This window comes from Protopterus annectens, chromosome 13.part0 (assembly GCF_019279795.1).
Source record: "Protopterus annectens isolate FY-2018-M chromosome 13.part0, PAN1.0, whole genome shotgun sequence".
NCBI lineage: Eukaryota > Metazoa > Chordata > Ceratodontiformes > Protopteridae > Protopterus > Protopterus annectens.
Genome location: NC_056747.1, coordinates 44,754,802 through 44,826,890, shown reverse-complemented (window position 1 = coordinate 44,826,890; position 72,089 = coordinate 44,754,802).

Sequence of the window (72,089 nt, the reverse complement as noted above, 5' to 3'; positions counted from 1 at the left end):
CATTATGTGGTGTGGAGGGGTACACTGACCTACATGTCCACAGCTGACACACCATGTTCGCTGACACATACCATGTGCAGGTATTCCAGGGATAGTGTGCCACTGTGAATATCATTGGGGCCACTATTGTACACATTTATGACCCTGTTCACCCCTGACACATGCAGTGGTGGGCAGCCAATCACATATCTGGTGGTTACTGGTGTAGGTGATTTGAAATGTGGTATGGTACTCCGGTTTTGACACTGGTGTTCACTCCATGCGTTTGTCACCAGGCACCTGTTGCAATACATCTGTACACATGTGCCTCACTCAGAATTTATATACATCTCTCTCTCTCTCTCTCTCTCTCTCTCTATATATATATATATGTATATAGATATATCTATATGTATATATATATATATATATATATATATATATATATATATATATATATAGATATAGATATATCTATATGTATATATATATATATATACATATATATATATATATAATATATATATATATATATATATATGTCTGTATACATATACACATATATATATTGATGTACATATATTGCTATAGATGTGGAGGGGGGGACACAGAGGGGTGAGAGTGTCAGAGGGGGTGGGACAGGGTGTGTTGAAGGTCGTCATATACAGTCATACCTGTAGATAGTCAGATCAGTCTGTCTATGTATATGTATCTACATATATCTATATCTGTATGTGTGCATTACATATATATATGTTTGTACAATATTCTATCTACATCTGTCTATGTATTCCTACATCTCTCTCTCTATGTATGTATACATATATGCATATCATATATATATATATATATATATGCATATCATATATATATATATATATATATACATACACACACATACATATGTTGACATACATACGTATCCATATGATAGACAGGTATATCAACATGTTTGTCTACCATACTGTATACACACACTAACATACTGCTAAACATACATAACTGTGAAACCTACTTTGTACATGGCACTACAACCTACAATCAACCAACATTGATATGTGCACATAGATGCTCTCACATACAAATGTATGTACAGCCTTCACTGATAGTTGCTGTATGTCCCCTGCCATTTACATATCTTCATATACATATGGATACAGACCAATGACACATATGGAGGGTTCACAGTATGTAGACCTTTATAGTATTACTTTACATTACCTGTGTTTGTCACAGCTGCTTGTGTTGCCGTCTGGTTCTCTGTCCTGCTGCTCCGAGTTGTCAGCTTTCAGGTGGCTGTTGCTGAACAATTTGTTTGTGTCTGCTTAATTGCAATTTTCTCTGTCTCTGTCTCTGTCTCTGTCTCTCTCTCTCTCTGTCTGTCTGTCTGTCTGTCTCTCACGTCCTTCTCAGGGTGCAATGAAAGTATTGCATGTGTGGACTGGGAGTACAGCATACTTTTGTAGGTGTCTGCATATGCCCATGTGATGGCCTCTGCACCAATTGTTAGCCAGAATTTGCTTATTGCATGCAGCCAGTTGTGTACTGATTGCAGTTCTCACTGTGATTTCAGAACAGTGCTATAAAAAGGGATGTGAGATAGGCGTAGCCTATTCAGATTTTAAGGGCAGGGACCATGCTGTTATGCTGTGGACAATGTTCTGTGAGTGTAAAGGTTGGTATCTTTCTCATATTTCCAGCTGTGTTGTAGATTAATATTCCTCCATTAATTTCTCCAGTTTCCTGTACTAACTGTGTATGTACACTGACACCTACAACTACTACTACTGTTAATGTGTGTGTGTGTGTGCTTTCCTTTCACTTTTGCTTGCACTTTGTTGCTAAGGCTTCAATATTTGCCCTTTACAGTCACTACTTGTATGCCTGCTAGGTGTCCTGACTGTAGTGTGCTGCTGTAGCTTTCCTATTTTCCATGTACATTCACACCTTGGAATGCTTGCTATATCTGCTAGAGTGTAACAGCATGCAGTGTGGTCTGGCCATGGTGTGGGCCTTGACATCTATTAGGGTATTTGAGTATGCTGCTGAGCAGGCCCCAGAGACTTTCAGGTTCATCTGTTATCTGCCTCATGGAATGGTACATATCAGTGGGGTACACCCATTAAAATGTCTGGTATGCTGCAGTTGTGACTGTGGGTTAGCATGAGCATATGTATTACTACACTTTTTCTGCCATGCAAGTGGTGAATACTTTCAGGACTCCATAGTTACCATTGCATGTGTTACACCTTTCTGCCTACTGTTTGTACATTTCACATGGAGTCTGTGGGGCATCCCTGTAAGTCATTCACTGTTGCTATGTCTAGGCTCTTAACTATTCAAATATGGTGGTGTCAGACCCGTCATGTGTACAGATATTTGCAGGTTGTCCACATTTCTGCCTCATATTTTGGTCAGTATCTCATGCACACCTTTTTCTGGCAAATCACTCTGGGCTCAAGTCAGAATATGGTGACAAACATTCAAGTTTCAAACTTCATACCCTTCCAAACATCCCACAAAATGCAGACCCTGTTACTCTCTGAACTGTCTGCGTTTGTTGTAACATTATTTGTAATGTGTCCCTGGTTTTGGGCCTTTGCTCCACATATTTTATTACTTGGTCCAGATGTGTTCCTGTAAGAGGTTGTGGGGTATGGGCAGTGATTATCCTGCTGTGAGTATGTGTGTGGCTTGCAAGGTGCTATAGTGACATTATTACCTACTAGCTACCAACTAGCATGGCTGTTTCTGTTCACACACTACTATTATGGAAATCCACTAGTTTTGATAGTAATTCTAAATGCCATGCTTTGTGTACTACACATCTATATTCCCTTTACATTCATTCCTACTATTACATGATATATTTATTTTAGCACAATGTTCTTGTATAAGAGTCATGGCTTAGTGGTAAGTCATGCAGACTACTGTTTCCAAGGTCCTGGGTTCGGGACTGCCAGTGGGATTTTATTTTGCTTCTGAACTGACTACAAGACCTGTCAATCAAAGTGACTAAGGCACTTTTAAGCAGTTGTAACCGGGTTAGCGCTGGTTTGCGCGAAGCTCATGCATGCGCACTGGCGTTTAGCTCCACGCACACAAGCGCACACCCGCTTACAACTGCTTAAACGTGTTTACTCTTGCACACACCCGCGCTATTTTCTTTGAAAGAAATGAAAAAGGGGAGACAGAAAAGTGGTGAAAAAGGGGTCACAAAGAGGATAAGACAGTAGGGAAACAAGCTTGGGTTTTGCAGGAGGGATGTAGGTAAGGCCCATAGCTGCCCATTTCTTCATCAGCAACAGCTGTGCATATGTATGTAATTTGGTGTGACATTTGAAACCTTCCACCCCCTGAGAGAGATGTCAGGACAAAAATAATACTTGTTGTACAGCCAGTTGTAATTGATAGGTTCCATGTCCAGCAGACATGTGTGCGGAATGGGCAGCTATGTATGGGGCGTAATTTTTTTGTGGGTACAGAGTGCCCTTTTTTTTTTTTTTTTTTTTTTTTCAGGTGAGAGTGGTATGTCAGGTGAAGGAAGTCAGTACAGCTGGGGAGGTAGGTTGGGTAGGTAAACAGACAAGACAAACAAGACGCATTCAGGGGCGGTGTATGACACGTGTGGGGGGGTTACACAATTGACGGGGACGGAGGTTTGGATATCCAGAGCCCATGAGCCCACAGATGGCAACAGTGGAACTGATATCCCCACCCATAGGCAGTTTCCACTGTTCCTTCACTGCCCAGGATGGGGCTGTGCTGGGGGCTGTGTAGGCGGGGCAACAGGCATGCCCGTTAGTTGCGCCACCCGTGCCTTGAGCTGGCGTAGGGCCTCGAGAACAGAGTCCCGAATCTCCCTACACACCACAGTCCGGACGCTACAGAGGGTGAGTGGTGGTTCTCCTCTGGCCACACTTGCAGAGGGGGGGTGAGCCCCATCCCCTGCAGCGCTTCCACCCGCAGGTGGCACAGGGCCACCGGAGGAGGGTCCGGACTCGGCACTAGTGCCAGGTGCACTCGCCAGCTGAGGTGGGAGAGGTGGGTCCGCTGGAACCCGCCTTCCCTGTCATCCTATGTTTTGCATTATGCCATGACAGTTTGGGTTCGAGACATATAATACCATTCACAATTAGTTGTAACAGCATGCATTAGTAGTCCCATTAACCAAACACCCAGATATTCACACCATTGAACAGCGTGCATAACACATGCATAATTTGAACAGAAATACACAGTCCAACAACATGCAGGGTTAATTGATGGCAACAGGCCATCAGGTGTGGATGTATGAACAAGGCAGATGCATCAACGGACATGCAAATATATATGACCCAACAGGACAAACGTTCAGGGGTGTTAATTGTGATTGCACATACCATTTTCACGTGGAATGGGTTATATGTGGTTATAGGGTGGGGTAAAGAAAGTAATATTAACACCTTCGAATAACAATACATATGCTGTACATTTCTAATAGCTACAGTTATATACACACTACTGTTCTAACTACAGTTTCCTATATGATAACTATTTCAACTTGGTGATAGGACTGTTACTGCAACATCAATATACATTTTATTGTTCTTCATACACACTCATATCTAGCTTTGGTCAGCTACATCATCCTGCTACATTTGCTTTATATAGCTGTAGACAAGTGTGGATGTTTGGTATATCAGACAGTCATCCTAGCTGCATATTGCAGACTGAGAGCAACATATCCAGATTTTGGGATACACATTCCAGATGCAGCAACACTTTGAACAGATTTCGCTGTTTGGTTTTGAATCTCACATGCATTTCATTCTGTCTTGACTGCAGTATACTTTATTCAGGGGTTATTACTACTGTATTGCTGGATTCATGACACTTTCTCACACTCTCTCACTTGCTTTCATTTTACTATTCAGGATGGTACTTACTTCTAGGCTTTATTGACATGTTTTACCTGTAGTTATTACAATCCTTTCCAGCAGTCTCACTTCTGTCATGTTTCAGTATTTCCACAGGGATATATTTCACAAATGTGATTTTATCATCTTCTGCAGCTATACTTTTCAGCCTGCTGCAGGTTGTGTACTATTTTCTTACAGGTAGGGCATTTTTATTTCAGAATATATGTCAGACAGTTTCATTTTTCGGTTTAACTTACAGGCTGAAACACACCTTTGTAATCAAGCAATACTTGCAGACACTTTCACACTGTTACTTGCAGATTTTATTCCTTACTGACTACACTGCACTCTTTTGCTGACTGTCATAATTTTATATTTCTTTACAGTTACTGGTAGTGGATTACTGACCTGCCTGGTGGCGCAACCACACCAGCCTATCGCCATAGGCTCTGCGGTTCGCAGAACGGACACCTGCAGCTGTAATATAAATGAAGTAATATTGGAATACACATCTCCATAATATCAGCTAGTTTAATTTCTTACATACATAATTAAATGTTACTTACTCAGTAGTGGGGCGTTGGGTGTTTGCCAGTCCTCCTGGATACAAAGGTTCAGTTGGTCCTGTTTGCGTCTCTTCAGGTCCGCATGGTGGTGATGGACCTGCTCACCAGTCCTTGGAATCCCTGTGGCACTGGTGAGATCATGAGCCAACCGGTCCCACGCCTCGGCCCTGTATGCTCCCCAGAGGACCTGGCCCTGCATGAGTTGGGCCTCATGATTATGGACTAGGAGCCAGACCATGTACCTGGACTCCTCAACAACCCACCTCTGTGCTCGAAAGCAACTACCCTCTCCTACTCCTGTCATACTGCCTGCAGGTCAGTTCTACAATTGTTCATGTTGTGTATTCCCGCCTATGGGACTGATATAGTCCGTTTTTCCCACACATATCTGTGATTGGCCATTTTGGAATTGTATCAACTTCAGTAAACCTGCATTGTCATGCTCTAGTTTGTATTCATTCCTATATATTAGCTATTATTGCATTTAAAGGTACTGCTGTCATGGCTTAGTGGTTCTGTACCTTGACTATGGTGTATAGTATCCTGGGTTCGAACCTGGCCACTGCTTTTTATTTTTCATGACTGTGTAGACATGCTGAGGGGTGTGTCTGTGTAAAGGCAGTTTTGATACGGCTTGCTCAACGTTGCCCATTGGTTAGCTTGTTTGCGCGATGCGCAGCTCCGCGCAAACGGGGTATGCTGCTTTAAGCCTCATTTGGCTATCGGCACGCATATTACGCTCAGCTCAGTTAGGGGCACATAGATTTAGCGTGTTAGACCACTGCTCAGCTACGGGCACTCATTTTGCACCAGTTAAACCACTGCTCATCTTCGGGCAGATGCACTCACTCTGTTAAACTGTAGCTCAGCTATGAGCACATCTGGCATTTTTTATTCTTTTGTTACCTCACATTTCTTCAATATAAATGGGCTATTTCATTACATTTTACATAAATTGTGGTTTTATGTGTACATATTTGTCAGGGACTTGTTTCCTGCTTATTTTGCAAAAAAAACTTGGTGTTGTGGGGGCTCGAACCATGAATGCCTGCTCTTCAGCCAACATCTCTACCGCTACGCTATTGCTTCCTGGCTTATTTTGCATATTTAGTTCTTATATGCTTTCCCACTGACTGCTAACTGTAGCTGCGCTACGGGCACGCCCGCGCAAATGAGCACACTCACGGTTAAACATCTTTACAATTTAAAAAAAATATATAACATGTTCATTTATATATTTTATGTTCATAGTCTGTGGGGGCATGTGTTGTGTTGTGTTTATTCACATTTCCGTGGACTCTGTTGTGGGTGTTTACTTTGGGCACTTTTACACTTCTGGGGGCGTGTCCGCTTGCAGGGCTCGGCCTACGGACACACCCCCTACTGTCTTACACGGACCGTGTTAGACTTAGGTGTGATTCAGCATGCTCTCATGAATATGCAAAGCATGCTGACATCACTCCATTTAACTGCAGCCTCCATGTAAGAGTTATAACTCTTACACGGAGGCTTCGTGAATCCTTGCCTATGTCTTTAACCCCTCTACATCTAATTTTTAACAACTTCCCTTCTTAACTAACCACCGTTATCTGCTGATTGTCATCCTTAACATACACTCCAATGCTGTGTAATGTTTTCTGTACATATTTCATATTATAAACTTAAAAAAAATTGTTAATTTGCAATGTTAACATATATATATATATATATATATATATAAAATCACTTATTTTTTAAATGTTACATTTTAAAATTTTCAGTGTAATCATGAATATTGATTGTAACTTTTTTGCACATGTGGAGCTTTTCTCCCTGGGCCTCTGCTGAAAGTGGAAATGTATCCAGTCGGACTCTCCTGGTTAACACATGTAAAATAAATAATAAATAAATTGCATTTATTTGTGCCTGCACTTTAAAAAGTAATTTTTGTTGTAAATTGTATTTTTTAATTGTTACTGGCTTCCCACTCACGTGCGACAGCCATTAGTGCACTATAAAATTGTTTTTGCATTTGTTTCTACTGTTTTCATGAAGAAACCCCCAAAAAAACAAAAAAAAAAAATCTTGCTATTTACCCGCCTTACTAAGCTAGAAAAGTCCAATTTCAGATACCTGCTGATACCTGGACTGTGTTTAAGCTTCTGTGTTAGCTATACATTACTTGGGCAAAAAGGAAGTTTCTTTGTTTACCAGTGAGAGTGGGGAGTTCTGAACAGCCTACCTGTCCTTGGAGAAGTGGTTTCTTCCCAGAAACTGTAGTTTTATTGGCCATTTTGGGCTAATTTCTCTCTCTTTAATCTTTCTGATATAAAAAAAACGCATTTGCGCGGTTTTGCGCATAGCGCAGCGGTGGTTAGCTAGGGTTAAACTATCCCTGGTTCCACAGAGTCTGCTCTTCAGTTTTTCACTTGGTACTAGACAATCTGTCCGTCTTAGCACTGAAATCAGAGCTTTCTGACTAGCACTTAGTGCAATAATAAACAGAGGCACTAATAAACTATAGTACTCGATCCCCAACTGTTGTTTGTAGGGAACAGTCAAATTACTCTCCCCTACCAGGCAAATAAGAATAACTTCCTTAACCCATTCAGGCATGTCCAAGAGTCAGCTCCTAGTGTGTTCTCCTGTGCACCTGATGAATTCGGGCATCCTAAGGCAATGTCACAACTGCCTCATGTACACAGACAGCCCTCTCCTCCTACCACACGACACAAAAATCTGCAAAAGATGCACTTACATAGCTAGACTTGAGGTAAAGCTCTCTCCAGTCATGACTGGAATTGACAGTCAAGAGGAGAAGGTATCAACCTGCAGCACACCACTAACTACACATAGACCCACCACACATGCAACTGTAAACCCCACACATAGATATATAAAGACATACTTGGAGGCTCTAAATAAAAATCTGCGGAAACAACAGAGACCTCCAAAGCAGACACGCAAGCAGCCTACACCCACCAACACACCGTAATCATCACGTAACCACCAAAAACAATGTGCCGCATAACCACAGCCCTTAAGGCAAAACATCTTATCAAACACACTTGTAATAAGTGACTCCATAGTCAGGCACACCAATATCCCCCTCACCAGGCTGGACAAAGAGAAGGTCACTGTCAGTGTCTTGTCGGGCGCCAGAATCCGCCACATTATCCACGCACTCAGGTCACTCCACAACAAATACAAATATGACTCTGTCATTGTCCATGTTGGTCTGAATGACCTGAGATGTACCTCCCTGGACTACACAAAAAGAGACATAGAAGAGCTCTTTGATTATGTAATCAAGGCAGGTATGACACTAGCCCTGAGTAGCATCTTACCCTCACCAAGAAAGATACCTCAGTACAATGAAAAAATGATAAATTTCAACAATTGGCTAAGTTTTTGGTGTCATTCAAAGGGGATCCAGTACCTGTCTGCCTGGGTGACATGCTTGACAAGCATCGATGCTTCACCAGAGATGGCTTGCACCTGTCACCCTGGGATTCAGGATACTGGCAAAGGCTCTTGCCACTCCAGTAGTGCCATTTTTAGGCATGGCTCAAAAAATAAATCCACCACAGTAACAAGTACTAGTGACAAAAAACTGAGGGTTATGCTGCTGAACGCTAGGAGTTTAAACGTCAAAATGCACTCTATCGAGGCACTCCTCAATATGGAGAACATCGATATTTGTGCAGTAACGGAGACCTGGTTCAAGGCTCAAGAGAGCACCCCAGCGATTCCAGGCTACAACTCATATCACATATTCTGGTCACAAAACCAGGACCGAAATGCAAAGGGAGGAGGCGTATCCATATTCATCAAGGATAACCTCACCTCCAGACTGGTTGCAAAGTATGATGCCTTGGAAATCATCCAAGTGCAACTGACAATGGGCAAAACTGCAATCCAGATTGTAGCTTGCTACAGGTCACCTTCCCTGCACCATGACATGCACTCCTCTTTCCTCGAGGTAATGGAAAATATGAGTGTCCAACCGAACACCCATATACTGGGTGATTTCAAGTACCCAAGCATCAACTGGAAAAACTACGGAAGTGCTTCCTGGAGTACATTAACTCCAATGTTCTGGACCAGCTTATTAACTCCCCCACAAGAGGTAAAAATATACTGGACCTGGTCATCACCAACATGAGGGACAAATGCTCCACACCTCTGGTAAATTCCTCATTGGTCAGATCAGACCATAAACTCATCACCCTAGATATCCACATACCACCCTCACCCCCCTGCCCCAAAAGAAACCATGGTGAAAAACGTCTCCAAGGTGAACTTTATGCTACTCAAGACAGGTGGCAAACTTTTTTACTCCCCAGCAGAAAGGCAATATAATTGAATCTGCTGTATCCTACACAAAAGCACTCTACAAGCACCTACATGAGTGCATGGACTGTGCTATCCCAAACAAGACCAAGACCCACTCCTCAAAAAAGAGGAAACCAGTCTGGTGGACCCTGGCCATATAAATAAGGTCTATAATAGAAGGAAGAAATTATTGCAAAAAAGAGTAAAAACCCAGGAATGGAGGGGCTCCCTGACCAACCTTAGCAAAAAGCTAAGAACCCTCATAAAAACCTCTAAGGTGAGCTTTGAAAGAAAGATCGCAACAGACACCAAAGACAATCAAAAAACATTTTTTAGCTATGTCAAAAACGTAAATAACCACTCCCAGATCTGCTCTGAGCTACAGCATAATGGTTCAAATTTCAAGGGGACCAAATGACATCGCCAATATATTGGCAGATAGGTTCAGTGCAAACTTCACTCACCCTCACCCCCTAAAGGGCCCATTGCCACACCAGAAGATTGCACTGCCCCTAAAATCACAGACACCCAGGTGAAAACAGCACTCTCCAAGGCAAGAAACACAGCATCCATGGGACCAGACAGCATCCCAGGCTGGGTACTACATGAACTCCAAAACAAATTAATCCCTCACCTTAATGCCATGTTTAACCACAGCCTCACCTCAGGCTATGTGCCCACAGACTGGCACACAACAACAGTTATACCACTCCATAAATGAGGTGCCACCACTGACCCCGGGAATTACCACCCCATCAGCCTGACGAGTCTCGTCTGCAAGGCCATGGAGCGCATCATCATGGAACTCATAAACAACGACATTGGGAACCTACAAACCCTTGAACCCACCCAGTTTGGGTTTGTAAAGGGAAGGTCTTGTCTCCTAAATTTGGTTAACTTTTTCAAAATGGTCACTAAAGCAATAGATGAGGGAAAGGTGGTTCACACAGCATACCTTGATCTTGCAATGGCCTTCGATACCATTCCCCACTTGGGAATTGTAGACAAACTCACCAACCTAAATATAAACCCCTACGTTACAAGATGAGTTGCTAACTGGCTCATGGATAGAACCCATTTAGTGAGAATAGGAAACACTAGATCTGACTCCAGACCTGTGACTAGTGGTGTACCACAGGGCTCAGTCCTGGGACCCCTCCTGCTCGGTAGCTACTTCTCGGAGGTGCAAGCAAACACAGAGGGGCTATGGCTAACAAACTTCGCAGATGACTGCAAACTGGGTGTCATAATTGAGACCCCTACTGACGTAGACAACCTTCAGAAGGGTCTTACGGATACAGATACGTGGTGCCAAAACCATGGCCTCAAGCTAAATGCCAAAAAGTGCATTGTCATTCCCTTTGGGAAAAAACAAGTACCTATGAATTACAACATAGGTGGTAGCCCAATTACCACAGAGAGTGTGATAAGAGACCTAGGGACTCAGGTGGATAGTAACCTCTCCTTCAACAACCATATTGCTAAAGTGGTTAGAAAATCCTTCTACATGGCCCACCTTATCACAAAAGGGTTTGCATCTAGGAATAAGGAAGTTATTGTCCCCCTCTACACATCACTCATTAGACCCCATTATTGAACGTTATTGAATATAATGCCCCATTTGGGATGTAGCTAACAAGACATCCACAACAACTGCAGAGGCCTCAAAAGTACCTCACAAAGAGGATAACGGACCTCAAACAGATGTCCTATGCCATGAGGCTAAAAAAACTCAGACTGTACTCGGTTGCGTAAAGGCTACTCAGAGGTGATCTCTGCCTGACATACAAGGCTATGTCAAACCCCGAATTGCTAGAAATGCTCCACCTGAGGAAAACCCAATCCATCAGAGCTACACGCTCAAGGGACATAAACCTGACATCAACAATAAACCAGACTTGTTGGAGGGACGGATTTGTTTCCCATAGACTCCCCTTACTCTGGAATATGGTCCCCATATATGTGAGGCAGAGATTCTCGTTAGCGCTCTTCAAGAGGAATCTTGATGAGTGGATGGGAAACAGGAAATTCACCACAGGAATCACTTCAGTGGCCCTGCTAGACATGGGCGCAGGTAACTAAACCACTTGGGAGGGAAGCGTAAGCAGAAAATATTTGGCTAGGCTTAATTATGCCCTAGGGCCAATAGCCTAGTACCTACCTATGAACCAATTCTGGATCTCAGCACACTGAAGAAATTTGTAAAAAACAGAGAAATTCTGGATGGTCACTGTTCAGTCTATCCTTCCTCTTCTGTAAGAAGATGATTGGATGTGCTCTGTAGATCTTCGAGATGCGTATTACCACATAAAAATGGACAAACACTCAAGAAAATACCTCCGCTTCTGCATAGGAGCCAGTCACTACAATTTTGAGCACTGCCCTTCAGTCTCTCTACAGCCCCCAGAGTGTTCACCAAATGCATGGCAGTGGTTATCGCTCACTTGCGACTTCAAGGATTCCAGGCATTTCCATATCTAGACGACTGGCTCCTCACACCCCTCACCAAGCGTCTACTGGAAGAAGCCCTGCACTACACTCTCCTCACAGCACAATTCCTGGAAATTACTATAAACTGGGAGAAGTCCAACACGACCCCAGCCCAGTCTTTAGAATTCATTGGGATACTGTTGGACATGAGAAATTGCACAGCATCTCTTCCGGACCACAGGCTTCAAAGAATAAGCCAACAGGTTCAACCTCTGCTCTGTCACCACAAATCTTCTGCTCGAGCTATACTCCAACTCTTGGGGTCAATGGCAGCTTCGATCACCATTGTTCCTCTAGCCAGAGTCCACATGAGGCTCCTTCAGTGGTTGCTTCTCACTCAGTGGTACCCTCTACAACATCCTTTGTCTATTCAGTTAAGTGTAACTCAGAGATGCAAGCAAGATTTACTCTGGTGAACATCTCAAAATCCTAACAAGGGTCTCGCCCCTATAGCCACCATCAGCTGAAATCCATGGTGACCACGGACACCTCCCTTATGGGGTGGGGGGGCTGTGTGAGGGAAACTCGGTCCAAGGCACCTGGTCGGAGACAGAAGCCCTTTTGCATATCAGTGTCCTGGAACTGAGGGCGGTGCTACTAGCATTGCAAGCATTTCATTCCATCCTTCCATCAGGGACGATTGCGATCCAATCAGACAACACGTCAGTGGTCTGGTACATCAACAAGCAAGAAGGCACCAGATCTTACCCATTATGCCAAGAGGCCTTGAGAATATGGCAATGGGCCATAGCTTCCAACCACTTTCTAATTGCAATGCACATTCCCGGGAGCTCCAACGTGATAGCAGACAAATTGAGCAGGTGCATTCTACAACCTCACCAGTGGTCACTCAACCCTGTGATAGTGACAAAAATCTTCAACTGCTGGGGCCAGCCTTGCTGCGATCTATTTGCCTCCCCAACCAACTTCAAGTGCAGCAACTATTTTGCCCTGATCCCCCCTCGGAGACAGTCACCAAGAGATGCTGTAGTCCACGCTTGGCCCCCGGGTCTACTTTATGCTTATCCTCCGCTCCCCCTCATCTCCCAATTTCTGAAGAAAGTACGGCAGTTGAAAAGCAAAGTGATCCTCATTGCTCCATATTGGCCTCGACAAGTCTGGTTCCCCTTCTTCTGGCCTCACTTGCTAGATCCCCCAATGCTGATCTCCCATCCGCAGGGTCTGACTCATCCCATTCTAACAACCCTGAAGCTGACAGCTTGGTTTTTCCACTTCCAATGATTTCCAGGCAGGAAAACCTCTCATCCCCAGTGCACAATATTCTTATTGCATCTCATAAATCATCCACCAGACTAATCTGTCTCAATAAATGGAAAAGGTTTTCTCTATGAGCAGCGAATAAACAGTTAGACCCTTTGTCAGCCCCAGTCTCTGTGGTTTTGGATTACTTATCACAACCATTCCACTCTGGGGTGTCTGCCTGTACTATTAGTGTCCATTTAGCTGCCATTTCGAATTTCCACATTGGTTTTCAGGATTCTTCACTCATGTCACATAGACTCTGTAAAACTTTCTTGAAGGGGTTTCTTCACCTAAAACCTCCCTTTAGAGAACTAGTACAACCTTGAGATTTAGCCTTGGTCCTGCAAAGCCCTAACAGCTCCCCCCTTTGAACCTGCATCTTCATGTGATTTAAAATATCTCTCATGGAAAAATTTGTTTCGGATTGCAATCACATAGGCCAGACGCTTGTCAGAACTTCAAGCCTTATGCATCAAACCTCCCTATCATATCTTCAATAAGGATAGTGTATCACTTTGAACTAATTCTTCCTTTTTACCAAAGGTGGTTTTGGAGTGGTCTATCAACCAATCTATTGACCTTCCAGTGTTCTTTTCTAACCGCTCTAACAATGGAAAGTATTGCCTGCACTCCTTGGATGTTCATAGGCAAATACGATTTTATTTGGACAGAATGAAATCTAACCGTAAATCAGACCAACTATTTCTGGCTTTTTCTGGACCAAGACTAGGTCATCCTGTCTCAAAACTTATATTGGCTTTGTGGTTGAAAAATGGCATTACCTTTATCTACAACAAGAACAATGTCACCTTGCCTCACAGAGTGAAAGCACATTCTACAAGGTCTATGGCAACTTTAGCAGCTTTTCATGCTAAGGCTTCCCTCAATGACCTTTGCTCAGCTGTGACTTGGGCCAAACCTCATACCTTTATTCTTCATTACAAATTGGAACTGGCCTCCAGAGGTAGAGCTTCTTTTGGCTCCATGGTGCTTAGGAATGTCCTTCCATGCGGGCCACCCAGGGATATAGGTAGCTGGGGACTCTGTCCCACCAGTAAGGAATGATCGAAGATTAACAACATCAGATAAAGAAGTTATGTCTTACCATAATGTTCCATCTGTGTTGTTGATCATCGTTCATTCATTACACCCCACCCTCAGTCCCCCTCAGGAGGTTCCTGGTTGATCTCTTATACTCCTTTATTGTAGGTCTGTTATGACCAGAGGTAGTCTCTACTTTTGTCTGTCAACTTGCAAACATGAACTGGGGTAACAGGGAGCAGAGCATTCTGGGTATAACCTTGGCTTGAGAGTTTTTGGCTGATACAAGCTTGATATATGGCCGGCTCGGTTCCGATGACAGAACCGATAACCCATCAGTAATGAATAAATGAAGCTCAATAACACAGATGGAATGTTATGGTAAGACATAACTTCTTTTTTCTATCAATAGTGCTGAGAAATATACTTTCATGAGACCTCCCAAGATTTATGAAGCTGAGGATTCTGTCCCACAGTCAAGGATAAAGTGACGATTGACAACATCAGATAAAGAAGTTATGTCTTACTTATAATGTTCCATCTGTGTTGTCGAGCTTCACTTATCCTTGACATTCCCTCCCTCCTTCCCCCTGCCTTGTGGGCTTCTTGGTGGAATGGATCTATCCCAACAGATTGGATTATCCTTGTGTGAATATAGATATTGTCTCTGATCTGTTATTTTTTGTCTGTCACTATCTTATGCAAACTCGATCTGAAGCTATTCTGAGAGGAGCATTATGGGTAAATCTAAGCTTGAGAGTTTTTGGAAGGCATGAGCAGTAAAAACGGCTGAGTCAGTTCCAAGATTCAAAACCAAACCCACAGTCAAAGATAAGTGAAGATCAACAACGCAGATGGAATGTTATGGTAAGGCTGTCAATAAAAATCTACTCAAGCAACAGAGACTTTCCAAAGCAGAAATGCAAGCAACCTCCAACCCCCCAACACAACTCAAATGACACATAGCCCACAAACTCAGTGTGCCACTCAACCACAGCCCATAAGGCATAACAATGTACCCAACACTCTAGTCATAGGTGACTCTATAGTCAGGCACACTGATGTTTCATTCACCAGGCTAAAGAAGGAGAAAGGTACAGTCAGCTGCCTGTCGGGTGCCAGGATCCGCCACATAATGCACGCACTCAGGTCACTCCACAACAAGTACAAATATGACTGTCATTATCCATGTTGATGTGAATGACCTGAGATGCACCTTCCTGGACTACATGAAAAGAGACATGGAGGAGCTCTCCAATCTTGTAACCCAGGCAGGTATGACCCTAGCCCTGAGTAGCATCCTGCCATCACCCAGAATGATACCACAGTACAAGGACAAAATGTTCGACTTCAACAATTGGCTAAGCTTCTGGTGTCAGTCTAAGGGGATCCAGTATCTGTCTGCCTGGGATGACTTGATCGACAGACCACAATGCTTTGCCAGAGATGGCCTGCACCTATTGCCCTTGAGATTCCGGATACTGGCTAAGGCTCTTGCCACCCCTATAGTACCTTTTTTAGGCAAGGTTTAAATGACAAATTCACCACCATAACAGGTACAAGCAATCAAAATCTGAGGGTAATGCAACTCAGTGCTAGAAGTCTAAACCTCAAAATGCATTCACTCGAGGCACTCCTTAAAATGGAGAACATCGACATCTGTGCAGTGACAGAGACCTGTTTCAAGGCTCCAAAGAGCACCCCTGCATTACCAGGCTATAACACATACCACACCTTTCGACCACCTAACCTGGACCGAAACAATAAAGACAGAGGCGTGTCCATATTCATTAAGGATATCCACACCTCCAGGCTAGTTGCTCAGCATAATGCATCCAGGATTATCCAAGTGCAACTAACTCTGGGCAAGACTACAATCCAAATTGTAACTTGCTACAGATCCCCCACCATTCCCCAGGATTCCCACTCCTCATTTCTTGATACACTGGAAAATATTTGGGTACAACCCAACACCCTAATAATGGGCAATTTCAACTACCCCACCATTAACTGGGAAAACTACTCATGTACCAACTCTTTTGCTCAGCGTTTCCTGGAATTCATAAATTCCAATGCCTTGGATCAACTTATCCACACCCCCACCAGGGGCAGCAGTATCCTGGACCTGGTCATTACCAACATGGGCAACCGGTGTTCCACACCAGAGGTCAAGTCCTTGTTGGTTAGATCCGACCACAAGCTAATCACCCTAGACATCCACATCCCGCCCCCACCCCCCGTTAGGGAAACCACCGTAAAATATTTCTCCAAAGCCAACTTCACACTTCTTAAGACAGAAGTGGAAAACTTCATGACACCCATACAGACGGACAATAGAGGTATGACTGCTGAATCCTACACAAATGCACTTTATAAGTACTTACATGAGTGTATGGATCATGCTCTCCCTAACAGATCCAAAATGCTATCCTCCAAAAAAGGAAGCCAATCTGTTGCAAAAAAGAGTAAAATCCCATGATTGGAGGAACTCCCTGGTCAGCCTCAGTAAGAAGCTGAGATCCCTCATAAAATCCTCCAAAGCTAGTTATGAAAACAAAATTGCCACTGATTCTGAAGACAATCACAAAGCATTCTAAAGCTATGTCAAGAATCTCAATGGAAACACTCAGATCTGCTCTGAGTTACAGCACATTGGCACTAAATATACAGAACCAACTGATATTGCCAACATCCTGGCAGATAGGTTCAGTGCTAACTTTACCCCCCTCTCACCCCCTAAAGGGCCCGTCTCTATACCGGAAGAATGCAAAGTTCCTGTAATGACAGCTGCACAGGTAAAAACCGCACTCTACAAAGCCAAGAACACAGCATCCATGGGACCTGACAACATCCCAGGCTATGTTCTACATGAACTACAGAATGAACTGGCACCTCACCTAAGCATCATCTTCAATCATAGCCTCACCTCAGGCTTTGTGCCCACTGAATGGCGCACAGTGATGGTTATCCCACTCCACAAAGGGGGGATCACCACAGATCCCAGGAACTACCACCCCATTAGCCTAATGCGCCTGGTCTGCATGGCCATGGGCCATGGAACATATCATCATGGAACTTATAAACAAAGACACTGGTAATCTCCAAACTCTAGACCCCACCCAGTTCAGGTTTGTCTCCTAAATCTGATAGACTTCTTTGAAGCAGTCACCAAAGCCGTAGACGAAGGTAAGGTGGTACACACAGCTTATATAGATCTCGCCAAGGCTTTTGACACCCTCCCCCACTCTGGAATTATAGGTAAACTCACTAAACTAGGTATAAATCCCTCTGTCTCAAGATGGGTTGCCAACTGGCTCACTGACAGAACCCCAACTGTGAAAGTAGCAGACTCCAAATCCGACTTCAGACCAGTGACAAGTGGAGTACCACAGGGTTCAGTCCTGGGTCCTCTCCTGTTTGAGATCTACTTTTCTGAAGTACAGGCTAACACAGAAGGTCTTTGGCTAATGAAGTTCACAGATGACTGCAAACTAGGAGCCATAATCAAAACTCCGAACGATGTGGACATCCTACAAAAGGGCCTCACTGAGACAGATGCCTGGTGTTAAAGTCATGGCCTCAAGCTCAATGCCAAGAAGTGCATTGTCATCTTCTTTGGTTAAAAACTCTGTACCCATGAATTACAACATAAGCGGTAGTATACTTTACACCGAATGTGTGATAAGAGACCTTGGGACACAGGTGGACAGTAGTCTCTCCTTTGATAATCACATCGCCACAGTAGTCAGGAAACCCTTCTACATGGCACACATCATCACAAAAGGTTTCTCATCCAGGAAAAAGAGGTCATTGTTCCCCTCTGCTCGTCACTCATTAGACCCATTATAGAGTACAATGCCTCTTTTGGTATGTACCTTACAAGACAGCTACAACAACTGGAAAGGCCGCAGAAACACCTCACAAAGAGGATTACTGGCCTCAAACAGATGCCCTACGCAGACAGTCTCAAAAACCTCCAAGTTTACTCCATCGCATATCGCCTACTCAGAGGCAATCTCTGCCTAACATACAAAGCTATGTCAAACTCAGAGCTGTTGGACATGCTCCATGTAAAGAAATCAAAATCCCTCCGAGCTACATGCTCTAGGAACCTAAACCTTGTCACCACAATAAACAGAACATGCTGGAGGGATAGATTCCTGTCCCAGAGACTTCCCATGCTCTGGAACAAACTACCTATCTATATCAAACGCAAAAAAGAAAACTGAAGTAGACACTGCGACACAAGAACAAAGTAAAAAAGTATTTAATATTAAGCGCTTTTTGTTTGATGTAGTACACAAACTTCTTCAGACAAAAGAAACCTCCCACACAGGAAGTATAAGTACAAGTTAAATTAACAACTCAATTGAATAATGAGTTAATCTGTTAGAACCATTTAAAATCTGTTAGGCATTTAAAAATATTTGTAGACATTTAGAAACACTACCATCTTTGTGTTTATTTAGCATTTTTTTTTTGTTTGTTTTCACAGTATTTATTTATTGTTTAAACCTGGTGGGTAGTACGAAGATGGTAGTGTTTCTAAATGTCTACCAATTTTTTTAAATGCCTATTGGATTTTAAATGTTTCTAATAGATTAACTCATTATTCAAGTGAGTTGTTAATTTAACTTGTACTTATACTTCCTGTGTGGGAGGTTTCGTTTGTCTGAAGAAGTTTGTGTACTACATCAAACAAAAAGCGCTTAATATTAAATTATTTTTTACTTTGTTCTTGAGTGTCACAGTGTCTACTTCAGTTTTCATTTTTGCGTTTGGAGTTTATTATTGTTATTGTTCAAGTACCTATCTATATCAAACAAAGCTTCTCTTCAAGAAAAGTCTTGATGATTGGATGGAAAATAGGAAAATCTGAAGTAGTTACCTTCATTTGTGCAGCAACCTATGGGATTTGGATCTGACCTCGGATCCGAATCGGCAGTTTTCAACAGCTTTAGATCCGAGCTCCAAGCTCCTCCCCTCCCCATAATTCCCTGCCAATCCTGACTGACCTCAGATCTAGTTTGCCGCGGTTTACTTCAGCAGCTTGATCCCGAGTTCCAGGCGTTTTTCGTACTTGTAAGAAAATTTAACTTTTCTAACCCTTTTTACTTAACTCTTGGTGTGACTGTGTTTTCAGGTCCCTTATCCCTTAGAACCATCGTAGTTTAATTTAATTTTGTCCTATATTCTAACCTCCCCCTTCCTTCGTGGTTCCGTCAGGGTTGTGTGTGTGTGTATGGGGCCGAGTGTGTGTGGTTTTTACCTTCTAGTGTGTCTGAGGCCCTAAAGTTAGTGTTTTTGAAGTGCACCGAGTGTGGCCATAAGCTGTCCCCAGCGGATGGCCACACTCAGTGTGTGATGTGCCTTGGGGTTGAACACCTGTCCTCTGGTTGTACCATCTGTGCAGCGTTCAACCCCAGGGCACTCAAGGACCGGAGGTCTAAGCTGATTCTGGTGGGTCTTCTGCCCCCGGACTCGGCTTCTACCTCCAGTCCTCCCGTGGCTCCCACTGCAGCTGCGGCGGCTGCCACTCCTGCTTCCCTCCCCCCGGCCGGGACTCAACCTTCCGCCTTAGGCTCGGAGGAGAGGGAGGCTAGGAAAGAAAGGAGGAAGGAGAAGCACCACAAGTGGCGGGCTGAGGCCTCCGCTTCAGCTCCCCCCAGCTAAGCGGGCTTCTCCCTCCAGGACTTCTGGGTCTCCTCCTTCTCGGATCCGGTCCCCATGCTTTTCACCGGGTCCTGAGGAGGAGGAGACCCAATCTCCGTCGAGGTCATCGAGGTGACACTCCCACCCCACCTCGGTGGCCTCGTTGAGATCTACCCGAAGTCTCACCGATGCAGATTTGGACCGGATGATGAGAAGATTCCTCCATGCCCAACTGCAGATGGGAGTGCTCCTGCCCCCCCCCCCCCTCCGGGGGGGAGCTCGACCTCCTTCTTTGCCCTGATAGCTCCTTCTCCGTCCCATTTCCCGGGTTTGGAGTCTTCGGAGCCGGGCAGCCTTGGAGCCGGGGGTGTGTCGGCACCGATAGTCTCGGGTACTTCGGCGCCGACACTTCCCTTGAGTCTGTCGACTGAGGGCTGAGCTTTGGATCTGGCGGTATGGGCATGGCTTCGGCTCTGTCCATGTCGGAGCATTCTGGTCCATCGGATCCGATCGCTTCGGCGCCAGCTCTGATCCGTCCATCGGATCCGAGGGAGGGCCTGCTCTCAGATCCCAGAGAGAGCAGCTCTCCCTCGGCATTCGATGTGGTGGAGAGGGTTCTGTCGAGGGATTCCAGGCCCCCGGCCCTTGCCACGGCTCCACCTTGCACTCCTTCTCAGTTGGGTCCGACTTCCATCACCTGGCCCCAGGGACAGCCTGCTCTGACGTCCCAGGTAGTTCCATTGGAACAAGACATTGCTGGTGAAACCTCCTCGGACAGCCCCCCCGAGGAGGTTCCTCACAAGCGAAGGTGCAAGAGGAGGCACCTGGACTCCCCCGAGTCCTTGACTGAGGACACGGATTTGGGGGAAGGGGAAGGCTCCCCAAGATCACCCCCCAAAGATGTCTCATTTGGTGACATCGTGGAGATGCTCAGCATTAGGGGGGAGTGGTCTGCCCCAAAGTCTACCTTGGACGAATCCGTGTTCCTGGAGGCATTTGAAGCAGGCCCGTCTACCTCTTGGGTGTCCCCTCCGGCCGACCCCCTGGTAGACTTGATTACTACCAGGGCGTGGAAGGAGCTGGAGACTGTGGTGCCAGTCTCCAAGCACCCAGACAAGATTCTCAGCCCAACCTCCGACAATTCCCACTGGAGCAAAGGCCCCCCTGTAGATGCCATGTTGGTGGCGGCGGCCACCAAGAGGGAACTTGCTCAGGAGAGTCCCTCGGTTCATCCCCCGAGCAAGGAGTCTTGGTCGATGGACCACCTAGGGAAGCGGGTGTTTAGTTCGGCTACCTTCTCTGTGAGGTCGCTGAACTACATGGCACATGTGCTACGACTGCAGCGGGACCTTGTCAAAGAGTACGCTGCATCGCCCCCCGAGTCCATGTCGGTGGAGGACAAACAATTGCACTTCACCCGGATGGCCACTCTACGATCCATATCTAACACCTCTATGCGGCTACTGTCTCATGCCATGGAAGGAGCCGCTAGAGCCAGCGGAGCAGGCCTCGTTATGAGACGTCAGGCCTGGCTCCAGCACTGTGATTTCGCAGAACCCTTTAAGGCATCTTTCGCTAATGCCCCTTTTGATGGTTCTGCCCTCTTCGGCAAAACTGTGCGAGATACTTTGGTCCAGAGCGAAAAGGACGGGAAGACGTTGTCTGCCGTCGGAGTCTGCTTCTCTACTCCCCAGAGGTCCTTCTCTAAGAACCAAAAGGGACAGAAGAAGATGTGGTTCCGGAAGTCGTAACAGTCTCGTCCCGCTCCGGACTACCAGCCCTTCCGCAGCAGAGGAGGGCAGGGTGGACGCTGCCCTAGAGGCAGAGGGGGCCCGCGGAACTTTGGATCCAGAGAACCTTTCTTGGACTAACCCACGCAACACCCCTAAGGGGTTGCCCAATTGCTCCACTCTGGAGGCAGTCGGTGGCATTTCTCGAAGCACCCAGCAGCTTGGGAGTCCATCACGACAGACCACTGGGTGCTTCGCATCATATCCAGTGGATATCAGATTCCCTTCTCTCGTTACCCATGCAGCCCCAGATACCTCCCCGATGTCCCACCCAATCAGATGGAGGCCGCAGCAATGTAAATCCAACATTTGCTGTAAAAAAGAGCCATCCAACACGTCCCCCCAGACTAGTGCGGGTCCGGGTTTTACTCCATGTTCTTCTTGGTGCCAAAAAAGACGGAGGACTTAAGACCAATCCTCAACCTCTCTTCCCTGAATCTGTCAGTAACCAAAGAGAAGTTCAGTATGGTCACTCTTCAATCCATTCTCCCCCTTTTATGGGAGAACGATTGGATGTGCTCTATAGACCTTAAGGATGCGTACTACCACATTCTGATGGGCAGGCGATCCGGGAGGTTCCTCCCCTTCCAGCTAGGAGCCAGTCATCACCAATTCAGGGTCCTCCCCTTTGATCTCACCACAGCCCCCAGGGTGTTCACCAAAGTGTTAGCAGTGATAGCGGCCCACCTGAGGCTCCAGGGAATTCAGGTCTTCCCATACCTGGACGACTGGCTCCTGACCACCCCGACAAGGCATCTACTCTGTGCAGCCAGAAACTACTTTCTTCGTCTATCTCCCCGGCTGGGGATCACTATCAACATAGAGAAGTCATCTCTTACTCCGACTCAGACCATAGACTTCATAGGGGCCAGATTAGACACGAACAAACTCCTAGCTTTCTTGACCTCAGACCGGCTACTAACCCTGAGGCTACATGTGCAAGCCATTCTGCAATCTCTAGCTCCCCTGGCGGAATTGGTCCTGAGGGCTCTTGGCTCGATGGCTGCAGCAATCAACCTATTGCCAATGGCTCGTTTAAACATGAGGGTCTTACAATGGACCCTTCAGGTGCAGTGGTCCTTTCTTCGCTATCCTCTGAGCCATCCCGTTCCACTCAGTAGGGCTTGCAAGAGGGCCCTCCTATGGTGGTCCCAATCCCCGGACCTCCAGCAAGGATGCCCCTTTTCTATGACCCCTCCACTAGCCACGGTGACAACGGATGCCTCCCGCCTCGGGTGGGGGGGCATTGTTCGGGCAGGACAGTCCAAGGTACGTGGACCTCATGGAGACCTCACTGCATATCAACGTCCTAGAGATGAGGGCAGTGCTGTTAGCATTGCAAGCACTTCAGGACCTTCTTCCTGTTCGATTACGATTCAGACGTACAATATGTCAGTTGTCTGGTACATCAACAAACAGGGGGGAACCAGGTCTTACCCACTCTGCCGAGAGGCCATGAGGGTGTGGGAATGGGCGATCTCCACCAACCGCTTTCTCATAGCAACGCACATTCTGGGATGGTCCAACATCCTAGCGGACAAACTAAGTCGCACCATCCTGTTGCCATATGAGTGGTCTCTGAATCCCGAGATAGCGAATCGGATTTTCGCCAAATGGGATCAACCCTGTTGCAATCTCTTTGCCTCTCCCTCGAACACAAAATGTTACAACTACTTTGCTCTCATTTCCCCCTTCGGGGAACCCCCGAGAGACGCTGTGTTGCATGCTTGGCCTCCCAGTCTTCTTTATGCTTACCCTCCTCTTCCCTTGATGCTGAAGTTTCTTCAGAAAGCCAGTCAGTTGGGGAGCAGGATTATCCTCATTGCCCCATTTTGGCCTCGTCAAACCTGGTTCCCTTACCTTTGGTCTCATCTGGTGAATCCTCCTTGGATTCTGGATCCCAGTCCGGATCTAATATCCCACCCCCTAGATCTCCCAGTCCCGAACCTGGTCAACCTCAAGCTCACAGCTTGGCTGCTCCAGTTCCACTCGTAGCTAGGACTCCCGGCATCTCTTCACCAGTTAAAACTATTCTAGTAGCAGCACACAAGCCTTCTACTAGAAAGATCTATAGCAGCAAATGGAAACATTTCTCCATTTGTGCGGAACACAAAAATTTGGATCCTTTTACAGCTCCCTTGCCCGCTGTATTAGACTTTCTGTCAGGACTGTTCCATCAGGGGGCTAGCTCCTCCACGGTCAAGGTTCAATTAGCAGCTATACATCCAAAAAGAAAGGGACCAGCACTCTGTGGCAACAGATAAAAGTAATTTTATTAGGATTGTAAAAACAACCTAAATTTGGTGCACAAACCGGTTTCGGCTATGAAAGCCTTTTTCAATGTGACTTAATAATGAAATACAAGTTCAGCCATAATGCATCTTGCTACTTCTTTTATATTCACTTGTTAAAGTGGTATAACCCATATTCATTTAGTGATCCATGATACTGGCAAATTAAATAACCATCTTAAACATAAGAATTCACCACTCGTAACATATTTATGTAAACAATAGTATTGACAAAATGTGATAAAAATATTGATTAATGAATAGCATTCAAATTATAATAAGTACTGTGGTGAAATCTGTTTTTTACAACTCATACAACACTTGAAAAACACCTCAATCAATTATAATAATAAATAATAAATGGAGGGTGTATGTATAATAATATGCCTGTTATTAATTATTTTTTATAAGCATATTATTATTAATGATGTATTTGAAATGTTGAATATTTCATATAATAGACAATTATGTATCTATTACTGATAAATATTTGATTCTAAAAATACTGTTGAATTATTAGTGAAAATAAACCAATTGTCTGGTATGTCTGAGATTATGGTAAAGGACTACCTCAATATGGTTCTTGGTATAGCTGTTACATACCTAGTACTTATCCTTCATGTACCTGATATTCATTAAGTCCAGGTTTAAAGAGGGCCCCAAGTGTGGTGATCCATCTTTGTTCCATGTTATTGAGTTTGGTATGCCACCCCATCTTAAAGTTTCTGTGTAATTGTATTCTATCAATAATAATAAAATGAAATGTAGCCGTGGTGTGTTGTTTAGTGTGTTTGTATAGGGCATTAGTTATCCGCCTATTTCTAATGGAACTAAGATGTTCGCTGATCCTAATCCTGATTGGCCTAGAAGTCTGGCCTACATAAAAGGCAGAACAGGAGCATTGAGCCAAATATATCACCCAGTCCGAGCTGCAGTTGCCAAAGGTTTTTATATTGAAAATCTTAGATGTATTTTTGCTGGTAAATTCTTTAGTTTTCCAAATATGTTGGCACAAACTGCAATGTCCACATGGGTAACAACCAACTAGTGCATCCCCAAACAATGTAGTTTGATGTTTGATAGCCGGAATATACCTTTTGTAATGTGCAAAATTAGACTGAATAGTCCGTCCTCTACGATAGGAAAATAAGCAGCTGTCAGGAAGAATATCCTGAAGAAATGAATTGGACTGTAATGTACTCCAATGTTTGTTAACAATTTGTCTGAACCATTTGGTATTATTGCCATACGTAGTAACAAGCCTAATTGGTTGCTTGGCCACCTGAGACTCTTCCATAGATCTATTGTATTTGAGCAAAAACTCACGATTTTTTATATCAATTTGTGCAGCTGTTTTGTTAAGATGATTTATATTATATCCTCTATCCACAAATCTGGTGGTTAGTTCAGCTGTTCTTATGGAATATTCTGTATTAGATGAACAAATCCTTCTAAGGCGCATGTATTGTGATTTAGGAATGTTGGTAATAATGTGGCGGGGATGAGAACTTGTTGCATGCAAAATCGTGTTGTACTGTGGGAACTTTCGGTGTATTGTGGTCGATAAAGTATGGTCCGCTAGTCTGATGACTAAAACATCCAAGAACACAATTTCTGTGTATCCAATATTGATAGTGAATTCTATATCAAATGGATTCTTGTTGAGATATGACACAAACTTGGTAAGAACATCCTTACTGCCCCGCCACACCAACCAGCAGTCATCTAAATATCTCCGCCATATGTCCATATATTCCAAATAGATGTTCCGCTGAGTATCATAAATGAAATGTAATTCAAAATATCCCATAAAAAAATCGGCATAAATGGGAGCAAAGGAGGCTCCCATGGCTGTACCCTTAATTTGCCAATAAGGGATCCCTTCAAAATAAAAGATGTTTTTTTGTAAAACAAACTTAGTTAGTTGGATAAGAAAATTATTGAATCCTGTTGGATATAATTTTGATTCCTTTAACCAATATGTTACAGCCAAGATGCCAGCTTTATGTGGGATGCTTGTGTATAGTGATGTTACATCTAAAGTGCACAAAAGCCAATTTTCTTCCAGTTGAGAATCTTCAATGATATTCAGGAATTGTGTCGTATCTTGAATCCGGGATCTAACCAAGGACAGTAATGGTTTCAGATACTCAGTAAGGAAAGCTGATAAGGGCTCAGTTAAAGAGCCATGACCTGACACTATTGGTCTCCCGGAGGGTTATTTAGATCCTTATGTGTCTTGGGTATAAGGTAAAGATATTGGGGCATTGGCTCAGGAACTTTGAGTTGGTTGGCCACTTGTAAGGTAATAATTTCTTCTTCTACGGCTAAGTCAAGAAATGAATCTATTTCTGATTTGAAATTAAAAGTTGGATCCACTATCATCTTGATGTAAAATCTTGTTTCAGATAGCTGTTTCATGGCTTCCGCCTTGTATTTGGTATAGTCCATAACCACAATGCCCCACCTTTATCTGCATTAGTGATCACAATGTTTTTATTTTGTTGTAATTGCCTTAACGCTTCACGTTCTTGTTGATTCAAATTATTCCGAAGACTGTCCATATTTTTTGAAAAATGTAAATCCCTCAATACACATTCCTTAAATATGGATACATATTTATCCATTGGAGGCATAAATGAAGATTTGCCAAATTTAAAGACAGTAGATCTTTGAGAATTAGTTGTATCTGAAAAAAATAACTTTAAATTAAGGGTTCTGCAAAAATTATTAATATCTTCTACCAATAAGTGTTCAGACACTGGTGCTGTGGGTACAAAATTCAGTCCTTTATTAAGCACATTATATTGAAATTCTGTTAATGTGACTGATGAAATGTTCAATACATTGTTTATTGTGTTGTGATTTGTTTCAAAAGTGTCTGTAGACTGGTTGTACCCCTTTCTATACCCATGCTTGTGCTTCCTGCCTGCTCTGCGTTTCTTGCCCCTAAAGGGAGGGACTGCTTTCTTTTAGCCACTGGGGCGCCTGGTTGGAGGAGGCATCTCCGTCCGTCGTGGATGAATAGTCATCATCCGTGGTGACCTGATTTGTATTTTCTTGTTTTTAAAATAGGTCTAGGTCTTCCTGCCCCTGTTAAGTCTGTATGTGCCTTCATTAAATCTTACATTCTTAGTAGTGACAAAAGGTATGCCTTGTTCATAATCCCCTAAGTCCCGATTAAATTTGTGTAGTTTTCTTTTCTTAAGATCTGTTTCAATATTTTCTAACAACTTAGATAATTGTGTTAACTGGTCTTGATAATGGCTAGACTCAGAAAAGATTTCTACTTCAGAACAAGTTTTTTGTAATTCTGGAGTAAGGGTCTCAATATTTCTTTCATAATACTTAATAAGGCAATCCACAAATAACATTGATGCTTGATGTTGTGCCATCGCCCAATCTTGCCTTAATTCTTGATCAATGTTAGAAACAAGAGGTTGTAACTTAATACGGAGTCCTCTTGGTGTTATGTCCTTAATTTTGTATGCCTTAAATGACTTCAAATGCCAAATATTGGTTCTGAAAGCTTTCATTTGTCGTTGTAACTTGATAAAAACATGTGTACATTTGTCTTTAGAAATACCACTACTCTCATTCATAGGGGTGTGGCCCATATTGAGTCCAAAAACTTCTAAATTGTCCTTATCTGCAGACAGGCCTTTTAAGATGTCATTTAAATCCATGTTTTGCATGATGATATCCAAATTTCACAAATAATACAAATAATCTATATGTTAATGTATTTTTAAATACTCTAGATGTAATCCAAAAAATCTATTGTCTATAAATCTCTATGTTTGTTGTCCTTAAACCCGACTAGAATGTTGTGTGAATTTTCTGATTATTTAGATTTTGTTTTTCTTTGGTACGATATACCCAATGTAGGTTAGGCTCAAGCACCAAAAACCTGTTAAAGGTTTGTTGATTTTAAATGTCCTTACAATGAGTGGAATCCGGTCCAGTTTTTTATATAAAATATATTTATTTCTTATGACCATCCACCGTAAGGATATATGTCAACAAATTTTTTTATATGTATTAAATTGCAATTCCCAAATACCCTTTACAATAAGTGGAACCACTCTGACTCAAATTGTTGTCCTAACAACTGCATTATTGCAAATGCCACCGTAAGGGTATTTGTTGAGCCTAAATGTTGTACCAAACTAATACCAAGGTGAACCTTGATGTGTCAAAATAATTAGATTCAGAGTAAAATTCACTCAATCTCAGTAATCTAGTCGGTTTAATTACAATAACATGTATTAGTGAACAAAATTCAATAATGAGACATGGACTTGTAATCCACCCAATTATCATAATGATCTTTTTAGTTATTTATTAGATATTGTGGATACTTCTAGAATGAACCCACTATGAACCATCATCAGTCAAAACCAAGACCCATAAATTTGGCATTTGTGGCATACAAATAGGACCCCTATTGGTTTAGTTATAAACAAACTAAAACACCTGGTATTTGAGCCAAAAACAATTGGGATGCACCAATGTAAAAAATGTGAAAATGATTCCTAACATATGTTATTTCCTATTCAGTTAAATACATGACAATCTAGAAAAATATCCAGCATGAATTGTCAGAGATTGCCAAATGTTAAATGCCTGTTGTGCAATAAGCCACAACTAGACAAAAGAGTATGAAGCCCTGATTTTCCCCAAACTCTCATGCAAAAATAACTATATGTATATTGTGCCTTTTAAGAAATATGTTAATACATAGATTACCTATGTACCAACTTGGTTGTGAGAAGGAGACAACTTACAATTGTAAAAACTTGTCACACATTAATCTGTGTGAATTTGGATATTCTTGGACCCAGCGTCTTTTTAGAATAGGCAAACCTATTAATTGTAGTTATACAAACAATCCTACAGTCCAAAATGAATGTTTTAACTTCCAGTGTTAAAGCAGAAAATTTCACATATACCACGATTTATATTGGCTGATACCCGTGAAAATAAGTCACCAATACATAAAAGCAAAATTGTGGCTCAAACCCTAATCACAAGCTACCATCTGCGACATGCAGAAAAGACCAGCAGTAAAGCCAAATTCGTTGTATTGGCGTTCCGATACAGATACACATGCCTTGTGCCTAAATGTGTTGTTATCCTTTAGTCATATCCAAACCATATATTAAGAAATGTAAACATTTGCCACCCTCATTTACATAGATAGACTCAACCAGGTAGGCAATAGTTATATCAAAAAAGTATGACCTCAAAACGAGAGCGGACTCACTATGTACCTATAACTTTTGTATTGTATTCCGCTCGGTCCTAAATGTATTTTACTATCATGCCCAATTGTTAATCATAGTTTAAAGTTATCATAAAGCAAATGTTTACATTTCTTAATATATGGTTTGGATATGACTAAAGGATAACAACACATTTAGGCACAAGGCATTTCTGCTTTAACACTGGAAGTTAAAACATTCATTTTGGACTGTAGGATTGTTTGTATAACTACAATTAATAGGTTTGCCTATTCTAAAAAGACGCTGGGTCCAAGAATATCCAAATTCACACAGATTAATGTGTGACAAGTTTTTACAATTGTAAGTTGTCTCCTTCTCACAACCAAGTTGGTACATAGGTAATCTATGTATTAACATATTTCTTAAAAGGCACAATAAACATATAGTTATTTTTGCATGAGAGTTTGGGGAAAATCAGGGCTTCATACTCTTTTGTCTAGTTGTGGCTTATTGCACAACAGGCATTTAACATTTGGCAATCTCTGACAATTCATGCTGGATATTTTTCTAGATTGTCATGTATTCAACTGAATAGGAAATAACATATGTTAGGAATCATTTTCACATTTTTTACATTGGTGCATCCCAATTGTTTTTGGCTCAAATACCAGGTGTTTTAGTTTGTTTATAACTAAACCAATAGGGGTCCTATTTGTATGCCACAAATGCCAAATTTATGGGTCTTGGTTTTGACTGATGATGGTTCATAGTGGGTTCATTCTAGAAGTATCCACAATATCTAATGAATAACTAAAAAGATCATTACGATAATTGGGTGGATTACAAGTCCATGTCTCATTATTGAATTTTGTTCACTAATACATGTTATTGTAATTAAACCGACTAGATTACTGAGATTGAGTGAATTTTACTCTGAATCTAATTATTTTGACACATCAAGGTTCACCTTGGTATTAGTTTGGTACAACATTTAGGCTCAACAAATACCCTTACGGTGGCATTTGCAATAATGCAGTTGTTAGGACAACAATTTGAGTCAGAGTGGTTCCACTTATTGTAAAGGGTATTTGGGAATTGCAATTTAATACATATAAAAAAATTTGTTGACATATATCCTTACGGTGGATGGTCATAAGAAATAAATATATTTTATATAAAAAACTGGACCGGATTCCACTCATTGTAAGGACATTTAAAATCAACAAACCTTTAACAGGTTTTTGGTGCTTGAGCCTAACCTACATTGGGTATAACGACCCAATGTAGGTTAGGCTCAAGCACCAAAAACCTGTTAAAGGTTTGTTGATTTTAAATGTCCTTACAATGAGTGGAATCCAAAGAAAAACAAAATCTAAATAATCAGAAAATTCACACAACATTCTAGTCGGGTTTAAGGACAACAAACATAGAGATTTATAGACAATAGATTTTTTGGATTACATCTAGAGTATTTAAAAATACATTAACATATAGATTATTTGTATTATTTGTGAAATTTGGATATCATCATGCAAAACATGGATTTAAATGACATCTTAAAAGGCCTGTCTGCAGATAAGGACAATTTAGAAGTTTTTGGACTCAATATGGGCCACACCCCTATGAATGAGAGTAGTGGTATTTCTAAAGACAAATGTACACATGTTTTTATCAAGTTACAATGACAAATGAAAGCTTTCAGAACCAATATTTGGCATTTGAAGTCATTTAAGGCATACAAAATTAAGGACATAACACCAAGAGGACTCCGTATTAAGTTACAACCTCTTGTTTCTAACATTGATCAAGAATTAAGGCAAGATTGGGCGATGGCACAACATCAAGCATCAATGTTATTTGTGGATTGCCTTATTAAGTATTATGAAAGAAATATTGAGACCCTTACTCCAGAATTACAAAAAACTTGTTCTGAAGTAGAAATCTTTTCTGAGTCTAGCCATTATCAAGACCAGTTAACACAATTATCTAAGTTGTTAGAAAATATTGAAACAGATCTTAAGAAAAGAAAACTACACAAATTTAATCGGGACTTAGGGGATTATGAACAAGGCATACCTTTTGTCACTACTAAGAATGTAAGATTTAATGAAGGCACATACAGACTTAACAGGGGCAGGAAGCGACCTAGACCTATTTTAAAAAAACAAGAAAATACAAATCAGGTCACCACGGATGATGACTATTCATCCACGACGGACGGAGATGCCTCCTCCAACCAGGCGTCCCCAGTGGCTAAAAGAAAGCAGTCCCTCCCTTTAGGGGCAAGAAACGCAGAGCAGGCAGGAAGCACAAGCATGGGTATAGAAAGGGGTACAACCAGTCTACAGACACTTTTGAAACAAATCACAACACAATAAACAATGTATTGAACATTTCATCAGTCACATTAACAGAATTTCAATATAATGTGCTTAATAAAGGACTGAATTTTGTACCCACAGCACCAGTGTCTGAACACTTATTGGTAGAAGATATTAATAATTTTTGCAGAACCCTTAATTTAAAGTTATTTTTTTCAGATACAACTAATTCTCAAAGATCTACTGTCTTTAAATTTGGCAAATCTTCATTTATGCCTCCAATGGATAAATATGTATCCATATTTAAGGAATGTGTATTGAGGGATTTACATTTTTCAAAAAATATGGACAGTCTTCGGAATAATTTGAATCAACAAGAACGTGAAGCGTTAAGGCAATTACAACAAAATAAAAACATTGTGATCACTAATGCAGATAAAGGTGGGGGCATTGTGGTTATGGACTATACCAAATACAAGGCGGAAGCCATGAAACAGCTATCTGAAACAAGATTTTACATCAAGATGATAGTGGATCCAACTTTTAATTTCAAATCAGAAATAGATTCATTTCTTGACTTAGCCGTAGAAGAAGAAATTATTACCTTACAAGTGGCCAACCAACTCAAAGTTCCTGAGCCAATGCCCCAATATCTTTACCTTATACCCAAGACACATAAGGATCTAAATAACCCTCCGGGGAGACCAATAGTGTCAGGTCATGGCTCTTTAACTGAGCCCTTATCAGCTTTCCTTACTGAGTATCTGAAACCATTACTGTCCTTGGTTAGATCCCGGATTCAAGATACGACACAATTCCTGAATATCATTGAAGATTCTCAACTGGAAGAAAATTGGCTTTTGTGCACTTTAGATGTAACATCACTATACACAAGCATCCCACATAAAGCTGGCATCTTGGCTGTAACATATTGGTTAAAGGAATCAAAATTATATCCAACAGGATTCAATAATTTTCTTATCCAACTAACTAAGTTTGTTTTACAAAAAAACATCTTTTATTTTGAAGGGATCCCTTATTGGCAAATTAAGGGTACAGCCATGGGAGCCTCCTTTGCTCCCATTTATGCCGATCTTTTTATGGGACATTTTGAATTACATTTCATTTATGATACTCAGCGGAACATCTATTTGGAATATATGGACATATGGCAGAGATATTTAGATGACTGCTGGTTGGTGTGGCGGGGCAGTAAGGATGTTCTTACCAAGTTTGTGTCATATCTCAACAAGAATCCATTTGATATAGAATTCACTATCAATATTGGATACACAGAAATTGTGTTCTTGGATGTTTTAGTCATCAGACTAGCGGACCATACTTTATCGACCACAATACACCGAAAGTTCCCACAGTACAACACGATTTTGCATGCAACAAGTTCTCATCCCCGCCACATTATTACCAACATTCCTAAATCACAATACATGCGCCTTAGAAGGATTTGTTCATCTAATACAGAATATTCCATAAGAACAGCTGAACTAACCACCAGATTTGTGGATAGAGGATATAATGTAAATCATCTTAACAAAACAGCTGCACAAATTGATACAAAAAGTCGTGAGTTTTTGCTCAAATACAATAGATCTATGGAAGAGTCTCAGGTGGCCAAGCAACCAATTAGGCTTGTTACTACGTATGGCAATAATACCAAATGGTTCAGACAAATTGTTAACAAACATTGGAGTACATTACAGTCCAATTCATTTCTTCAGGATATTCTTCCTGACAGCTGCTTATTTTCCTATCGTAGAGGACGGACTATTCAGTCCAATTTTGCACATTACAAAAGGTATATTCCGGCTATCAAACATCAAACTACATTGTTTGGGGATGCACTAGTCGGTTGTTACCCATGTGGACATTGCAGTTTGTGCCAACATATTTGGAAAACTAAAGAATTTACCAGCAAAAATACATCTAAGATTTTCAATATAAAAACCTTTGGCAACTGCAGCTCGGACTGGGTGATATATTTGGCTCAATGCTCCTGTTCTGCCTTTTATGTAGGCCAGACTTCTAGGCCAATCAGGATTAGGATCAGCGAACATCTTAGTTCCATTAGAAATAGGCGGATAACTAATGCCCTATACAAACACACTAAACAACACACCACGGCTACATTTCAGTTTATTATTATTGATAGAATACAATTACACAGAAACTTTAAGATGGGGTGGCATTCCAAACTCAATAACATGGAACAAAGATAGATCACCACACTTGGGGCCCTCTTTAAACCTGGACTTAATGAATATCAGGTACATGAAGGATAAGTACTAGGTATGTAACAGCTATACCAAGAACCATATTGAGGTAGTCCTTTACCATAATCTCAGACATACCAGACAATTGGTTTATTTTCACTAATAATTCAACAGTATTTTTTAGAATCAAATATTTATCAGTAATAGATACATAATTGTCTATTATATGAAATATTCAACATTTCAAATACATCATTAATAATAATATGCTTATAAAAAATAATTAATAACAGGCATATTATTATACATACACCCTCCATTTATTATTTATTATTATAATTGATTGGGGTGTTTTTCAAGTGTTGTATGAGTTGTAAAAAACAGATTTCACCACAGTATTTATTATAATTTGAATGCTATTCATTAATCAATATTTTTATCACATTTTGTCAATACTACTGTTTACATAAATATGTTACGAGTGGTGAATTCTTATGTTTAAGATGGTTATTTAATTTGCCAGTATCATGGATCACTAAATGAATATGGGTTATACCACTTTAACAAGTGAATATAAAAGAAGTAGCAAGATGCATTATGGTTGAACTTGTATTTCATTATTAAGTCACATTGAAAAAGGCTTTCATAGCCGAAACCGGTTTGTGCACCAAATTTAGGTTGTTTTTACAATCCTAATAAAATTACTTTTATCTGTTGCCACAGAGTGCTGGTCCCTTTCTTTTTGGATGTATTGTCGTGGTTTGGACCGAGCACCATCAGTCTTACGTGCTTGCCTTGTTTGGTTTCAATTAGCAGCTATCTCTCATTATCACGTGGGAAGTGAACTGGGCCCTTTAATCACCACGAAATTATGCAAGACCTTTTTGAAGGGCACCTTTCTGCTCAGACCTCCAGTGAAGGATGTAGTCCCTCCTTGGGATTTAACGCTGGTGCTTCAGGCCTTGACAGCTCCCCCGTTTGAGCCTGCAGCTACAGTAGATCTTAAATTCTTGTCATGGAAAACGGCCTTTCTTGTCGCTATCACCTCAGCTCGAGGGGTCTCTGAACTACAGGCCCTCTGTGTAAAACCCCCATACTTGACCTTTCACAAGGATAGAGTTTACCTCAGGACCAATCCCTCCTTTCTTCCCAAGGTTGCCTCTGAGTCTAATATTAACCAGTCCATCAACCTGCCGGTCTTTTTTCCTAATCACCATAACAAAGGGGAATACAAATTACACTCATTGGATGTGCATAGACAACTTCGCTTCTACACCCACAGGACATCTAGTCATAGGAAATCCGACCAGTTGTTCGTCTCCTTTGCCAAATTTAATTTGGGTAAATCTGTGTCTAAAGTCACACTGTCGAGATGGATTTCACAGTGTATCCTTTTAGCATATGAAAGCTCGGGCAGGCCCGCACCTCAGGGAGTCCATGCCCACTCTACTCGTTCTGTGTCTACCTCTGCGGCTTTTAGAGCTCGAGTCTCTTTGGATGATATTTGCTCGGCAGCCACTTGGGCCTCATCTCATACCTTTATCAATCACTATAAATTGGACATTGTCTCCAGAGGAAGAGCATCCGTTGGCTCTGCAGTGCTCCGGAACATCCTTCCATGAAGGCCGCCCAAGATTTAGGTAGCTGGGGACTCTGTCCCATAGGTTGCTGCACAAATGAAGTTAACTACTTCAGATTAAGAAGTTATGTACTCACCATAACATTCCATCTGAGTAGGTAAACTTCATTTGTCAGCAACCGTCCCTCCCTCCTGCCCCCTCAGTTGTGAATGTCTTCATACTCAGGTCCATGGGGTTTACCCACTTATCTTGAGAATGATAATTTTATAGCAGTCTCTGCTGTTGGGCAAACTTGATCTGAGGTCAGTCAGGGTTGGCAGGGGATTATGGGTAGGAGGAGGAGCTTGGAGCTTGGATCTAAAGCTGTTGAAAACTGCCGGCTCGGATCCGAGGTCGGATCCGAATCCCATATGTTGCTGACAAATGAAGTTTACCTACTCAGATGGAACGTTATGGTGAGTACATAACTTCCTATTCACCCTGGGGATCACCTCTGTGGCTCTGCTCGACTATGGCACAGGAAAATAATTTTCTTGGATGGTGAAAGCCAGGGTACCTTTTTGGCTAGGCTTATATAGGCCCTAGGGTCAGTAGCCTAGTACCTACCTATGAACCTATGAACTTCTTTTTCAAAAAAAATTATGATGTATAATAAGTGGGAACAATGCATGGTATGTTGTCCTATCTCGCCTTCATTCATTGCTGGTTGGGTTGGGAACCAAGAATCGGTTCCGATTCTGCTTATACAAAAGCTCAAGAGCTTCCACCGGCTCGTGGCTATATCCTATCCCATCATGTTCAGGAAAGATTACCCAGATCTCGTTTGCCACTAAACAAGATCAGGTGCTTCCATTCAGGCTCTAGGCTAAGTGGAATATTTTCTTTTGTTTTTGTATCTTTTGGCTAGGGGTCACCACAGCGGAACTCCGGTCCGCTAATGATTGGCAGTAGATTTTTACGTACCGGCTTGCCAGGCCTGACGCACAACCTTCAATGAAGGTACGCCCATTCACGCATGCCTCCACACAGAAGACACTTTAGCTGAGAATCGAACAGGACAACGTCTTACTGTGAGGCGACAACACTACAGCAGCACCAAATATTTTCTTTTGTTAACTTTGCAAAATTATTAAAAAATTACTGTGGTTATTGTCGTTTGAAAACACAGACTATTTAGGACTAGTTTTTCTGTAGTTTGAGTGTTTGTTATTGCTGTTTATGTTTTCTCTGGTGGCCGCCATTCTACTGCTTGGCCTGTCTGACTTTTCTGCTCTATCCTGGCTCCAAACTCTTTGAAATTAGAGAGCTTTTGGACTAAATCTCCCTTCTTTTTCCCTTTAGGTAGTCCATTTAAGTTAGAGGGCGCCCTTTGGCCCATTTAACTTAGAGGGCTTTCTTTTCTTGTTTTCTCTTCTATAGTAGGAGCCGGTTTGTTTTTTCTAGTTAAAAATGCTCCTTTTTGTTTTCCGGTAGTTAGAGAAATAGAGTTACTCGATTGTGTGTTAACTTCCCTTGTTAAGAAAAAAAAAATTTTGTGCTGTTGTTTCTAGTTGGTTTAGTTGTTTGGTTGTGAGTTAACTCTTGTTAATATGTCAGAGGATACTAAAGAAGTGAAATCTTGGAGTTTTAAAAAGTGCAATAAGTGTAGTCAAAAAATGTCACTGACTGATGGACATACCAGCTGTGTATATTGTTTGGGTGCTCTCCACCTTCAGGAGTTGTGTTCCTTCTGTCACGCCTTTAATTCCAGGGTACTGATGGAAAGAAGGAACAAACTCACAGTAGGAGGCTTATTAAAAACTCTGTTCTCTGAGGCTTTGTAAGAGAATCAGAGTACTTCTAAAACAACTCATAAATCTCCGCCTTCCAGATCAGAAAAGTCAGGAAAGAGAACATCTTCTACTGTTCCACTTTCGGAGCCAGTAAAAAAACAAGCAAAAGAATCATCTTTGGACTTGAGGGCTTTTGGGCCCGAGAAAGCTCTCTCTTCAGCTCCCTTCAGCTCCCATAGTTATTTTGGGGCCGACAGAGTTCCAGGTCCAGAGCCATTCCCCAGTCTTGGAACCGGTCTCCCCAGTTTTGACATTTCCCTTGCTACAACCAGTGTGGTCCCCGCCCCCTCCTCTCAATCCTCCAGAAGCCTTTCAGATGATGATGTGCAGTGGGTGGTGAAGAGACTTTTATGGATGCTGGCACTGGCCAAAATACTGTTGACTCAGACACAGAGGGGTTCAGAGCCAACCAACATCATATCCCCTTCATCGATTCCTCCCTCGACCCAGTCTGGGGCTTCCAAGCTGGAGTGTTTGGATCTGATTGTAGCAGAACTGTCAGTGCCAATACCTGCTCCAGGATCATCAGGTCTGACTACCGCTCTGACCTCCTCGGTTCCATTTGAATTCGAGGGGTCTAGGAGCCAGTGCTTTCCCATCAGGTCCAGGGAGGAGAACTGGGTTGGACAGTTGTCCGACCCGAATCTACATCTTGGGGCTTCAGCGCAGGTGAGCTTGGCGCCTACATCTGCCTCGGAGTTCACTGCCTTGGTTCGGAGGGGTTCTGGTTCCTTGGAGCCAGGGACCTCTTCGGATCAGGGCCTGGAGACTTTCGAGGTGATGAGAAGAGTGCAGTCACCCCAAACTGCTCTGTTCTCAGATCCAAGTATTCTTCCCGTAAAGCACCAGTGTCTGTCTCGGTGCCATCGTTTCCACCCAGCCGTGGAGACCCAAAACCCCAGGACGCTTCTTTGGGTAAAGCGATCTCTTCCAAAACCTCATGGGAGTATCCCTCGGATGAGGTCCCTCAGAAGAGATTATGCAAGAGGAAGCATTTAGACTCCCCTGAGGAGTCCATCACTTCAGACATGGACCTTGATGAGTCAGAAGGGTCCCCACGGTCACCCTCTGAGGATGTCTCCTTTTCAGACATCCTAGAGATCCTTAATCAGAGAGGTGGCTGGAAGTCCATCAACCCTTCTGAGGATGAGCCTGTGTACATGAAGGCTTTCGGGTCTTGCCCTTCCACCTCTTGTGTGTCTTCACCTTTCGACCAGCTTATGAACATAGTCATTTGGAAGGTGTGGGACTCTCCGGACTCAGTGGAACCTGTTCCTAGGGAGCCAAATTAATTAATTACTGCACCCTCAGATAGCGAGTTTCTCAGTAAAGGTGTCCCGGTAGATGCTATGGTGGAGTTGTCTGAGACATCATCATCATCTGTCCATCCATGAATAACGAGTCGCAATCGATGGACAGATACAGAAAGCGTATGTTTTCTTCAGCTTCCTTTGCCCTTAGGTCGCTGAATTACCTGTCCCATTTCACTAGGCTTTAGAGGGATCTCCTGAAGGATCTAGGAGATACCCTCCAAGGTACTGTAGCTGCGGGGATTTCAGACAAGGTGACCTCCCAGCTCTCCACCTTAAACTCCATGATAAACTCCTCCATGTGGCTTATCTCCTACACAGCCGATGGAATGAGTAGGGCAGCGGGTACAGGAATATCCTTAAGAAGGCATTCCTGGATGCACTTATGTGATTTTGCAGAACCCTTCAAGTCTTCCTTTATTAACGCCCATTTTGATGGCTCGTTCTTGTTAAGGCCAAAGGTTAGAGAGACTCTAACCATGTGCGAACAGGAGGGAAAGACTCTTTCTCCTGTTGTAGTCCATTTCTCCCTCCCTACCATGCCTTATTCAAAAGGCCAGAAGGGGGAAAAATCTGGTTCCATAATTCCCAGAGAGCTCTCCTGGATGTATGTAATGATTCTTCCCTCAGGGGCAGAGGGGGAAGTAACAATGGAAGGAGCTGACTATGTGGCGGGGGGGTACACAAAACCAGGGCGACAGGGATTCTTTCCTTGGTAGGCCCTTTAAGCGCTCCTGAAATGAGGCCTGTCTGTCCATCTCTGGAGGCAGTCGGGGGTTGCTTGTCATTGTACCCAAACACCTGGCTAAAAATAACAAAAGACAAATGGGTACAAATGATTATATCCAGAGGTTATTACATACCTTCCCACCCCCCCCTTAGAAAAGTATTTAGTCCCAGATGTTCCACCAAATCAAATGGATTATGCAACTCTTGAGGTACAAAAGTTGCCAGAAAAAAGAGTCACCAAAAATGTCCCCACAGACCAAATTGGATCTGGAACGTACTCTAGGTTCTTTTTAGTTCTAAAAAAGACAGGGGACTGGAGGCCCATTTTGGATCTCAGCAGACTAAACAAATCCTTCAAGAAGTCAAAGTTCCAAATGGTGACACTGCAGTCGATACTCCCTTTTCTGGGGAAAGACAATTGGATGTGCTCGATAGATCTCCAGGTTGCGTACTGCCACATAAAAAGGACAGGCGATCCAGGAGACATTTACGCTTTCACTACCAGTTTCGAGCTCTGCCCTTTGGTCTCACTACAGCCCCCAGAGTGTTCACCAAATGCATGGCAGTAGTTGCGGCTCACTTGAGGCATCTATTATTCTGGGTGTTTCCGTACTTGGATGACTGGCTCCTAACCGCCACCACCAAACATCTACTAACAACACCGAGAGACACCACCATTCATCTTTGCTCTCAGCTAGGTATCACGATAAAGTTTGAAAAATCTGCCTTGTTACCATCACAGCATATTGTCTTTATAGGGGTAGACTTAAATACAAAACAAATGTTAGCCAAACTTCCCCCCGAGAGGATTCAAACCTTACGTCAGCAAGTCAAAAACCTCTTAGCCAAGACAAAAGTGCAAGCAAGGGTTGCTTGAAAGTTTTTGGTACCATGGTGGCAGCAATAGCCTTGATACCCCTAGCTCATCTGCACATGAGGATTCTTCAGTGGCTACTATTCACCCAATGGTCCATGCAGGAGCTGCCCATGTCTCAGAAGATTATCATAACAGAATCCTGCAAGAGGGATCTGCGCTGGTGGCTTCACTCCACTCAAGTAAATTCAGGCTGACCATTCGTCTTTCTGCAACTAATAGTCACGGTGATAGCCACGGTGACCACGGACACTTCCCAGATATGGTGGGGGGGCATTATCTGGGAAAGACTGTTCAAGGTGTTTAGGAGGAACACGAGAACCACTTCTATATCAACATCGTAGAGGTGAGAGCAGTGCTTTTGGCATTGCAGGCATTATAGTACTCCCTTCCACTAGGAACAATTGCAATTCAAAATGCCAGTGGTGTGTTACATAAACAAACAAGGAAGAACCAAGTCTTATTCCCTATGTCAAGAGGCCCAAAGAGTATGGTAATGGGCAGTTCCTTCCCAACATTTTTTGACAGCAACACACATCCCGGGGAAGTCCAACGTGATAGCAGACAAACTCAGCTGAGCCATTCTGATGCCTCATGAGTGGTCCCTAAAACAAGAAGTTGCAGAAAAGATTTTCCGCAAGTGGGGCCAGCCTTGCTGCAACCTCTTTGGCACATCCATGAATGTCAAATGCAGCAGCTACTTTGCCCTGATCCCTCCTTTCGGGGGAGCTATCAAGGGATGCAGTTGTACATGATTGGCCCCCGGGTCTCCTGTACGCTTTTCCTTTATTTCTCTTGATCCCCAAAGTCCTTCAGAAAGCAAGCACGTTGAGGAGCAGGTTGATACTCATTGTCCCATACTGGCCTTGTCAGATTTGGTTCCCCTTTCTATGGCCCTCTCTCCGAGAGGAGCCGTGGATTTTGGACCCAGTTCCGGACCACCTGACTTATCCCTCAGGGATGCTCCACCCATCAATTCAAACTTCACTTTGACAGCTTGGCTGCTCCAGTTCCATTCATAGCCAAGCTTGCAGACATTTCCCTAGCAGTGAAACATATTTTGATTTCGTCCCACAAGGCCTCAACCAGAAAATTATATTCTAGCAAATGGAAAAGATTTTCCTGTTGGGCTGTCAACAACCACATTGATCCTATAACAGCTGTATTAGACTTTCTAGCTAAACTTTTTGATGAAGGGGCAGCTGCAGCTACTATTCGAGTTCAGTTAGCTGCTGTATCAAACTATCATATTGGAGAAATGGGACTAAAAATCATGTCCCACAGGCTTTGCAAAGCTTTTTTGAAAGGTACTTTCTTGCTAAGGCCTCCGGTGAAGGAACCACCAGCGCCATGGGACTTCAACTTTGTGTTGTCCACTTTGAGCCTTCCTCCCATTGAACCTGCATCATCATGTCAACTAAAGTTTTTAACGTGGAAAACAACTTTCTTGATAGCCATCACGTCCTCTAGATGGGTATCAGCACTCCAAGCTTTATCAATACCTCCCCTTTACATGATTTTTCACAAAGACAAAGTCTCCTTAAGAACCATCCCTTCATTCCTCACGAAGGTATGTTCAGAAGCAAATTTAAATCAATCCATCGACTTGCCTGTTTTTTTCTAAACTATTGTAACAAGTTTGAGTACAAATTACACCAATTGGACGTGCGCAGACAATTGCGTTTCTGTCTCCATAGAACAAAGGAGTTCAGGAAATCAGAACAACTATTTGTATCTTTTTCAGATAAAAAGAAGGGTGCCCCCATAGCAAAGGTCATGCTTTCCAAGTGGCTTATTGATTGTATAACTTTCACATACAGATCTCAGAATAGAGAACTTCCAGGAAAAATAAAGGGCCACTCCACAAGAGCTATAGCAACCTCGTCGGCCTTTCAGGCAAGGTTACCCATGGATTCAATTTGTGCAGCACCTACACGGGTAAAGCCTCATACCTTTATCATTCATTACAAAGTTGAATTGGCCCTCCTTTGGGTCCACTGTTCTGAAGAGTATTTTCCCTTGAGCCAAGCAGGAAAGAAAGTGCTAGAAACACTGTCCCAACCAGCAATGAATGAAGGCGAGATAGGACAACATAACATTAAGATGTTATGTACTCACCATAATGTTCCATGTTTGTTGCCCATCTCACCTTCATTCTTGTGTCCCACCCTACTTCCCCCAGCCTTCGCTCCTGGAGGATCGAGAGGTTTATTGCTAATTGGAATTTGATGTTCTCTGAATCTCTTCCTTAGTTCCTTTATTGGACATGGTTATATGTTAGTAGTAGTAGTTATAGTATCTGCAAACAAGATCTGGGTAATCTTCCCTGAGCATGATGGGATAGGGTATATCCATGAGCTGGTGGAAGCGCTCGAGCTTTTGTATAGGCCAAGTCGGAACCAATTCTTAGTTCATAACCCAACCAGCAGTGAATGAAGGAGAGATGGACAACAAACACGGAACATTATGGTGAGTACATACCTTCTTATTCTTTATCGCAATGTATACCCTATCTATAGCATCATGAAATGTAAATGGCATTGCAGGTACAGACAAAAAGGAAAGAGAACTGAATTATATTAAGAAATGTTTAGTGCAAATGGCAATGCTAAAGGAGATACAGTTGGAAACAAATGAGCATAGGAATTTGACAAAGAAAGGATTTCAGAATGAATATTCAGCAGAATATCACGGACAAAGGGAAAGAGGAGTAATAATACTGACTGCTAGAGGGCTCCAATAGTGGTAGAAGAAGGAAAAAAAGATCGTAATGGTTGTAAAGAGGCTTGTAGCAAGGAAGGAGGATTATGCTTTCATGTATTTATATTCAATCAAAAATGCTATTCTAGAGCTCAAGAAATTTTGGGGAGAAAAGTCTTCAGGAATGAATGGTGTTCTTGTGGAAGTTTGGAAGTTAGGACTGAAGCATGCGATAAAAATCTGGAAGATTTTAATATTATTTTAAAAGGAGGAGAAGCACCAGCATCTTGGAAGAAAGCTGTGGTGGCTGTATTACCCAAAGAGGGTAAATGCCCATTAGATCCAGCCTCAAATAAATCCTTTTCAGCTTTAAACCACGATTATAAAGTGTTTAAATCTGCATTGGTTAAAACAATGGCAAGATGATGAGAGATATGGACCACTGTAGTTTTGTAGAGGGGAGGCAAATGTATGACAACGTTAATAGAACAATGACAATCCGGAGAAAAGCAGAATGTAAGAAAGTACCACTGTTGTTGGTGGGTATTGATGCAGAGTAAGCTGGAATTTTATGAGAATGGCAGTGAAAGCATTTGGATTCCGTGATACCATAATAAGTTTAATTAGGAGGATATGTGAAGGATCAGAGGCAAGAATTAAAGTGGGAAGGTTCCTTTCCAATAAGTTGTATTTGAACAAAGGAAGCAGGCAGGGATATCCTCTTTCCACTCTGTTGTTTGCTTTATATTTTGAGCCATTGACAAAGAAAATAAGGGACACTGAAATTCAAAGAAACAATTGAATTGAATTGATTAAGGATAGTTGGATTTATTTGCAAAGGACATTATATTGTACTTGATGCATCCAGAAAAGCGCATAACAGTGTTGTGGAACATTTTTAAGACATTTTCATGTCTTTTCAAGATATAAAATTAACAAAGATAAAAGAAAGGCTATAGCCATAAATTATGAACACACATTTGACTTGGTTCAGCCATAATTTATGAACACACATATGACTTGATTCAGCAATACCCATATTTATGGGGACATAAGATGAAGTATTTAGGAGTATGGATTAAAAAGGCTTCCTTTTTGGCAGCAAAAGATATGTGGGAAGAGACTAAACAGAAGATAATACAACAACTGAGAAACTGTAAGCTCATATTTATGGATAGTAAGATACAGACAGTGAAAATGTTTTTAGTACCTTTAGTTTTCTATACGGGTCTATTATTAGCAAATCGAAACTCCAAATAGCCGAATACCACAACATCAACACATAAAGAGTGAAATAACAAAAGCATGAATGGCCACCTCCATGAATTGTTTGCCATGGGAAAAAAATCTCTTTGCCATTATCAGGAATTTGCCCTTTTCTCTACTGTGGAGCAATCTTAGAGTTGGTATATTTAGTTAAGTGGGGGGCGAAGTTCCCACTTTTGTAGGGTTTGACAGTTTGTTTTGGTTTTGGTCGGCTGAGCGATTTTTTTCCCTTGGGGAAAAAATTTGCGGAAGTGGCCGCTCATACTTTTGCTATTTCTCTCTTTAGGTGTCAATGTTGTGGTATTCGGCTATTTGGAGTTTCGATTTGCTAATATAGACCCTTGTATACAGGTCAGGCATATTTTTATCAATGTGAAGAAAAGATGACAGTAATTAATAAAGATTTAAAGGAATTCAGCTGTGAGGGAAAGAGGCAATACTTAAGTGAGATAGTTTGATCCTTCCAATTTAACTAGGTGGTTTACAGTTACCTGATTTGAAGGGATATTTTACAGCTCCACAGTAAGGCTCATGTACATAACGGGTTCACTACACATGACCGAAAGTTCATATGACCGAAGCCCATTTGACTGAGACCAAATGACAGAAAGTTCATTTGACCGAAAACTCATTTGACCGAAAAACAGCACTGGCAGGTATATGCCCTGTTCTCCACTGTAGTGCGACCCTGGGGTGAGAATATGAAGTTGGGGGGTGGGGGGCATAGTCCCCCTCATTTTGCAACCAGTTTTTGCTGATGTTATATGTTTTAATGCATTTTTAATGTATACACATGTATGTAATAGTGCATAAACTGCAATTATGTGGGGGCTTCGCCCCCCCACCCCCCTAACTTTATATTCTCACTCCTGGGTCGCACTACAGTGGGGAACAGGGCATATACCTGCCAGTGCTGTTTTTCGGTCGTATGGGTTTTCGGTCAAATTAACTTTTGTTCATTTGGTCTCAGTCAAATGGGCTTTGGTCATATGTAGTGAACCCACATAACACAAGCAGAAGGTTATAATTTAAAATGGAAAGGGATAATGATGAAGTGTAGGGGGAGTTCAAAAATGGAAAAAGAATGAGATTTTGCATGCAGATCCTTAAGGAGAGTAATAACCACACATAATATTATATTCATAAGGTAGCTGAAAGTAATCTGTGAACTAAGCAAATATGAGAATATAGATATTTGCCAATAGGGATGACTGCAAGTTAGGGTACAGAAAATAGGCAAGAGGGGCTTGAATTTACTGGAGAAATCAGGCAAGGGAACCAAGGTATTTGGATCAAATAACTTGATGGCAATAGTGTGGGATGATGCCAAGAAGATGTTTGGACTACAAGCTAGAGACTGCTTTCCCTACCAAGGATTAATATCAGAGTACAGGCAAAGAGAAAGGATAGGAGAATCTTAAGCAAAAAACCTGCACTGGTAGGATTTTTAGTTGAATCTAGAATGGAAACTGCAGTTAAAAAGGGACAATCAGTAGAGCATATAAATTATTGCATTGTAACTATAAGAATCAATCAGAAAAGGTTGAAGAATTGAGAATAGAGAATAGAAAAGCAATTTAAAGGAGGACAATGGCAGGACATGTGTATGGCTCCCAAATATGCAATAAAGTCCAGAAGGTTTGCATAGTTATATTTATACCCCAGATTACCTAGAGCCATATTTTAATTTACATTGTTCAGTGTCTAGCCCTGCCACAGCATGTAGTCTGTGATCTGTATTCTCCTATCTTGAGAATACTGTTCACCATAGTAGATGCCCAAAGTGGTTTGTCTGTACAGTTCTCCCCCTCTAGGGCACCATCTGCACTCTGTGCTGCTGCCCACAGCTCCATTTTTAGATGAGTTTGAGATGAAAACACTCAGCATGTTTTTCTGAGGTGGGAGAAAACCCCGCAGAGATAGAGGGAGAACATACAGACTCCAAACAGGCATTGGTCGGAGGTCAGAATGGAACCTTATACCTTATAAGTGGGAGGTATACACCTTAACCATTATAACATCTGATCTCCCTATCAGTAGCTAAACCCAAAGAGGCTGCAGCCAACTGGCAGAGTGTGGCAGGAATAGTGTATAGCTGAAGAATAGCAAAGAAGCTGAAAGTAAGGTGTACAAAACAGTGGTGTGGCCAGTACTGTAGATCAATATATGTGTATATATACCTTTAAGAAGCTATCCAAGGGCTTGCACAAGTGTATAAATACTGAGGATGTGCAAGTTAGACTGCCATTTTGTAGTAAACAGTTGAGATGTAAGCATGTATGTATGTATGTATGTAAGGTCTGTCTGTTAACTAGTTTGTTCATATTTTATGATGCTGCTATCCATCCTGATGTGTTTCTATGTTTTAAAGCATCTAAACAAAAACTTGTCATATGTGTAAGAGATGAATGAGTGACATGGTGTTAGAAGCGGCATGCCTAAAGAACAAGGAATCAAAAAACGGCATGTCCAAGGACCATGAATTTGAAGGCGGCTTGAGTAAAATGACTAGAGGCACTTGCTTAGAGCTGGAGGAATATATATGAGCTGATCATCTCTAAAATGTGCAAACTTTGCAAAACAAGTCAGAAACGAATTTCAGGTACTAAAACTTGCTCAGCACTATTTCTTTTTGTATAATATGAAATGGGACATACAGAACATTCTAAATGATATTTGTATAAACAGATATGTACAATATTGATAAAAATATTCAAATTATTACAGAAAATGTTTGAAATAAAGTCTGAATTGCATGAAACGAATATAATAAAGGAAAATGACTGCATTTTCGCAAAGAATGTATTTTTTCTATTAAGCAAAGATATCCAAGTTATTAGAAGTGTATAAAAGTGTTCGCATGTTTGTGCAGTGTTACAGTAAAGCTGTTTTGCAAAAGTACAGCCATTAAAGTGCATATTTCGCAGAGTACAACTACTACAGAGCATATTTTGCTAAGTACAATACTTCATACAGTTTATTGTGCATTTGAATGTTATTACAAGCTCACAAAAACTGTTCATACATATTTATAAGGGCCATATTTTCACTGTTTGTGCATACTTTGTGGGCATGGCAGATGGATTTCGAAAAACCAGTGCATTTGTGTTTGACAGTAATATTGCTGAGAAATGGAGAGTGTTTGAGCAAGAATACGACATTTTCATACAGGCTGCATTTTCTGATAAATGACTGTAGAAAGGCATTTATTCTACTTAATTAAGCTAGGTCAGAAGCCATAGAAAGGGAATGTTCATTTGTATATGCATCTGTTATCGATACAGGAGAGAGGGAAAATAATCATATTGTTGTACAGGCTGAGTCAAGGGAGTACCCTGAGTGCTTAAAATGTACATTTAGGAAAATGTGTAACCTCCAGACAAATGTTACAGTGGAAAGGCAGTTATTTTATACAAGGGATCCTGGTAAAACTTTTGCAGCATATATAACTGACCTGAAAAATAAAGCTAAAACCTGCAGATTTGGTGATTTAAGGGATGACTTGATAATGGACAGACTTGTGTGGTATAAAGATGATGCTGTGTGAAAGATTTTGCCTCATGACAGTGATTTAACTTTGAATAAGACTGTTGTGATTTGTCAGATATTCAAGCTCACAGAAAAGCACACAAATATGTTTACAAATGAGAGCAGGTCTAGAAGGCAGAGTGACAGAGCTCATGTTAATAGTATGCAGCATGTTATTAAAAGAAACTGGCCTAAGCACATGGCAACAACTGTAACCCCTGCAGCACTCACTAATAAAGCCCAGAGCTTTCTAGCAAATTCCAGAGTTCGCACAGTCTCAGTAAAGCAGCATGAGTGAGTCAGCAAACTCAAAGCATGTGCCCCAGGCTCATTGCCAACTGTTGTAATTGTGGTGGAAATCATGACTCTAGAGAGAAATGTTTAGCTTTTGATCAGCAATTCCACAAATACAATAAATGGAATAATTTCAAAAGATTTTGTAACTCAAAAGGCCCACATTCTTTTATTAAAAGGGAACATTTTAAGAAACGAGTTGATCAGTTAGACAGTGGCAGTTCAACTCTTTATGTTGATGGTGTGTCAGTGCTTCATGATGCTTTAGATTTAAGGGCAAAGAATGAAGTATTTTGTACTGTTTGGATAAATGGAAAACCCATAGAGCTCAAAGTTGGTACAGGTTCTAACTGCAATGTCATGTCAGCAGAAATATTTGCCAGTGTGTGTAAAGGTAAAAGGCTTGATTTGGCAAGGTGTGCAAAGCTTGTTGCTTCCATAAGGTGAAGAAATTCAAATGAAAGCTCACTAGTGCTTTCATGTTACTCTGCTAGAAGAAGCTATGACTTATTGTTTTATGTGGTCAAGAGGCACATCTATTAGGGCTCAGAGACAGAGAATGGGACTGCTTTATTTTAATAAGGAAGTCCATCATGTTAGCTTAAAAGACCACTACTCTAATTTTCCCCAATACATTTTTTCTACCTATGATGATCTGTTTGAAGACAAACTAGGCAAACTTCCAGTTGTGTAGTCCATGAAGTTAGACCCAGAGATCAGTCCCGTTATCAGGCCAGGATGTAAAGTTCCAGTAGCCATGCAGGACAAAGCCAAGGCCGAGTTAGATAAAATGGTGAGACAAGGTGTGATTTGTCCAGCTGAAACTCCAACTGAATGGGTATCTTCCATGGTGGTAGCTTACAAGAAAAGCTCAGATGACATCAGAATATGTATTGACCCATAAGACCTCATCATTCAATGCGCACAGTCGAAGAAGTTACAGCCTTGTTGCCAGATGCCACTATTTTATCTGTCTTAGATGCAAAGAGTTCATTTTGATAAATTCAGCCTGACAAAAAAAAATCATCATTGCTCACTACATTTAGTACTCTGACAGGTACATATTTTTGAGAATGCCATTTGGGATAAATTCTGCAAGTGAAGTCTTTCAACGTGCAGTGGAGAAAATTTTTTCTGGGTATCCTTGTCCTATAATCAGTAAAGCTCGTGGGCCTGTTTTTACACATAATGCAACTCCCTAGGTACCTCAGATCTCATTTGCCGCACAGTGAAGAGGTCATTTAGCAGCTCTTGACTAAGTGTTTTTTCTTATTATACTCTTTCTACTGTAGTTTTCAAACTTTCCATAGTTTAAAACCCCTCTTGTTGTTATATCTTTACCCTAACAAGTGTTTGTGAGTCTCTCTTCTCCCTTTATCGTAATTGTTAGCATCTTTTTAAGTTAGAGGATGTCTAACTAATGTTGGTTTAAGTTAGAGGACATTTCTCTTCTTTTTATCTTAGTATATCTATCATTTAAAAAAATCTCTCTTGTTCCTGTCAACTTTTTTTTGGTCCATTCAAGTTAGAGCACTCTGTCGAGTGTTTCTCCTTCGGAGACATCCTGGAAATCTTAAAGCAGATAGGTGACTGTCAGTCCCCCTCCCCTAAGGCCAAGGAGTCAGTTTACCTGAAGGCCTTTGGGTCTCACCCTTCAACCTCTTGGGTGAACCCTCTTTCCAATGAGCTTATTGAGTCAATCTCTCAGAAGGCTTGAGAGGCCCCAGATACTATACTCCTAGGAAGCCAAATAAATATATTGCACCCTCAAAGGATAAGAATTTTTTGACAGAAGTGTAGCAGTTGATTCCATGGTTGTGGTAGTGACGATGGCCACCAAAAAGGAGCTCTCAGAGACTTCTTCCTCTATCCATCCTCCAAGTAAGGGTTCCAGGACCATGGATAGGTATAGGAAGCACATCTTTTCATCAGTGACCTTTGCCTTAAGGTCACTGAATTATCTTGTTCGCTTCACTAGGTTACAGAGGAACCTGTTAAAGGAACTCTCAGACTCCCTCCAAGGAGCTGTAGCTGCTGGCTGCAGCAGATAAAGTCAGTGCTCAGCTCGCCACCCTAAATTCAGTCATTAACTCATCCATGAGACTCATATCCTATGTAGTAAATGGAACGAGTAGGACAGCAGATTTGGGCATCTCTCTCAGGAGGCTGGCCTGAATGCTCCTTTGTGGTTTTGCAGAGCCCTTCAAGTCTTTCTTCTTTAATGCCCCTTTTGATGGCTCTTCTTTATTTGGGCCTAAAGCAAAGGAAACACTCACCAGGTGTGAACAAGAAGGTAAGACCTTATCTGCCATTGGAGTACGTTTTTCCACACCTACTGGACCTTTTCCCAAAGTTCAGAGAGGTAGTAGGAAGAGGTTGTTCCATGACACACAGGGTGAAAGTTCCTCTAGAGGCAGGGGGGGGAACAGCAATGGAAGACGCTGCCCTCACGGCAGGGGAAGCCTGCAAAATCAGTGCTCCAGAGAGCTGTTCTTTGGTAAACCCTTCCAGCGCTCCTGAAGGAGTGCCCAACTGCTCGCCTCTGGAGGCAATCGGGGGTCATTTGTCTATGTACCTTGAAACCTGGCAAAAGATAACAAATGACAAATGGGTGCAGGACATAATATCCGGGGGATATATCATTCCCTTCTCCCAAAAACAAGTCGCTTCCAGATGTTCCACCCAGTCAGAAGCAACAAGCAACATTAGAAATCCAAAGGTTGCTAAGAAAAAGAGTCATCCAAGAAGTCCCTGCAGACCAGAGAGGATCTGGAACTTACTGAAGATTCATTTTAGTTCCAAAGAAAACAAGGGACTGGAGAACCATTTTGGACCTCAGCAATCTAAACAAGTCTGTAAAAAAGACCAAGTTCCAAATGGTGACACTGCAGTCATTACTTCCATTCCTAGGAAAAAACAATTGGATGTGCTCTATAGACCTTCAGGATGCATACTGCCACATAAAAATGGAAAGGTGATCCAGAAGGTACCTGCACTTCTGGCTATGCTATGAGCCATTCACTTCCAGTTTCGAGCTCTGCCCTTTGGTCTCACTACAGCCCCCAGAGTGCTCCCCAAGTGCATGGAAGTAGTGGCGGCTCACCTGAGACCCAGAGGATTCCATGTGTTTCTGTTTTTGTATGACTGGCTCATCACCGCTCCAACCAGGCGTCTTCTGCTACAAGCCAGGGACTACACCCTTCAACTTTGTTTCTCCTAGGTATTACCATAAACTACAAGAAATCTGCTCTAGAGCCATGTCAAAGCTTAATCTTTATAGCAGCAGAGATAAACACAACTACACTGCTAGCAAGACTCCCATAAGACATTGTAGATGATCACGAGCCTCTGCAAAACTGGTTCTTTAGGTCCTGGGGAAAATGGCTGTGTCAGTAGTACTCATTCCCCTAGCTTGTCTTCATATGAGAATACTTCAGTGGTTACTTCCTGCCCAATGGTCAATCTTGGATCTTTCAGTGTCACACAAAATTATGATAATCAACTCCTGCAAGAAGGACTTTCAGTGGTGGATTCGCTCCCCATTAGTATCTCAAGACTGTCACTTCATTCCCCATCAACACCAGGCCACGGTGACCATGGATGTTCCCAGATTGGGGAGGGGGGATTATCTGGGCAAGACAGTCCAAGGCATCTGACAAGAACATGAGGCTCTTTTGCACGTAAACATCCTGGAGATGAGGGTGGTGCTTTTGGTGTTTCAAGCATTTCAAGATACTCTCCCTATAGGAACGATAGCAATTCAGTTGGACAACATGTCTGTATGTAGTGTGGTACATAAACAGACAGGGGGAACCAGATCTTACACCCCTTTGTCGAGAAACTGTGATGGTCTGGCAATAGGCAATGGCTTGCAACCACTTTCTAATAGCAACACATATCCCAGGGAAATCCAACGTGATCGCAGACAAATTGAGCAGGGCCATACTATGGCCACATGAATGGTCCCTCAGTCAGAAGGTTACAGAAGAGATCTTCTGAAAATGGGGCCAGCCTCATTGTGATCTCTTTGCATCAATCACCAATGCCAAATGGACCAAGTATTTTGCCTTTATCCCTCCTACGAGGGAGTCACCAAGGGATGCACTTGTTCACAAATGGCCTGCGGAACTTCTTTATGCCTTTTCCCCTAGCCCTCTAATTCCCAGGTTCTTGCAGAAAGCCAGTTTGTTGGAGACAGCAATAATCCTGATTGCCCCCTATCGATCTCATCAAATCTCGTTCCCTTTCTACAGCCTCATCTTCACGATGAACCATTGATTCTGGACCCTCTTTCAGACCTTCTAACTCAGCCATGAGGAATGGTTCGCTCCAATCTGGGCAATCTCAAACTAACAGCTTGGCTGCTGCACTTCCCGATTGCCAGGTTTCCTTTCCTTTCCTCTTTGGTCAAACAGATCTTTTTATCTTCTTGTAAAACCTCCACATGAAAATTGTACAAGAGTAAATGGCAGATTTGTTACATGGGCCAACAATAATCAGACCCTTTTTATGCTCCCATACATTTTATTCTAGAATTTTTGGCAAAACTTTTGAATGAAGGAGCTGCTGCAACAACTGTTAGAGTTCAGTTGGCAGCAATTTCCAATTTCCATATAGGAGAAGAGGGTTCTGGAATCATGGCACACAGACTTTGTAAAGCTTTTTTGAAGGAGACTGCTATGATAAGACCACCATATAAGAATCTAACACCCCCCTGGAATCTCAATTTCATTTTGTCTAACATCATCTGTCCCCCTTTTGAACCATGCGTAACATGCAACTTGAAATACCTCTCCTGGAAAACATCTTTGTAGTGGCTAATACATCAGCTAGATGAGTTTCTCAGTTGCTAGTTCTGTTGGCCAAATCCCCATACCTAATTTTTCATAAGGACAGATCTGAAGTAGTTAACTTAATTTGGTCTGCAACCTGTGGGGATACGGATCCGAGCCGGCAACTTTACAAAGCTTAGATCCGAGCTCCTAGCTACTCCCCTTAGCCATTATCCCCTGTCAACCCTGACTGACCCCAGATCTAGTTTGCCGCGCTTCTGGTCAGCATCTAGGTTTTGAGCTCCTGGTTTGTAGGGTCTTCGTAGAGTTTGTGAGAAGTTTAAAACTTTTTTCTATTACTTTTAAGTGTATGAGTGTGTTGTGGGTAGGTTTTCCTTTAGTTAAATCCTTGTAGTTAAATCCTTTTAGTTAAATTTACCTTCCCTCCCCTTCGCTGGTACATAGTTCTGTGTGTGGTGTGTTTGGGGCCTAGCGAGTGTGTTTTCTTTAGAATGTCTGAGGCCACAAAACCAATCTTTTCTAAGTGCACTGAGTGTGGCCATAAGCTCTCCCCGGCGGATGGCCACACTCGGTGCGTCCAGTGCCTTGGGGTTGAACACCTTTCCTCTGGATGTACTATCTGTGTGGCGTTCAACCCCAGGGCACTGAAGGACCGAAGGTGTAAGCTGATCCTGGTGGGATTTTTGCCCCTGGATTCGGCTTCAGCCTCCGGTGCTTCTGTGGCCTCCTCCCAGGCTTCGGTGGCGGCCACTCCTGCCTCCCTCCCCCCGGCCGGGACTCAATCTCTCGCTTCGGTGCTGGAGGAGAGGGAGGCCAGGAGAGAAAAACAGAGGGAGAAGCACCACAAGCGGCGGGCCGAGGCCTCCGCTTCGGCCCCCCCGGCTAAGTGGGCTTCTCCCTCCACGGCTTCCAGGTCTCCTCCTTCTCGGCTCCAGTCTCCATGCTTCTCATCGGGACCCGAGGAGGAGGAGACCCGATCTCCATTGAGGCGGCACTCCCGGCCAGCCTCGGTGGCCTCATCGAGATCAACGAGTAGCCTTTCTGAAGCTAATTTGGACCGGGTGATGCGAAGGTTCATCCAGGCCCAAATGCAGATGGGAGTGCTCCTGCCCCCCCCAGGGGGGAGCTCAACACCCTTCTTTGCCCCGATAGCTCCTTCTCCGACCCGCTTCCTGGGTTTGGAGCGCTCGGAGCCGGGCAGCGTTGGAGCCGGGGGTGGGTCGGTGCAGACAGTGTCTGGTACTTCGGCTCCGACTCTTCCTTTGAGTTTACCGGATCCGTCCTTGTCGGATCCGAGCTCTCGGAGACGTGCTCTGAGCTTTGGATCCGAGGGGTTTGGTGTGCCTTCGGCTCCGTCCAGGTCGGACACTGGCCCTTCGGATCCGATGGTCTCATCGCCGGCTGCGATCCATCCATCGGATTCGAGTGAGGGTCGGCTCTCGGATCCTAGAGAGAGTGGCTCTCCCTCGGCCTTCGATGTGGTGGAGAGGGCTCTGTTGAGTGCATCCAGGCCCCCGCTCCCTGCTGCGGTTCCAGCCCGCACTCCCTCTTGTTTGGGTAGGGCTTCCGTCGCCCAGCCACAGGGACAGCCTGCTTTGACGTCTCAGGTCGTTCCCCTGGAACAAGACGTTGCTGGAGAGTCGTCCTTGGACAGTCCCCCCGAGGATGTTGCTCACAAGCGGAAGTGTAAGAGGAGGCACGTGGACTCCCCCGAGTCCTTGACAGAAGACACGGATTTGGATGAGGGGGAAGGCTCCCCAAGGTCACCCCCCCGAGGATGTCTCCTTCGGAGACATCATGGAAATGCTTAGGATAAGAGGGGCTGGTCTGCCCCCAAGGCTTCCTCGGATGAATCCGTGTTCCTGGAGGCGTTCGAAACAGGCCCATCTACCTCTTGGGTGTCCCCTCCGGCCAACCCCTTAGTGGACCTTATCACCACTAGGGCGTGGAAGGAGCCAGGCACTGTGGAGCCAGTCCCCAAATGTCCCGACAAGATCCTGAGCCCTCCGGCAGAGAAATCCCATTGGAGCAAGGGACCCCCCCCCCGTAGATGCCATGTTGGTGGCAGCAGCCACCAAGAGGGAGTTAGCCCAAGAGAGTCCCTCGGTCCATCCCCCGAGCAAGGAGTCTCGCTCGATGGACCGTCTCAGGAAGCGGGTCTTTAGTTCAGCGACCCTCTCTGTAAGGTCACTGAACTACATGGCACATGTGATTCGACTGCAGCAAGACCTTATCAAAGAGTACACTGCATCGCCCCCGGAGTCCATGTCAGGGGAGGACAAACAGTTGTACTCCACTCACATGGCCACTCTTAGGTCTATATCCAACACCTCTATGCGGCTTTTATCCCATGCTACAGATGGAGTCGCTAGAGCCAGCGGAGCAGGCCTAGTTATGAGGCACCAGGCCTGGCTCCAACATTGTGATTTCGCGGAACCCTTCAAGGTGTCCTTTGCAAATGCCCCCTTCGATGGTTCTGTCCTATTTGGCAAGACAGTTCGCGAGACTTTGGTCCAGAGCGAAAAGGACGGGAAGACATTGTCTGCCGTTGGAGTCTGCTTCTATGCTCCCCAGAGGTCCTTCTCCAAGAACCAAAAGGGACAGAAGAAGATGTGGTTCCGAAAGTCGCAACAATCCCAGTCCGCTCCGGACTCCCAGTCCTTCTGCGGCAGAGGAGGACAGGGTGGATGCCGCCCTAGAGGCAGTGGGGGCCCAAAGAACTTTGGGTCCAGAGAAGCCTTCTCTGATCGGCCCACGCTGCAACCCTGAAGGGTTGCCCGACTGCTCCACTCTGGAGGCAGTCGGGGAGCATTTCTCGAAGCACCTGGCAGCTTGGGAGTCCATTACAACAGACAGCTGGGTGCTTCGTATCATATCCAGAGGATACAGAATTCCCTTTTCCTACATTCTCGACACCCCCGGACACCTCCCCGATGTTCCACCCAGTCAGAGGGAGGCAGCGGCTGCGGAAATTCGGCTGCTTTTAGAAAAAGGAGCCATCCAGCACGTCCCCCCAGGCCAGTCCGGATCGGGTTACTACTCCAGGTTCTTTTTGGTGCCAAAAAAGACGGGGGACCTAAGGCCCATCCTTGATCTTTCCCTACTAAATCTGTCAGTAACCAAAGAAAAGTTCCGGATGGTCACTCTTCAATCTATTCTCCCCCTCTTGCAGGAGAATGACTGGATGTGCTCCATAGACCTCAAGGACGCGTACTACCACATATTGATGAACGAACGGTCCAGAAGGTTTCTCCGCTTCCAGCTGGGAGCCAGTCATTATCAATTCAGGGTCCTCCCCTTTGGTCTCACCTCAGCCCCCAGGGTGTTCACCAAGGTATTAGCAGTGATAGCGGCCCACCTGAGACTCCAGGGAATGCAGGTCTTCCCATACCTGGACGACTGGCTGCTGACCGCCCCGACAAGGCATCTACTATGCTTAGCCAGGGACTACTTTCTCAACCTTGCTCCGCAACTAGGGATCACTATAAACTTGGACAAGTCCTCTCTCACCCTGACTCAGGTGATAGATTTTATCGGGGCCAGACTGGACACCAACAGGCAACTAGTCTTCTTAACTCCCGACCGGTTGCACACTTTGAGGGCACATGTGCGGGCCATCTTTCAAACTTCAAAACCTCCGGCGGGATTGGTTCTGAGGGCCCTAGTGTCCATGGTAGCCACTATAAACCTTTTTCCCATGGCGCGTCTGAACATGAGGATTTTACAGTGGACTCTCCAAGTCCAATGGTCCCTTCATCAATACCCCTTGAGCCACCCCATTTCTGTCAGCAGGGCCTGCAAGAGGGCTCTCGTTTGGTGGCTTCAATCGCCGGACCTCCAGGCGGGACGTCCCTTTGCCACGGCCCCCCCTCTCGCCACGGTGACCACGGATGCCTCTCTTCTTGGGTGGGGGGGGGATTATTCGAGCAGGACGGTCCAAAGCATGTGGAACGATTCGGAGACTTTATTGCACATAAATGTTCTAGAGATGAGGGCAATGCTGTTGTCATTGCAAGCACTTCAGAGCCTTCTGCCTGTAGGAACAATTGCAATCCAGACAGACAGTATGTCTGTGGTATGGTATATCAACAAACAAGGGGGAACCAGGTCTTACCCACTCTGTCAAGAAGCCATGAGAGTGTGGGAATGGGCGATCTCCACCAACCGCTTTCTCACTGCAACGCACATTCCGGGATGGACCAACATCCTGGCGGACAGACTGAGTTGCACCATCCTTTCACCTTATGAGTGGACCCTCAATCCTCGAGTAGCGATTTGAATTTTTGTCATTTGGGGGCAGCCCTGTTGTGATCTTTTCGCATCTCCCTCAAACACAAAATGCAACAATTACTTCGCTCTCATTCCCCCTGCTGGGGAAGCCCCGACGGATGCCTTGGTGCATGTTTGGCCACTCAGTCTTCTCTATGCCTACCCTCCTCTTCCCCTCATGCTGAAACTTCTTCAGAAAGCCAGTCGGTTGGGGAGCAGGATGATCCTCATTGCCCCATTCTGGCCTCGCCAAGCTTGGTTCCCTTACGTCTGGTCTCATCGAGTGAATCCGCACTGGATTCTAGATCCCCTTCCGGATCTAATCTCCCACCCCCAGGGGTTTTCACTTCCCGACCTGGCCAGCCTCAAGCTTACGGCTTGGCTGCTCCAGTTCCACTTGTAGCTAGGACTCCCGGTATCTCTTCTCCAGTTAAAACTATCCTAGTAGCAGCACACAAGCCCTCTACTAGGCAGGTCTATGGTAGTAAATGGAAGCGTTTCTCTATCTGGGCAGAACGCCATAATTTGGACCCTTTTACAGCAGCCTTGCCTGCGGTGCTGGACTTTCTTTCAGGTCTTTTTAATGACAGAGCTAGCTGTTCTACGGTTAAGGTTCAGTTAGCAGCTATCTCTCATTACCACGTAGGTACTGAAATGGGCCCTTTGATTACTACAAAATTGAGCAAAACGTTCCTAAAGGGCACCTTTCTTCTTAGACCTCCAATAAAGGAAGCGGTACCTCCATGGGATTTGACCTTGGTATTACAAGCCCTGACAGCCCTTCCCTTCGAACTGGCATCTTCAGTGACCTCAAATATTTGTCTTGGAAAACAGCCTTTCTTGTGGCTATTACTTCAGCCAGGAGAGTATCTGAATTGCAAGCTCTTTCTGTGAAACCCCCATACTTAGTCTTTCACAAGGATAGGGTTTACCTCAGGACCAATCCCTCCTTCCTCCCGAAGGTAGTTTCTGAATCTATTATTAACCAATCTATCAATTTGCCGGTCTTCTTTCCTAACTACCAGAACAAAGGGGAGTACAGTCTACATTCTTTGGACGTGCACAGACAACTTAGATTTTACATTCATAGGACATCTGGTCATAGACAATCCGACCAGTTGTTCATCTCCTTTGCTAAATTTAATCTAGTTAAACCGGTCTCGAAGGTTTCCTTATCGAGATGGATTTCACAGTGTATCATTACAGCATATCAAAATTCCGGCACGCCCGCACCTCAAGGAGTTCGTGCCCATTCAACTAGGGCTATGGCTACATCTGCCGCTTTTAAATCCAAGGTTTCCTTGGATGATATCTGTTCAGCAGCCACTTGGGCCTCATCTCATACCTTCATCAATCATTATAAATTGGACATTACCTCCAGAGGGAGAACTTCTTTTGGCTCTGCAGTGCTCCGGAATATCCTTCTATGAAGGCCGCCCAAGGTTTAGGTAGCTGGGGACTCTGTCCCACAGGTTGCAGACCAAATGAAGTTAACTACTTCAGATTAAGAAGTTATGTACTCACCATAACCTTCCATCTGAATAGGTAAACTTCATTTGTCTGCAACCGTCCCCCCCCCCTCCATCCCCCTGACCTTCAGATGTGTTTCATGTCATATAGTGATGTACCATTCTGATAATGTAGTTAGTTATCCACTATAGTGCTTGCGGGCAAACTTGATCTGAGGTCAGTCAGGGTTGGCAGGGGATTATGGGTAAGGGGAGGAGTTAGGAGCTTGGATCTAAGCTTTGTAAAGTTGCCGGCTCGGATCCATATCCCCACAGGTTGCAGACAAATGAAGTTTACCTACTCAGATGGAACGTTATGGTGAGTGCATAACTTCTTATTTCTTTACGCACTAACCCCTCTTTTTTTACTGAAGGATGTGTCGGAAAGTAACCTCAACCAATCTATAGAGCTGCCAGATTTCTTTCCTAACTTCCAAAATAAAGGAGAATATTCACTAAATCTCCTAGATGTTCACAGGCAGTTACATTTCTACCGACATAGAACTTCCTGAATTTAGCAAATCAGATCAGCTTTTTGTCTTTTACTCTAACATTAGGAAAGGTCAACAAGTCACGAAAGCTACTTTAGCTAAATGGCTCACACTATGTATATCTTACATTTATAATTCAAAAAATAGGCCACTTCCAAGTACTCTTAAAGCTCATTCCGCAAGGTCAGTAGTCACCTCTGTAGCTTTTCAAGCTAGATTACCATTGGATAACATCTGTGCTGCAGCAACTTGGGCAAAGCCTCATACCTTTATCACTCATTACAAAGTAGATTTGACCTCCAGGAGTAGAACCTCTTTCGGTTCTGTTGTTCTGAGGAATATTCTGCCATGAGCCACCCAGGAGTCAGATTGCTTGGTACACGGTCCCATTAGTGAGAATAAAGGCAAGATTGACAACATCACATAAAGAAGTTATGCACTTACCATAACGTTCCATGTGTGTTGTTCATCTCCCCCTTTAGTCTCACAACCCCCCCCCCCCCTCCATACCTGTACTCCTGGGAGACTGAGTAGCACAAATTGGATACTACATGGCCATATAGCCTCAGAATTCATTGTCTTGTGTATTTATTGAGCGTTAAATACACACACACACACACACACAGATATATATATATATATATATATATATATATATATATATATATATATATATATATATATATATATATACTTTCTCTATGAGTCTGCTAGGGGTAAACAAGATCTGAGGTAACTAGGGGGTTCAACAAAGGGTGAGATGGACAACACGCATGGAACGTTATGGTAAGTACATAACTTCTTTTTTTTGTGCTCAGTATGTCACAGAAACAAGATAATAAGCCTTTAGGCTTTAAAAAATGTGTGGATTGCTGAAAAAAGATGCCTCTCAGTGATACAAACATACTCTGTGTGTATTGCTTAGGGCCATTGCACCTTCAAGAGTCATGCTCCATATGTCACGGTATCGATCAAAGAGCATTATTGGAACATAAAAATAAACTTTTTTCTGAAAGGGTTATTGAAACCCCCCTTTTAAGAAGCTATTTCTGAAAGACCAGAGTCCTCACAATCAAGCCAATCAACCAGATTGGACAAATCTGCTAAGACAGCTTCCTCAGCTCTGACGTTTATATAATTGCTGAGGATATCTTCTCCTGCTCCTTTTTTGTCAGAGCAGACTCAGACCAGATCTGACAAAGAGCTGAATCAGTCAAGACTTTCCACTCCAACCCTTTCCGTTCTAGTGGAGTTCTTGATACAGAGCCTATCCCCTACTTTGGATCCGGTTTCTCCTTGGCTCCATTCTCCATTTTTGGCAAAGTCTCCATCCCCTTCAACCTGGTCAACCAGGAGCCTGTCCGATGAAGATATGGATCAGGTGGTGCAGAGACTCCTGAAGACTCTGGCCTGGCTAAGATTTTATTGGATCCAACAACTTCCCAATCCTGTGAGTCTATTCCTCCTCCTATCCAACCTTATGCTTTGGTACTGGAAGATTCTGAGGTTCTGCTTGGGTTAGGGTCAGATACGAAGCTCAAAGGCTGCTCAGATCTGACATCGGCTCTGAGTTCCTCTGCTGTTTTGAAGGAGCAGGACTGTAGGAGCCAATACTCCCTCGTCGGAGCTGGAGAGTGTGATTGGATTGGGCAGTTGTCAGATCCGATCCTACCTCTCGGGGCTCCGGCACAGGTCGGTTCGGCTTCTACCTTGGTTTCAGATCAACTGTCTTCTGGTCCAGGGATTCCATTGGCTCCAACTTCCTTTTCCTCAGATCCAGGAATTTCTTCTGACTAGGGGCGGGGGGGCCTTTGAAATTATGAGGAGAGTACTGTCTCCACAGACACACACACAGTCTACTCAAAAACTCCCTCCCTCCTCTCAGCCGGTGCCTTTGTCTGCTCATGTTACCCATCCACAGGGATACAGAGACTCAATGCCTTAGGCTATCCCGCAAAGGGCATCCCCCTCTTCCAACACCTCTCCAGATTACCCCTCTGAGGAAGTCCCTTGGAAGAGAAGTTGCAAGAGAAAGCACTTCGGGTCACCAGAGGAGTCAGTCACTTCAGACACTAACCTTGATGATGCAGAAGGGTCCCCTCCGTCACCTCCTGAAGATGTCTCCTTTGCAGACATCTTGGAAATCTTAAAACAGAGAGGTGACTGGCAGTCCAACTCTCCTTCGGCTTCGGCTGAGGAGTCAGTGTACCGTGAAAGCCTTTGTGTCTCGCCCTTCCACCTCTTGGGTGACTCCCCCTTCCCATGTTTTATCTCTCGGAAGGCATGAGAAACCCCAAATACCATAGAGCCCACTCCTAGGAAGCCAGATAAGTGCATTACTTCCCCAAAAGACAAAACTTTTCTTTGCAAAGTTGTAACCATAGATGCTATGGTCATGGTGGCGGCCACTAAAAAGGAACTCTCTGAAACTAGTTTCTCTATCCATCCTCCTAATAAAGATTCTAGGACCATGGATAGATATGGAAAGTGCGTCTTCTCTTCAGCGACCTTTGCTCTTCGGTCACTGAACTACCTATGCTATTTCATGAGACTGCAGAGGGATCTCTTAAAAGAATTGTCAGATACCTTCCAAGAAACTGTATGTGCTGAAGCCACAGATAAGGTAGCCTCACAGTTCCCTACCCTAAACTCTGTAACAAACCTGTCCATGAGGCTCATTTCTTATGCAGCAGATGGAGTGAGTAGGGCAGTGGCTTCAGGTATTTCTCTTAGGTGGCAGGCTTGGAAGTCCCTTTGCAATTTCACAGAGCCCTTCAAGTCTTCCTTCGTTAATGCCCCATTTGATGGCTTTTCTTTGTTTGGACTCAAAGTAAAAGAAACATTCACCAGGTGTGAATAAGAGGGCAAGACTTTATCTGTCATTGGAGTACTTTTTTCCACTCCTACTAGACGCTTTCCCAAAGGACAGAGAGGTAGTGGAAAGATGTGGTTCAAGAAATCTCAAAGGTCTTTCCCAGACTCATAGGGTGAAAGTTCTCCCAGAGGCTGGGGGGGGGGGGGGGCAACAATGGAAGACACCGTCCATGTGGTAGAGGAGGCCCGCAAAATCAGGGCTCTAAAGACACTTTCTTTGGACGGCTTTTTCAGTGCTCCTGAAGGAACGCCCGATTGTCCAACTCTGGAAGCAACTGGGGGTCAATTATCTCTGCACCTTCAAGTCTGGCTAGACATAACAAATGAGAAATGGATGCAAAGAATAACATCCAGAGGTTACATTATCCCCTTTTTCCCTTCCAGTTTCTGTAAACACACTAGTTCCCGATGTTCCACCCAGTCAAATCGAACAAGCAACCTTAGACATCTCAAAGTTGCTAAACAGAAGAGTCATCCAACAAGTCCCTGCAGAACAGAGAGGATCCAGAACTTACTTAACTTATTAACCTCGAGTACCGTCTCATACCGCCTCTGTGCTTACATCCGAGCACGCTATGAGACGATTGGAAATGTAAGCTGTTACCCCCGAGTGCCTTCCAGCAGCGTTAGTAAGTTTACAGACATAATGAAAGGCTATGGGTGAAAAATAAGTTGAAAAAGTAACTGAAGGTCGTCAGTTACTGTCTCAACTTATAATTTAGGGTGGTGTTTCCTGATGGTTCTACTGGACTTTGAGAAAATCACCTTGGAATGCTTACTGTTCTTTCTTATGATTACACTAAGCGGACTCCATCTGTGTTTCCTGAATGAAGCGGTGCCTGCCAATCAGATTCCTACAATGCAAACCACTGCTCGCATAACATCTCCACCCCCATTCTAAGTTTCCATTGTCCTGCTTAAATTACTAGAGGGTCCAACAGCAGCTTTGTTCTTTTTTCCATACATCTGCAGACATTCGCTGCTTTGCTACTGGATACCGCTATATATTTTTTTTCTGGCCCCCTTGGATTGCTGGAGTGAAGAGAGCACAGCCGCAGTCCCGCCGAAACTCAGTCAGCTGCAATGGAGACTGGCAACATATTTGTCTGCAGTAAGTGTGGTTGTGTGAGTGAATGCATGCATGAAAGTAGAATGCCTGTCTGTGTAAAAGAATAGGAGACTGTGTGTGCGGGTGTGTGTGTTTGTGTGTGTGTGTGTGTGTGTGTGTGTGTGTGTGTGTGTGTGTGTGTGTGTGTATGACAGCGAGTGAGTATGGAGACAGAGTACTGTAAATTAACATCTCGATCTAAGTAAAATTAGTTTTTTTTGCTGCTTGTTTGCAGTTTGCGGGGTGGGGGAAGCTGTGGGTGAGTGTGGTTGTATGTCTGCCTGCTTGTGTGAGTGAATGCATGAAAGCAGAATGTATGTCTGTGTGAAAGAAGAGACTGTGTGTGTGTGTGTGTGTGTGTGTGTATGGCAGCGATTGAGCATTCAGATAAATCGAGCCGTTAATTTACAGTTTTGTTTGTTTGTGTCTTTCGGCTTTTCCCGGTTAGGGGTCGCCACAGCGGAACTCTGGTCCGTTAATTTACAGTAGTAGTTGTAATTTTCTATTTTTCCCAGGCTTGTGCTGATTAGCTCAGTATGTGTTGCTTGTTGACAAGTTGTTGTGTAGTCCTGTTTTTTTTATTTTTTACGGTAGATGACCAAATAGGCTGTTTACACTCCGTTCAGTTTTTGCACTCCTAGCATGAGGTCCTTTTGTAGACGCAGAGTATTTTCCTGCAGCTATACTTTGGGAGTGTGTTGGCTACCTTCTCTCTCACTTTGCTTTTATTGTAGTAGTTACGTCACCAATCATGCTTGCTTACGTGAAGCAAATAAGGATAAAGTAAAGTCAAATGTGCCTGTCCTCGGGTCATGCATAAGCCAAACTATTCCTATTTAAACTAAAAGTCAAACCTGAAATGAAGGCTGCAGAATGTGTATAATGTGAGGTAAGAAGGCATAAGATAATATATTTTGATGGATTTCATACATGCGTATGGCCATGTGTAGTCTAGGAGTACGAGTTATGTGGTATCTTGTACTATAGGCAAGTCTAACTGGCTTCTCTCACTTGTGAGAAATTCATAGCATCATTTAAAGACCCAAGTGCACAATATGTCACTGTCATCCACTGTTACTGATCTTTGCTCAAAGTTTAGATTTGTACATTATAAATCAAGTAATTTTTATGAGAAGAATGTGCTGGTTTATACTCCAGAAACAGTGACGTAGATTATAGTTACCGATTTCTTTTACTTTAGAAAATGTATATTCTAATTTATGCACTTTCATTCCGTCAACTTTCTATGCTAACAGTATTAGAATTTTAAAGGTGACCAGTTTGGACCTTTTGTCCCCATAGCCGGCTTTAGGGACCAGCGAACCTTATCGCTGGGGGCTCCCTGTTCCCTGGGGCCCCCAACCACAGCAAGTTATGTTATCTTGATATTTTTGTAACATGTCTGTCAAACCAACAAAAGCTAGTACAGCAGTCTTGTATATGTAGTAAACCTTTTTTTTGAAAACGTTTGTTTAGTAAGCTTTCAGAGTCTATGCTTGAAGGATTTTGTATTTAAAGGGGTAGCCGAGCACCACGGGTGCTAGTTCTGGCCCCAGTTATGTGATGACTGTTCTATTTGCCGCTGTGGGAATTCAGGTCACCACTCAGATTTTCTATTGGATGTAGGTCTGGGATGTTTTTCTGTGTAAGAAAGGGCGTCTGCCTTGCAACCCTACCCCATAGTCCAGACACATGGAGTATAGGAGATGACTCTGTCTTATATTACACCTGTACAAGGAATATGATGCATGTCTACTGAACAGATAATGTGATGCAATTTCCCACCTGTACATTTGGTGTTCGTTTCCGAATTTTTGATTTGGTGCTTGTACATACCAGGAAATGTTACTGAATGGTTGTTTCGGGGAAATCTTTCATTCTAGTGCCTGTGCATACATTATATTGAAGGGCTCGCTTGGGTGAATGCTTCATTTTGGTGGTTGTACATACTAGGAAACATTACAGATGGGGAAGTGTTTTAATTTTGGACATTATGCATACCGCAACATTCTACTGAAGGGGTTTCTTGGGTGAAGTATTCATGCTGGTGGTTGCACATACTAGGAAATGTTACTGAAGGCTTGTTTGTGGAAACGTTTAATTTTGGGTGCATGTATGCCCGGACATAATTACGAGGATGTTGCTTGGGAAATAATTCATTGTGTATCAGGGAAGTGCTTGTGCATACATGGTCTCACTGTTGAAGTGACTGTTTGGCCAAATTGTGTCATTTTGGTGCCTGTGCATACAAAATGCAAACAACTGGAGGGGTTACTGGGGACATATAGAAAGTCAGTCTGCAAATTACATTCGGGTACATCACTTCTGCTTGTATTATTCTATTTGTGATCATACTTTGAGTGAGATAAAGGTTATCACTAGGTGACTACTGACAGCATGGAGCTACCATATTTTTTGTGCATTTCTCCTGGCTTTGTCAGTCGTGTGGAATTTAGGTGGGAGGAAGGCCTCAGTAATATCTAAGTATTATACTATCTTGACTAAATGACTCGGGTCTTCTCCTTACTGATGATACTGAGTCTGTTACATAACAGCTGCACAATGTAATATAATGAATGCCTACTCAACAGGTTATGTGTAGCAATTATCACCTGTGTCTCAGCATGCTTACCTTTGGAGTAATGAAAGGAAGGTCATTATCACGTTAGCAATACGTGCAGTTACAATAGAGCAGTTAGTCATTATCACTTTTCTCGGAAATGTTTTAGTTCAAAAGAAAATGGGGGACTGGAGACCAGTCTTGGATCTCAGCAAATTAAACAAATCAGTAAAAAAGAGCAAGTTCCAGATGGTTACACTGCAGTTGATACTTCCATTTCAGGAAAAAGACAATTGGATGTGCTCTTTAGACCTCCAAGACGTGTACTACCACATAAAAATAGACACCCGATGGTTAAGCAGGAATTTGCGCTTCTGGCTAGGAGCTAGTCATCATCAGTTTCGAGCTCTGCCTTTTGGTCTCACTACAGCCCCCAGAGTGTTCACCAAATGCATGGCATTAGTGGTGGCTCACCTGAGACTACAAGGATTCCGGGTGTTTCCATATCTAGACACTGTCTCATAACCGCCCCAACCAGGCATCTTCTACTACAGACACAATGGTCTCTTGTAGAACTTCCAATGTCTCACAAAATTTTGATAACCAATTCTTGCAAACAAGACCTTTTCTGGTGGATTCAGTGTGTCTATATTACTACATCGAAAAAGCCATTAATTGAACGGCTTTATAACCGAAAATGTGGTTAATAGATCTCACTTTTGTGGGGGGCTGTGCCCCTCACACCCCCCACTAATTATATATACCAACTCCGAGATTGCACTACAGTGAGGAAAGGGCAAATTTTACGATCATCACTGTACTGCAATCTCACAATTCACAGTTCTTTTATCGGCATTTCGGTTATAAAGCCATTCGATTAATGGCTTTTTCAGTGTGGTAATATAGACCCGGATTCAATCACCTCAGATAACTCAAGGCTGGCCCTTTACACTACCCCAACCCAGAGTCACAGTGACCACAGACACTTCCCAGATGAGGGGAGGGCATTATCTGGGACAGGCAGTCCAAGGTACCTGGCACCCTCACAAGGCCCATCTGTACATCATCGTCCTAGAGATGACAGAGGTCCTTTTAGCGTTGTAAGCCCATCAAGACTCTCTCCCTCTAGGGACAATAGCAGTCCAGTCAGACAACATGTCTCTAGTCTGGTACATAAACAAACAAGGAGGAACCAGATCTTACCCCCTTTGTTGGGAAGCCCCAAGGGTGTGGCAATGGGCAATTTCTTCCAATCACTTTCTAATTGCAGTGCATATACCAGGGAAATCCAACAAGATAGCAGACATGTTGAGCAGAGTTATTCTAATGCCTCTTGAGTGGTCCCTCAAGCAGGAAATTGCAGAAGAGATCTTCTGAAAATGGGGCCAGCCTTGCTGAAATCTGTTTGCCTCATCCATGAATGCAAAATGCAGCAACTAATTTCCTCTCCATGGGAGACCCCAAGGGATGCACCTGTACACAATTGTCCCCCAGACTCCTATATGCTTACCCACCAGTACCCCTCATTCCCAATGTAATACAGAAAGCAAGTTTGTTGAAGACAACCATAATTCTAATTGCCCCCTACAGGCCTGACAATTTGGTTTCCCTTCCTTTGGCCTCATCTTCTAGACGGACCATGGATACTCCACCCAATCTGGATCCTTTGACTCATGTTTCAGGAATGGTTCATCCCATTCTACACAACCTCAAGCTGACAGTTTGACTGACCCAGTTCCATTAATAGCCAGGTATCCTTCTCTCTCATCACCAGTAAGACATATCTTGATTTCTTCCCACAATGCTTCCACAAGGAAACTTTATAAAGAAAAATGGAAGAAATTTGTGATTTGGGCAAACTCAAAACATGCTGATCCTTTTACTGCTCCTCTACTTTTCATTTTAGATTTTCTTGCTAAGCTTTCAGTGAAGAAGCTGCTGCAGCTACTATCAGGGTTCGATTATCAGTGATTTAAAACTTCCATTTAGGAGATAATGGTTCTTCTACTATATCTAACAAACTCTCTAAAGCTTTTCTTTAAGGGTCAACTTTATTAAGGCCTCCATACAAGGATCCATCTCCCCCTTGTGACTTAAACTTTATTCTGTTTCATATAATCTACCCCACTTTTGAATCAGCATCCAATTGTGAATTAAAGTTTTTATCTTAGAAAACTATTTTTCTAGTGGCTACCACACCAGTAAGAAGAGTTTCAAAGCTACAAGCGCTGTCAAACCACCATATTTGGTATTTCACAAGGACAGGGTCTCATCAGAAACTAATCCTTCCTTTTTGCCAAAAGTTGTTTCAGAAAATAATAATAATTCATTGAATTGCTAGTTTTTTCCAAAAATTTGAAAATAAGGCAGAATGCATGTCACATTTGCTACATGTTCATAGGCAATCACGCTTTTACTTGAACAGAACTGCCGATTTCAGCAAGTCTGACCAGCTCTTTGTCTCCTTTTATAATACAAGGAAGGGATTGCCAGTATCTAAAGTAACCTTATCTAAGTGGCTTTCAGAATGTATAACCTTTATTTACAAATCCCAGAACAAGCAGCTTCCACATCAAGTCAAAGTCCTCTCAACTAGACTAATTGCTATTTCCTCAGCTTTCTTATCAAGAGCCTCCATGGACAGCATATGTGCTGCAGCCACATGGGCAAAGCCTCATACCTTTATTATGCATTACAAAGTAGACTTGGCCTTGAGGAATAGGGCCTTCTTTGGGTCTTTGGTTCTGAGGAATATTTTTCCATGAGCCACCCAAGATTTAGGTAGCTAGGGACGCTGTCCCATCAGTGAGAATAAAGGTGAGATTGGACAACATCACATAAAGAAGTTAGGTACTCACCATAATGTTCCATGTGTATGTTGTCTATCTCCGCCTTTATTCTCATAACCCACTCACCTTCCCCCCTGCCTGTGCTGTTGGTAGACCAGGTTATACTAATTGGACTATTACGGACTTCATGACTTTAGAAGTGGTTTCTTCTTATCTGCTTATCTGGATAAGACTCTAACCTCCTCTTTTCTCAATGATATATATATTTTTTCTAATGAGCAAACAAAATGTGAGGTAATGCAGAGGTGCCTTCTGGGATAGGCAGAGTGGCCACGAGCTTGTTGAAGGCTTTGAGCTTTGGTAATGGTTGAGACAGATTCGAAGGATCAGATCCGACCCCCATCAGTGAGAAAAATTCTCTACAGTGTATTCTGTCAGAAATATTGGGTGAGCAAATGGCTGTAACTAATGAAATAATTTGTTTGAACTGGGGCACAAGATCTGAATTGCCTTAGTGGCATAGCTGGTGGAGGACAGAGGGGTGGTCCACCCCAGGTGGCACTTTTGCGACTGTCAACTTTAATACTTTTAATTAAAAAAAAAAAAAAAAAAAAAACTGTTTAAGGGCAGTCTTCTTAAGAACTATGCCGTAGCATCATGTCTGTGCATGCGTTCTTCTTCCTGTCCATGCTCAATTTTAAAATACACAAGGGTTTTCTAATAATTGCTGCTTACATTTGTTTTGCTGGTTCCCACCCGAGTGTTGTTTGTGCATTGCCTGAAGCTCGATTTAATTCTGTTGCTGCTGGTTTTGTGTGTGTGTGTGTGTGTGTGTGTGTGTGTGTGTGTGTGTGTGTGTGTGAAGCTCAGTTTAATTTTGCTGCTGCTGGTTCTGTGTGTGTGGTGCTTGATTTAATTCTACTGCTGCTGGTTCTGTGTGAAGCTCAGTTTAATTCTGCTGCTGGTTCTGTGTGTGTGAAGTTCGATATAATGTTGCTGCTGCTGGTTCTGTGTGTGAAGCTTGATTTAATGCTGCTGGTTCAGTGTGTGAAGCTCAATTTAATGCTGCTGGTTGTGTGTGTGAAGCTCGATTTGTGTGTGAGTGTGTGTGTGTGTGTGTGTGTGTGTGTGTGTGTGTGTGTGTCTGTGTGTGTCTGTGTGTGTCTGTCTGTGTGTGTGTGTGTGTGTGTGTGTGTGTGTGTGTGTGTGTGTGTGTGTGTGTGTCTGTGTGTCTGTGTGTCTGTGTGTGTGTGTGTGTGTGTGTGTGTGTGTGTGTGTGTGTGTGTGTGTGTGTGTGTGTGAGATGCCCCAGTTAAGTATACCAGGTGGTTAGTGTTACTCAGGTTCAAGGAACAAGAGAATTGGCTACCCATACCATGACTTGTGATTCAAGCTCTCAACTGTCCAGATTTTCATAGAATGTTTGGAATGTTTGGCTGATGCTTGGTCTGTTCCTCTTAAAATTTGTGGTTTTCTGGCAAATCAGTGAGAACTGAATTCACTAAATTATGATAGCCATTTAAATTTCAGTCTTCCTATCTTTCAGGAAATGCATGGTAACATAAAACACTTAGTATTCTAGCAACCTTCTAAGATTATACAAGCAATGTTTAAAATGTGTCCCTAGTTTTGGGTCTTTATTTTTGGCTTTTTCCAGATTTCTTGTGCTGCAAAGTTGAGAGATTTAGTTTAGTGTCAAGTAAATTTTACAAGGAGCTGAAACTTTCAGGGGAAGAGAAGTTTAGTGCTGTGCATGCTAAGTATGTTTGCATTGTTAGCAGCACAACAGGTAGTATACTTGCTTTTCATGCAGAAGGCTGTGGGTTCTACTCCCACGGTATGTAGATGGATTGCTGATACTGTACTGTGTTATACTTTAAATGGAGGGGATGCTGCAGTCCTGTGAATGTCCTCCTTTGGAGGAGATACCTAGTAACTATGAACCTGTTATCAGTTTGCCATCCATTCCCTATTACAATATTACTAGCTTATCAGTTTTTAATGTAACATTGACATTTTATTTTTCAAGAGCAACAGGCACTTTATTTGTAGATGAAACAATGAAATATAAAGTTGGTTGCTAGCACCAACCTCGTCAATGGTTACATATCTCTTTAAGATACAATTATTAGATGCCTTTTACTTCTGCAGAGATTGTGAATATTTACTGATATTGGTGGATTTTAATGATGGAAATGTGAGTAGACTTTTATGATGGAAATATTCTGAACTGGCAGTTTTGTCATTATTGGTTTGTACATTTTGTTTCATTGCTTAATGAAAAAATGTTCAAAACAATGAAGTTAAAACACACTCTAACAAGTGTGCTATATTATAAAAGCAATAAAATTTAATACAATCATGAAGGTGAATCAAAGAACACATGTATGTTTGCATGGTCCTAAATATGTGTGCAAGGGGCCTATAATTTTGAAAACAGCCCAGAGGTAAACTTTATCCCACACTGGCCAGATGCATTTTTTTGAATGTGGGTTTCATTGAATTTGAGTTTACAGGGCAGATAATTTTTAATGCTAATTCTGTTTTCATTGTGGGACTGTTTTGCTTTGTTTAGCAGATGTCTGACTTTGTTATAAAATTTAAAAAAAAAAAGTTTTAAATGAAATCTAAATAATCATTGTAGAAGTAAAGCATAAAGCAGTATGCACATTACAGTGTTTATGGTAAATGGGGAAAAATAGCCAAGGAGTGGGACACTGGAATGCCTGCAGGAGGAGGGCTGTGTATGAGGGGACCCTATTTGACCATGATTTTGTGTGGGGGGAGGGGTGGAAACTCAAAGACAGATCTGGGCAATACAAACTGTAGCTACACCACTGAATTGCCTAGACATACTAAAACCTTACTGAATTTAATTCTGCTAACTGCCAAAAAAGGCAATTACTAGAAAATAGAAATTGTTATCTCAACCAACTATATTTGAAGTAATGAATATTATAAAAGAGATTAAAATACTGGAAGGGGGATGTTTAGAAAAGGGAAGGAGCCATAGCTCTCAACTGTCCAGATTTTCACAGACTGTCGAGTATTTTGCCTCCTGTTTTTGGTCTGTTCCTCATAAAATGTGTGTTTTTCTGGTAAATCATTGAAGATTGAAATCTTTAAATAATGACATACATTTGAGTTTAAGACTTCACATCCTTCACAAAATGCATGCTGACACAAATCCTGTTATTCTAACAGCTTTCTAAGTTTAAAAACCACAACTACTAAAAAACAGCCTCCAATAGGTGAAACAAAAAAAAAGCTTCTTAATCACCAAAAAAAGAAATACCACTGGATGTATCGAAAAACACAGCTTTAATCACCATAGGTTAAGTGGTTTCGACCTGTATGCCATTAGTGCTTACTATTGACAGTGAGGCCATTAGAAATATTATTAGCAACAACTGGAGAATTTTAGGGGCATATAGTGACGCTATCTATTTTGGGTTCAGGACCACATTTCATAAATAAGAGGGCAAAAAGTTTTAAAGATTTATTAGAAAAGGTAGAGCAG